We start from the raw sequence: 72089 nt of genomic DNA, 5'->3' as shown, positions 1-72089 counted from the left end.
ACAAGAATTGGCTTGAATCATCAAAAACCCCAATAATTTTGAAGATGCCGAAAATACCCATGAGAATGCATGAAAAATGCATGAAAACAAGAAATAAACTTGAAAAAGAAGGGCAAAAGGGTCTTACCGGCTTCTAAGGACAAAAACCTTGCAAAAATCTTGAAGGAAAACAACAAAAATTTGATGGTGGAGCCAAGAGCCAACGCGGAGAGAGAGAAAAGCAAGAAAAAGTTTGAATAGTGACTTTGAAAAAGTCCAATTCTGTTTTTTAAAAAACCTGATACACGAGTTTCGATCGGTCGAAAATCAGTCTCGACCGGTCGAAACAGACAGAGACTCCCTCTCTCAAAAATTTTAAAATTTTAAAAATTTCGATCGGTCGAAAAACAGAATGGACCGATCGAATCAGGCAGAGGCTCACCATATTTTTCAGGAAAAACACAATTTTTGAAAAACAAGTTGATTTAACTCAAAGCATTGAAATTTAAGAACAAAAATGCATGAGTATGAGATGATATGATTTTCCAAACAAGAATTTTAAGCCCAATATTCCCAAAAACAAAATTTTGCATTCTCCACAAATTTTCAAGTAACAAATTTAGTTTGCACATAATTCAAAGTGATTGCAAAAACTTGGTTGGTCAGACCATAAACACACACAATAACATGTACAATGTTTAGCAACGAGTAACTCGTGTAGTGTGTGCGACTAGCAAAGACTTGAGATACATGTGAGGTGATATGTGAATAGCAATCAATCACAAAGTCTACAAAATTCATCACAAAGAATTTAAAAGAGACTATCACCTAAAGAGTTACATCATATAACTCCCACATCTCCTAGATCATAAGCTTGCAATCATGTAAGTTTCTTGTATTTATGCCTCATAATATACATTCCAATTTTAAGTTTATGTGAGTTTGGCATCAAGCCTAATAGTACACACCAATTAGATTTTAAGAATTAAGCACTTTTACCGAGGCTTCACCTTATGTTCTTTTTGTGCATGTGCTACACTTTCTCGAGCACAAAATCTTATGATATGCACTAAGGTGTTCATGATTGGCTAGTGAACAGTGGTGAGATGGTTATTTATGCCTTTCTCTAAAAGTTCAAGTCCAACATTTAAAAACAAGTGACTTCAAGATTAAGACATAGTAATCAAAAACCATACACATCTTTCCCACACAACATGCACTACAAATCTTCAACTAGTAGAGTGCAATAAATAAGCTCATCAAAGCTAAACAAGGTACAAAAGACATGTTATGTGAAAATAAATTGACCAACCTTGTTCTTAAAAACCAAGAAGAATAGTGCAAAAACAAAATGTGCTTCCTTTTTCCCTTTTTTTTTATTTTTTTATTTTAATAAAAATAAAAACACCTAGAATGAAATGCATGAATGTTATGCTATGCAAATCCTAGAGACAAAAAAAACAAAACCAAAGAACAATGGTCACAAAGGGTAGAGCAATGAAGCACAAGGACCATGTCAGAAAGACTCAGTTAGGTCGAGTCTTTTGCATCCAAAACTTTTTAGATGCACCACGAGCATTGGAGTTCTTATTCACTTGAGAATGATTACCAACTCCAGGATTGGAATAAAGGTTTAAAGCCTTTACCAAATCACCAATAAGTACCATAGGATCAAGTGCTTGAGGCACAGGTACTTTTGGTTTGTTTGCTCTCTTTGCAGCTTGCAGCTTGTAGCAATTTGGACGTATGTGTCCAGTCTTTCCACAAAAGTGACAAACCCATGCAGGTTTATCATGTGTCTTGTCCTTAGATAGGGTAGGCTTCTTAGGCTTAGATTCTTTCAGATCAACCCTAATCTTCCTAGATGATGAACCTTCTAAGGGTTTAGCAACCTCACTCACAGGGGGTTTGACAGTTTCACTCACTATCTCACTCACAGAAGGTTCAGAAGAAGAAGATGAAGGAACAAACTTAGTGGAATGGGGAGCGGACACACAGATGCTATCAACATAACCTAAACCAGTTTTGTCAGAAGATGACTTTTGAACACTCAGCATTTGATCAAGTTTAGAACTAGCAGATCTAGCAACAGATAAATCAAGTTCCAAAGATTTAACTTTATCAAGCAAAAACATGTTTTCAGTTTTCACATTGTTCAAAAGGTCATTAGCATCAAACAATTTAACAAGCAAATTTTTCTTTTCAAGCTCAAGAGATTCAATTTTCTTTAGGCCAAGTTCAACATTCATAGCATCCTTTGCAGCAACTTTGCAAAGTTTGTTATAGGCCTCTTGAAGATCTGCATCTTCAGAGAGTTCCCCATCAGAAGGGTTCTCTTCAACAGATATGCTCTCATCAACTACAGCAGTAGCAGTGAAAGCAATGAAGTTTCCATCCTCATCACAATCAGACTCATGATCAGAAACTTCACCATCACTAAGGGTTACAGCCATAGCCTTACCCATAGACTTCAAATAGGTTGGACATTCAGATTTCATGTGTCCATACCCTTGACATCCAAAACATTGAGAGCCCAAAGAATTATTGGAAGATTGACCTACTCTTTCTCTAGGTTTATCATTGTTATTAACCTTAGTGGGATCATGCTTCCTAAAATTTCTAGGTTCAGCAGTGTTTGTGCCTCTTGCCTTTCTATTGTTATTCCTGAGAAAGTTTCTAAAGTTCTTGGCAAGATAGGCAATCTCTGTAGCAGAGAGCTCATCATCAAATCCACCACTATCAACATCATCAACTGACTTAAGAGCCATTGATTTGGATTTGGTAGTTTTGGGTAGATCCAACTCATAGGATTGAAGAGATCCTACAAGCTCATCAACAGGGATGGAGTCTACATCCTTACTTTCAGTAATGGCAGTCACCTTGGGTCTAAAGTCTTCAGTCAAAGATCTAAGAATCTTCCTAACAATTTTAGGTTGATCATAGATTTCACCCAAGTTAAAAGCAGAATTAACAATATCATTCAGTTTAGCATAGAATTCATCAAAAGATTCATCATCAGACATCCTAATGCTTTCAAATTTAGAAGTCAATTGCTGCAATTTATTTATTTTGACAGCCTTTGTGCCTTCATGCACAGTCTGGAGGATATTCCAAGCAGTATGAGCGATCTCAACATTCGAGATTCTCTTAAATTCCTCCATAGAAACAGCATTAAAAATCGCATTCATAGCCTTGCTATTAAACGAAGCTGCTTCTTTCTGAGAAGTTTGCCACTCACTAACAGGAGTAGTGGGCTTCTCCCATCCGTATTCAACGGAGTTCCACACCCTCTCATCAATGGATTTCAGGAAAGCTTTCATCCTTACTTTCCAGTAAGCATAATTATTCCCATCAAAGTGAGGAGGAATAACTAGAGAGTGTCCGTGTTCCATGACAACAGGGGTCAAGGATCAGCTCAGTGATCAAAGGATCAACAACAAAAGAGCTACCCGCTCTGATACCACTTGACAGTTTTTAGACCCCTTAAACAATTGATTAAACCTAGGTAATTAGCCAAGTTGTTACTTAGTCCAATTAAACAAGTCTAGGTTATCACAATAATAAAGATCAAATCATGCAAAGCAGCGGAAAATAAATAACACACGATATGATCACCCAGGAAACCAAACCGGTAAAAACCTGGGGAGGATTTGACCTAGCTATCCTCAAGGTAAACTTGAATCCACTATCTTGAAAAAATCGAAATTCATACAAAAGGACTTACAAGCATCCCCGCTTGACTTCCTAATGCTACCAACTAATAGAACTTACTGACACGACCACGTGCAAACTCCGAATCCACGGACTCTTTCTTTCTTGAATTCCCACCAGCTACAAGCACCCCCGCTTGTGTATTCTTTAAACTTTAATGGCAGCAACTGTTTTGATCATCAAGGTGTAGAAAATATCTCCTCCTTGAAAACCCTAAGTTTGTGTAAAGGAAAGCTCTTCTAGATCTCACAAAAGATTTACACAAACCGCAATATGAGCAACACTAAAACGTGGCTAGGATTTGCCTTTTGTACTTAGGACAAATAAGGAACCCTAAAAACGTTTTAAAACAATTAGGGTTGAGTTGGAAAATTCTACAGAAAAGCGATCTGCCTGAGCTTCGATCGGTCAAGCCTAAGCTTCGATCGATTGAGCCAGGCCGAAAGCAACAGTGCTTTTTGCTTTACGCTCGATTCCAACTTTACATTGACATACAACTTTGAGCTAGTTTTAAACACTTCTAAACACATTGTTTTGATCATGGTTTGCCAACAATACAAATTAGAGTTCTAAATACATAAAGTCCTACACTTTAGAACCTAACAAATACATATACAATCTTGTCAAATCACTGGCTTTCCTTCTTCTCTTTTCTTAATAATTCCACATTAGAGGGGACTGAAAGCACAGAAATTCGACCACAAACAGCTAGCATAGCAACGGGATGAAAAAGCAGAGACAGGTGTAGTCGAATTCAAGCTGGAGATGTTAACACTTCAGTTCGAGGTGAACCAAGATCTTAACTTTTATTGATAAGACGCCAATCTCATTATCTATGGGCCCTAAAACTTTTATTATTTATCTTCTTATTTGAAAAATGTGAACAATGTAAGTCTACATAAACAGAAAAAATATAGATCACACACTTTTTTGTGATCATAACTTCATCACAACAATTCCACATTAATTAAATGGAGGATCTTAGGTGCTCCTTTAAGGATCTATAATACTGTTTTATTATCCTATGAACTTTTTATGATGATTCCCTCCTCTGGACTTTCTAATTTGCAAAGCTTTGAGAGAATGATGCTTCTGATGTGCTCTCTTCTAGGCTTATGGCCTCTACTATAACATGCCTGCTTTGGCTAAATAGCCTCTTAATTAATGCATTAAACTTTAAAAAAAAAAAATTAAAAATTGATACTCTTTTATCCTCTTATCTTATATCGTTTATAAACTCTTTTAATCATTATTAAAAAGGGTTCTTATTAATTTGTTAATATGCACACCCCTCACATTGACGCCCTCTCTTTAAAAAAGCAAATGACAAGTGCAAAGTATATTTTATAATCTTTTTTTTTTTTTTTTTTATCTGAGTATATTGCATAATTTTTTTACAATATGGTTGGTGGCAATTGGCAAGTTGATTTGAAAGGAATATGAGTTCAATGAATCGTCGTCATCATATCACCATACAATTCACCTAATGACCTATTCAACAATTAAGGCCAAGAGCACAATTAATGCAAGATTAACAACAAATTGAATATTGAATCATTGATGCAGGATCTTCTGGCAATGACCAGCCATTACAGTGGTTGAAACTTGAAAAAGAAAAACTAGGGAGAATTATTGTGTACTCTCGAAGTACCAGAAATGCGTATTTTTTTCTCTCATATGAATGATGGGTCTCATTAATTAAATTCACGATAAAATCTACAATTCATGTGAGAGAAAAAAATGCACGTTTATGATACTTTGGAATTCCCTAATAATTTTCCGAAAAACTAGAACATCAAAATCAAAATCAAAGATGCCAACTTCGATTCGCACAAAAGGAAAACTAAAAGCGAGTCCGGTCTGGTCCCACTGATCCACAAACGTAATTGGAAATTTTGACTATTTCCTTACCGTATTAATTTCAAACTCGCTTTACATATGCTTTAAAGTCCCAAGTTTTCCCCAAGAGAAAAACGTCCCAAGTCACTAGCCACAAGCAGAGAAAAATGAATAGGCATTCACCAGAGCTTCTCAAGTTCTTGGTTCCACTACTGTTCTTCCATTTCCATACCTCATATGGTGATGTTGGCACTGCAGCCCTCAATTCTCCACCATATTTACCAACAACATGTTATGGTAATGGAAGCGATGAATCTCAATTCCCATCAAGCAACTTTTTCGCAGCGGCCAGTGATGCAATATGGGCCAATGGTACAGCACGTGGGAGGCTGTATTTGGTTAGGTGCATCACTAGTACTTCAACACCATATGCTTGTAATCAAAACCAGACAATTCAGATCAAGATTGTTGGTTATATTGGTCGAGCACCTTTTGCCCACTCAACTTATAACGCCACCATGATTTTGTCCAACACAGCTTTTGGGACTATTGCAAATTCATCAACTGGTTCTTCCTACATCAATATAGAGTTTGAACAGTAAGTCTTTCAATACGCTTTCCTATTTTCTTTTCCTATATCAAAGTATACGCTCTAACACAAATATTAGTGCAGTCCTTTGCTTTGTTACTAATCCTGTTTGGCTGTTTCCTCAAAATCTCTTTAAGGCAATATATGGTCGTAGCTTGTTTCCTAGAAATGTTTTCTTTTTTCTTCACTTTTTATGTTGTATAGCTTGTTGCAAACTCTGGATACTCTATTCCCTTAAAGAATATAGCAAACCAAATCAAAGTGAGTAGCATTTAAATGAATATTTCTAACAATACTTTTTTGGTTGCAGATATTTTTTTCCCTTACTTAATTTGTTTTCGAAAATGAAAATTGAAGTTTTTACAGTTTGTTAAAGTAGGTTCCCAAAAATTTTGACACTAGCATGACATGTGATCGAGTTTTTCTTTTTCAATACTTGGTTTCAATTTGATTGTTTCATTGGGTTTAATTGCGACTGATTTGTTGGGTTTCACTGGGTTTCTCTTATTTTTTTGGATAACTCTAGGAATCAAAATTTTGAGATTAAAAAATGGGGTAATCTTTGGATTTTGGGTACAATTCTGTTTATCCAAAGGATTCTGATAGCTCTTATTAGTTATGTGGTGATTGGAATACTGATGTTTTAGTTATAATTCATGGTGCAAAAACCAAAAAACCCTAAACTGAGGAAAGAAAAAAGATGTCTATCATTTTAGGTTCATCCTTTTCGCATAATACAATTTGGTGTCATCCAATTTTTATTTATAAATGATTCATTGGTAGCATTACATTGCAAGAAGGCATATATAGACAAAGAAAATGTCAAATCTGTGGGACCTAATGGGTGCTTAATCAAAGAGAAGATTTTAAGATAGAAGAATAAACTTGATGGTTGTTAAAGATTGTATGGCTGGGGTTGTATGCCTACAAGTATGTGTTCCTTTTCATATTTTGTACGTTCAAATGAAGATGTGCAGAGAAGAACCTGAACAGTTTTGCATATGCTTTATACTAATATTGATTTTGCTGATGATCGAAGGGTTCATGATGAAGATGTTGTTCGACTCGGTAGAGGTCCGGTCCCACCCTCAGCCCCTAACCCCCCCACCGGGGATGCCGGTGGCCACTACCCCAGTTGGTGTATAAAACTTCTTGTTTTAATGTTGTTTCTCTACGTACAATAGTTCTCCGCCAAGGCTTTTTGTTTAAAATAAAACTAAAAAAACTATAAACATATATTCTAGTCTTTGTTTGTGTGCTTAAGTGCTTAAGGTTGTGATAATATTGTAATATTTTATATAAAATGGTTTTTGAGAACGTTGTTTATACATTATAATATAATTATTATAGAACTTTGTTAATAATGAATTTATCGTAAGGAAAAAAAAAAATACCGTAAGATTTTCAGCATCTTGATGAGGGTGAGAGCTAGGCTAGCATAACGTCAGTAATGGCCTCTCAGATTCTTCTCTTTCTCTTTCTTACAAATGCTTTGTTAATCTTTGTCTTTTATTTGAGTAACAGTGAAACAGGTTGTTTCATTTAAAACAATTGCAAGCCTTATTGCTAGATTATGGCTATCTAACGCGGGAAGCAGGAAATAAATAAATTAACCATAAATCATGGCAACAAATTTTAGTGTATCCACTTTCAAACTATGTCCAAAATCATTTTTTAAAGCACACAAATAAAAGTAAATAAATAAATAAAAACTTTTTATCTCACAAATACCTATGACGTGCACCAAGCATCACAAATACCTATGCTATGGCTGTCTAATAGGAACGGAAGATCAACATATATATTGATACATCATCGCAAATACTAGGTGTGGGAACACACCAATCCGATGCAGCTCAAGAATCCTTCAAAAGATAATTAGGAGTTTAGGTTAGGACTATATCATGACTATCACTTACATGTGCCTATATATTAACATATATTCAACCTTACCAACCAAATTGTTATTCTTTTCTTGCTCACTCAACCTCGATTTCATGGAGCTTCCAATGCATGTCCTATTGGCCAACCATCAAACTCTCTATAGTTTATAATAATAATAATAATAATATACTTATTTACTTGTGGGCTTAATTATACATTGTATGCAAGTCTTGCTTGCTAACCCTAGAACAAGGAGATTTTCACAATAATTCATATGGTATGAGAGCCACTACTTTTTTTCCTACACCGTTTGTGCTTCAGAATTACGCCATCCAGCCAAAATTTTCAATTCGTTGAACAAGGACATCATCATCACGCCAAACAGACAAGCCTTCAGGTTCGACATTTCTGATAGAAGAAAAAATGGACCACTTTACTCCTTGTTAATTAGTAGAGAATAGGTTTCTAATTTTAATTTTCTTTTATTTTTAAAAAAAAAAAAGTTTCTTACGCAAGAGATGTTTTCTTTATTATATTGTTTGTTTACATGTTCTTGAACTAGTAAACATATTAAGGCATGTCACAAAGCTTAGAATTGCTATATGATTAATTAAGTTACCCACTATCGGTGCATTTGAGGCAAGATGACTAGGCCTCATTGTTCGTGCCAAGTTCAAGTATTCCAACCTCCCTCCCAAATCCATGGTAAAAGTTGATTGTTAATTATATATGTTTCACTTTTATTTATATTTTGGAAATTTGGATTTGATTCTCTCTTTTATTTATTTATTTATTTTTAGTGTTTAGTGCTAAATATGAAATAACCATTAAAATACATCACTCATATAACTCGAGTGTCACCAAAGTACTAATACAAATGGACATGACCAATATAAAAACAAAATCAAGCATAAATGACCAAAATGCAAATTTTAAAACTTAAATAGTCAAAATGAAACAATCCCAAACTTTAAGTCAAAAAAAATCTTGGTTTTTATATTAAGGTAAATTTAGATTAATTTTCTTATTTAGTTTTTAATTTAATTGTCAATGAGGTTTTTAAATCTCCCCTTTTATTAATATAAATATACTTTTGTCAATCTTAACAATTAATTAATTAACTTCTCACACATAAAATAAATAATAAGCCAATTGCTTTGATGAAATTTAGAAATAGGAAATTGGGTTAATAATAAGCATTTTATAGACATTTTGTAGAATAACATTTAAAGAATGATTACGATAATATAAAATAAAATGGGAAGAAATATTTAACGTCTATGCTTTTCTATGGTTTAGAAGTGCATGTTATCTAACATAGAACGTTATTAGGTTGCTAGGAGAGATTTTTATAAACTATTAATACTAGACATAGGTGCTTATGCTGTCAACAACTTACTGCAGATGCATAATTACCAAAACCTACAAAGTAATTAATTCACAATTTTTAAATTAACAAAGCAAAACTTCCAAAGTTATATATACACACACACTCTGAACTAATATCATCTGAACACATACATATTATACAATCAAGTCTTAATTTTTCCATCAATAGCCTTCAAAAATATAATATGCAAAGACATAAACAAAGACCATAACATGAGGAGGATACACCAAACTTATTGTGACAATTTATTGTGTAGGTATAACAACTCCTAAAACCAAAATAATCCTTTTTTTTTTTTTTTAGAGATAATTATAACATAAGGAAATGTCAATTTAGCTACAAGGCTTTTGGCAACCAAAATAATCTATCACCATGTATAAATATTTTTAAAAATAAAAATGGAAACAAGCTCAAAGCAAACTGGCTTGAAGGGTGATTATTAGACCCCAAAAAAAGGCCAAGTCACGTGAAATGGTGCGGTTTTGTTCAATAAATTTGGTCTCTCACTAAAACAAATTATTATTTTTTTTTTTTTAGTTAAAAGGAAAATAGCATTCAACTAAGCCAAAATGGCCAAACTGTTGGCAATAAGCCTACAAAGGTTTTCCCCCATGGCATCTGAATACACAAAATTAGCAACAACATCAGATGGGGAGCTATCCATAACAACAAAATATTCCTGCATACTACATCCTAACTTAGCCAGTGCGTCTGCAACTCTATTAACTTCACGGAACACGTGTTACACCTTGAAATGTTGAAACCTGCCCAACAGAGACCTGCAATCAGCCAGCAGAGAGGAGTAGAAAGCATTAGAGGTGGTATTGGACTGGACTAACTCCACCACTACCTTAGCATCAAGTTCAATCACCAGGTTCTGCACTCCAATCTAATCCGCCAACAACAACCCATCTCTTAAAGCCCAAAACTCAGCAATAATGCTAGTAGTGAACCCAATAGCTCTAGCAAACCCTTTCACCCATCTCCCCTCACTATCTCTAATAATTCCTCCTCCTCCTGCCCTGCCTTTTCACAAAAAAACCAAAAACCAAAAAAAGACAAGAATTGAATAAACCAAATCTCTGTACAAAAGCTATTGACACTTTTTACATAGTTACTAGGTTGGGTTGCACGTGCAAGGCACATGCTGCCCCTTAAGCAAGAAAATTAAGATAATTTTTTGTTTTGGAAGAAGAAGTATGAAATCATGTACTTAAATTTAGTATGGCTATTTAACACATGAATATCTATTTAACATGATAATTTCTTAGATCCTATTTTACTAAAGACAATATTTACTCACGAAAAAATTCTACTAAGAATAATAACGAATATTATCATCTTCCAATAATAAAAAATTAAGTTTTGATAAGACATCGTCACAATATTTAAAATTTCACAATAAATGATGATATATGCTACAATAATGAATATAAGTTTTGTTATTCATATTTCCTTCTTTGTCATCTTATTTGTGAGTGTAATTACAATTAAGCTTATTTAATTTTTAATGAACACCCTTTTAAATAGGAAAAAAATACATATGTCATTGAAGTTTTCATTAGATAAACTTATAAATCTAGAATATTTAAACCCCTAATAAATTAGTGTTCTCTAACTAACAAATAGAAACCATAGACATCATCATTCTTACTTTCTAAATATGACCACCACATAAAACTCAAAATAAACAAACAAAATTTTTGGGACATTAAAATTTAGTAGGGTATTTAAGAAATTGTACAATGGAATATTCTAGGAGTCATAAGAGTTCATTAAGGCTTAACTAAAATAGTAACAGTAGGGGTATATACTTGTAGGTGCCCGAGGACCGAGGATCAAGTTGAAGAGTTGCAGTATTGGTGTGGGGATGCCATGGGCCTAAGGAGGAAGGTTGCCCGAGGAGGGGAAGGGGTGAGTCAAAGGATTCTAAGGCGCTCCAATTGGGAAGAAGGATCTGAAGAAAGAGAATCAGTGATCATAGGGGAAGTTTCAAGTTTAGAGTAACCTCTTGCATGCCTCTACATTAAATGGTGGACAACAACTTTATCAGTTGCATTGATGAGGAAGTGACCTGAACAGTATAAGTTACAGTTAAGCTGACTCTTTCTACCACCTTCTTCAAATGTAAAAAGAGACAAGTGTCATGAGGGGGAGATTTGTTAGGTAAAGATGGAAGGTTGAGATGTGAGGGAGGGAGGAGTATATAAGAAAAAGAGGGTTTATAGAGAAAAGGATCAAGACACAAGTATCAAGATATAGAAAAGAAACAAGAAGAGCACTGAGAGAAGAGAGTGAACAGTAACATTTCTTGTAGAACAGTAGCTTCCTCGGGCCATCTTGTATTGAGAAATGAGCTCATCCATTTAATTACATCTTCTTTTTCTTCCTTATTTTCATCCTCGGGCAGAGCGTCCCTCTTGTTGTTTGTTTCCCTCTCTTGAAAATTCATTGTTTAGGGTCACGACTGAACTAATCTAGTCACTATTCTAAGTGGGTCTAGGCTGTCAGTTTTTCTAGTCCTTACAATACACATTTACAAAATATAAAGGATAAAATCATTCAACTTTAAAGCTTAGGGGGGGAATGAAACCACCCTAAACATAAAGGGTAAAAATGCTTTTTACACTTTTTTTATGTGTGTGTAAAACTCTGTGTGTGTGTGTGTGTGTGTGTGTGTGTGTTTTTTTTTTTTTTTTTTTTTTTTTTTAACTTTAAACAATGTGATTAAAAAAATATAAAAAATAAAATCGGCCCAAGAAAATTGTGCTTAAAAAGGTGAATTTTGGCTCAACAAATTGACTAAATTATGAAAGAAGTCTAGAAACACAACAAAATGTCATGATATTTTAATATTACATTTATTTTTAGTTATGGTGGGCCCTGGTCTAATATTTTATTATTTTATTTTTAAAGTAATGCTATATTTACAACATTTTCACAACAAATCTTAGGTGGCAAATTGTTATTGGTTTTAAACTAAGCCAACCACTTTAAACTATGCATTAAAAAAAAATTTAAAAGACAACTGAAGAAAATTGTGCTTGAAACAGTATATTTTGACTAAACCAAAAAAGAAGTCTAGGAATATAATAAAATGCCACAACATTTTCACAATACTTTTTATTTCTAGCTATGGTAGGTCCATCTGATATTTTATTATTTATGTCTATAACATTTCCACAACAAACTTTAGGTGGAAAATTGTTACTGGTTTTAAATTGTGACCACCTCTTAAAATTGTGTATTAAAAAAAAAAAAAAAAAAAAAAAAACAGCCCCAGAAGATTGAGTGGAACAATGAATTTTGGCTCATCCAATTTGACTAAACCAAAAAAAAGTTTGCGAACGCAATAAAATGTTACAAAATTTTCACAATATTTATTTTCAGTCGTGGTAGGTCCCATTATGATATTTTATTATTTATTTTAAAGAAATGCTACTTCTACAATATTTTCACAAAAAATTATAAATTACAAGTTATTACTAATTTAAATTGAGTCCACAATCGATATCACCTTTTTTATGCATCAATAGTAGCTTGGCACCTAGGATTTGTTGTGAAATTAATGTGAAAATGTTTGGATTTCACTTTTTTTTTTTTTTTTTTTTTTATCTATAAGGAACTAAGATCTCAGCAATGGTAAAAATATTGTGACAACAACATGATGTTACAACATTTTTACAATAAATTTATTTTCAATTAGTCCAATTTTTTTTTTTTTTTTTTTTTTGCCTTATAAAAAATTGACAACTCAATAATTGTGAAAATAAATATTGTGAAAATTTGTTGTTCCAGTATAATAATGTCGTGTAAACACATATAAATATTTGTAAAGTGCTATATCCACAATATTTTCACAACAAATCATAGGTAGTAAATTATTATTGGTTCTAATTTAAATCAATAAGTTAAATTACTTTTTTGCAAATCCATAATAGTAAATAACATCCTATTTATTTAAAATTTGTTGTAAAAATGTTGTGAATATATCATGTTTCTAAACTTAAAAATAAAAAAATAAAATAAAAAAAACAGCTCAAGTAACATTCAAAACTCACCAGATAGACTAAATTAAACTGGTACCGTAGAAGGAGCCATTCCCTCTTTTTATATAGTTAGTAGAATAGAAATTATGGTATTCAGCAAAATTAGTATGTAAAACCAGTTTCCCATGTCACAGAAGGTAGCTTAGGTAGAATGTATGAAAGAGGAGAGTGGCCGAAGAAGAAGAAGAAGAGTGTATGAAACAGTCTCATCGCTTCCTTCTCTGAAACTCAACCCGATTTGTTTGCTGGGTCTTCAGGAAAATGGGTACGCTGTTTCGTGCTTCTAAATTAACATACTCTCTTCTTTTCATATCCAACACCTCTTCTTCTTATTGTTATTTTTCTACTCTTACTATTGCTACTACTTCTATTACTAGAAGAAAAAACCCACATCAGAAACAGAATCAAAATCAATTCTTGCAATCTGTTAGAGATAAGTGCAAGTCTGGAAGCTTAAGGAATGTTGATCATGCCTTAGACCTGTTTGATACAATGCTTCACATGCACCCTTTGCCTTCCGTTGTCGATTTTAATCATTTGTTAGCTGCCATTCCAAGAATGAAGCATTACACTCTACCCATTTCTCTAATTAAACGAATGGAATTATTCGGAATCTCTCCCAATGTTTATACTCTCACTATTTTGATTAACTGCTTCTGCCATTTGAACCGGGTGGATTTTGGGTTCTCTGTCTTGGCAACGATTTTGAAACTTGGTTATAACCCAAACTCTGTTATTCTAACCACTCTTGTCAAGGGGCTGTGTCTTCAAGGTAACATTGCTGGAGCTGTGAGGTTGGTTGAAGATATGGAGAAGAGCGGGTATCAACCTGATGAAATTACTTGTGGGACGATACTAAATGGTCTGTGTAAGATTGGTGAGACTGATATGGCTATTAGGTTGCTCAGGAAGATAGAAAAAACGTATTTTGAACCCAATGTAGTGTTCTATAACACAATTATTGAGAGTTTATGCAAGGATAGATTGGTAACTGAGGCTTTGAACCTTTTGTCTGAAATGAGGAGCAAAGGTATTCAACCAAATGTTGTCACTTACACGTGCTTAATTCAAGCCTGTGCAATTTCGGCCGATGGAGGGAGGCTAATACTTTGTTGAATGAGAAGACACAAAGGAGGGTCATGCCAGATTTGCAAACCTTTAGCATATTGGTGGACACACTCTGCAAGGAAGGGATGTTGAATGAGGCAAACAAAGTTTTTACCGTGATGATTCAAAGAGGCATTGAGCCTAACACAATCACATATAGCTCTTTGATTGATGGTTATTGTTTACAAAACAAAATGGATGATGCTATCAAAACATTTAATATGATGGTTGAGAGAGGTTGTTCACCTAATGTGTTTAGCTATAACATATTAATCAATGGATATTGCAAAAATAAAAGAATTGATGAAGCAAGGAGTCTCTTTGATGAAATGTCCAACAAGGGAGTGGCTCCCAACGTTGTGACTTACAGCACTCTTATAGGTGGGTTTTGTCAAGTGGAGAGACCCCAAGCTGCACTAGACCTTTTTCAAAAGATGCAGGCATGTGGCCAACTTCCAAATCCCCAAGCCTATGCTATCTTGTTGGATGGCCTTTGTAAGAACAAAAAAATTGGGGAGGCGTTGGCATTGTTTCAAGAGATGGAAGACAAAGAGTTGGACCACAATATTGTGTTTTACAACATCTTGATTGACAGTATGTGCAATGCAAGGGAACTTACAACTGCAAGAGAAATCTTTAATTGTCTTCTTGCAAAAGGATTGCAACCTGATGTTAAGACTTACACTATAATGATCAAAGGGTTTTGCAAAGAGGGGTTAATTGATAAAGCGAGTGAGCTTCTAGAGAAAATGGCTGGGAACCATCTCTCTCCTGATGATCGCACATATAACACAATCATCCAAGGGTTGCTGCAACAAAATGAGACAGCAAAGGCTTTGGAACTTGTTAAGATAATGGTTGACAAAGGTTTTTCAGCAAATGCAACCACTGCATCCATGGTAGTTGACTTGCTATCTGCAAATCCAGGAGATAAAGCACTTCAAGAATTACTTCAATAACTTGTGTGAAGGCTTTTAATTTTACAACATCAAGAACAACTTTCATCATTTATTGCTTTGCTAGACAAGCCATAAAGAGTATGTATATTTGTTGGAAGCTGTGATTTACTTTTTATGAATTGGTGTTTCTTTTCATGTCATTGAAGTTTTTTTTTTTTTCTTCCTTGCCAATTACCTTGTACACTTCGTTTTTGTTTTTATCTTTTTATATCTTTTAATATCTTTTTAAAAACTTGACAGCTGAAAAGTTGTCACAAGGTATTGTTTTTGTAAATTATAGAGTTTGGGACTCTTGTATGCCTTTCGGCATTTCAAATTAAAATTTTCTTTTGGATGAAATAAAATTTATGAATTGTCTGTTTAATTTTTCTTGAAAGGGTATATTTAATGTTAATGGATCGTATTATAGATATAATGTTCAACACATTGTATCACTATCTATCAAATAGTGTAGCATATGCATGTTTGCAAACTAATCCCCCACCCCACTTTCTTAATAAGTAGACCAGGAAAGCAATTTTTATCAGTGTAGTTTGCTTGGTTATTCTGTTCTGAAAAATTGACAATATGAATAGGGAAAATTAGTTTGTTAGAAATTAGTTTGGTTCAGAAAGGAAATAAAGTTCAATAGTATATAAGCTACTCTAGTGATACCAATTTTCTTGAGTAAGTGAGTACCATGTCTGGCATTGCCACATGGATTGCAGCACACATAATCTACATACCAGGGTGATTGCCACAAATCAACCTGTCTGTCATCATTTCCTTAAGAAGTCCTTTTATTATTATTATTATTATTATTATTATTATTATTATGGAATTTCCTTAAGAAATCCTGAAAGCAAGAAAACGATGGAAGGAGGCTTAGTGACAGACATGAAAGGATCTAATGGATAAAATGTGGACTTGACCATAATAGGAACTCCTGTTTTCCCCAATTAATTGGTAAATTAATATTCAATGGTGGGGATATAAATAACTATGTGGTTTAAGTTTTTGGTAGTTTGCTGACATATAGTTAATCACATCCACAACACTCAATTTAATCATGATATTCTGAGTGCCACAAGGTGATACTGAAATGGTTGATGATCTAATTCAATTTGACAATTTATTGGGGTCTTTTGGGCTCTTAGTCATAAAGGAATATATTGCTTAGCCCGTCAAGAGTGAAAAGTCCCTATATTACCCGGTGACTAGTTATGGCGAGTGTGATTAGTTACTCATAAGAGTTTGATGATTAACAATGAAGATTGTTGTACAGTATGATCTGTGATGTACAACTAATCTAAATAAAGTTTTCCTATGTCATCAAAAAAAATAAAATAAAATTTAACAGAAAAAAAGGGATTAATACATAAATAATGAACACTTTACTGTCAAACTTCAAGAAAATGCAATGGAGCTGACAGATCAAGGCTCAAGAATATGGGTAAAGACATCAATCTCTACATTGTTAACCTGGGTCTTCTTTGAGAGGCCTTCGTGAGGGAGTAAAATTTAAAAAATCAGATAAAAGTTCGTCTCCTAAAAATCATAGTCTGGTAAACAACTAGTTAATGATTTGAGATCTTGAAGGCTAGAAGCTTGTGGACTTTTTAGCATCATGTTATTGTTCTTTGGTTAGTGACATCCTATGCCTGTCCATCTTGCATGAGGAATATAGCAGCGTAACAATTGATAGAAGTTTCTACTATCCTGGAAAGAATCACTTGCATAACATAAGTGATGAGGAAGTGAGATTCAAAAAATGATAGGATCCACTAAAAAGTACCCTTATTATTACTATTTTTCTTTGGCATTTTTGTGCAGTATATGCATCAGCAGAGACAGTGGCGTATTTTAACCTTGTTTCTGGTAATTTTTTCTCATGTAGCTTTTAAAGTCAATGGTAATTTGAGCTTATAGAGTTCAATAAAACAGATGTTTCATAACATGAAGCAGATCAATGCCAATTAGTGAGGATGTGCTGTATAAGCCTTTTTAAGAAATCACTGAATGAAATTTTTTCTTCACTGCAGGGAAATGGGCCCATCACAAGATCTTCAGCATATGCTGATGATGAAATTGGTGCAACTGGGAATGATAACATTATGATGAATGACTCCAAGTTTTTAACTTTCGGTTTTGGAATCATTCGTGTTACTAGGAAGCACTGGAATATATACTGAAAAACTTCAACATCAACATCTGTTCCTTTTTCTTTTTAACCTGACAAAATTGGCGGTAATCAACATCATATTTCTCAATGGGTTTACTTCAAGATACGTGCCTATAATCTTCATCATAATCAACACTTATAAATAATTATTAACTACGATTTTTTAATTTTATTTTTTTAACCAAAATATGATGTTTTTAGTCTTCTATAAAGTCATAAAATTGTCCAACCCATAAAAATCACCCATGACCCATGATTAATCAAACTTCAACACGGAGGGCACGGAATGGGTCTTAGTTACTGTCACAAAGCTATTTCTGCTCATTATATTTAGTAACTTCATCAAATACCGTATAATGTAATATTGTAGATTACTTTCATTGAACAGGCTTGGAATTTCTTCTTTAAAAGCAATTAAAATCAACTAACCTGAAATTCATTATTTTAAAAAAAAAAAAAAAAACCATTATACGGTACAGAGGGTGACATTTCACAATGAATACCCGATATTTTTTTTTTTTTTTTTTTTTTTAAAATCCTAATATCAACTTGATCTATAGGAAATTTTAAAATAACCCCCCCATGTCATCACTTCATCCCTGATTATAAAAAAAGAGGAAGGTATGGGGGTGATCCATGGATATGGGGTTGAAGTGAAGATATGGGGATCTTCCAAGAAAGAATTTTCCAGGCTTATTAGAAGTCAAACATAACTTCTTCTTTTTTCTTTTTTTCTTTTTAATTAAATGATTTTATTAACAGACAAACATTAAAAACTTCTTTTGGAGGGACCCATGAAAAACATCATTTTGCCAGGCCGATGGATACAACCACAAAAAATGGCGCACTTTATGAGAACAACATATAATATGAACTTCACATCAGCCAAATTTAGAAATAAAATATTATGAAATACAGCCACAAAGCAGCAATGTAAGTGCATGAAGAAAATGCAACTAAAGATCAAACAGCTAAAGGAATGAATATTTTTCAAAACAGTTAAAAGAACAAACAATCTTGCACGCATAAATGAAAAGAAATATCATTTTGTAAAAAGTATAAAATTTACTCAAAGAATATATACATCACTTACAGATAGACTTGTGATGGGTTACAATATGAAAATTGTTCTTGATGTTGAGAAAATTAAAAGCCCTCATCTAGACTTTTGAAGCAACTCTTGAATGTTTTTATCTGCCTGATTAGTTGACAACAATTCAATAAACACGGCTGCCGTGGTAGCATTTGCTGAGAAACCCTTCTCAACCATTATATGGAGATATTTCATTGCCCTTGACATCTCATTATGTCTTAGTAACCCTTGGATTATTGTGTTATATGTGCACTCATTAAGTGGACAAACATGCCCATCCATTTTCCTAAGCAGCTCACTCGCTTCATCTATCAGCCCCTCTTTGCAAAGCCCTTTGATCATTATATTATGAGTCCAAACATCGTGCTGCAACCCTTTGGTGGGAAGACAATAGAAGATTTTTCTTGCAATTGTAATTTCTTCGGCATTACACAAACCATCAATCAAGATGTTGAAAATCACAGTATTGTGGTAGAGCTTGTTGTCTTCCATCTCTTGAAACAATGCCATTGCCTCAACAAAATTTTTGTTCTTAAATAAACCATCTAACAAGACGGCGTAGGTTTGGACATCTGGATGTTGGCCACGAGCTCTCATCATATGGAATAGCTTCAGTGCACCCTGCGGTCTCTCCACTCGACAAAAACTACCTATAAAAGTGTTGTAAGTCACAATATCAGTGGTCACTCCCTTGTTGGACATTTTATGAAAGAGGTGCATTGCCTCATCAATTCTTTTATTTTTGCAATAACCATTCATCAATATGTTATAACTAAACACATCAGGTGAACAACCCCTCTCAACCATCATATTAAATGCTTTGACTGCACCATCCATTTTGCTTTGTAAACAATAACCATCGATTAAAGAATTATAAATGATTGTGTTAGGCTCAATGGCTCTTTGAATCATCACATCAAAAACTTCTTTTGCCTCTGTCAACATCCCCTCTTTGCAAAGAGTGTCCACCAATATGTTGAAGGTTTTCACATCTGGCACAATCTTCCTTTATGTCATCTCATTCAACAAAGCAGTAGCCTCCCTCCACCAGCCAAAATTACATAGGCCTTGAATTAACTAGGAATTGTAAGTTACAAGATCTGGCTGAATGCCTTTACCCTTCATTTCAGATAAAAAATTCAAAGATTCAGTTACCAACTTATACTTACATAAACTGTCAATAATTGTGCTCTAGACCACCACATCAAGTTCAAAATTCCCTTTTCCCATCTTCCTGAGCAACCTAATAGCCGCATCAATCTCACCAATCTTACACAAACCGTTTACTATGGTTCCACAAGTAACTGCATTAGGTTCATACCCTTTCTTCTCCATTTCATCTACCAACCTCACAGCCTCAACAACGTTAGCTTGAAGACACAGCCCCTTGACAAGAGTGTTTAGAGTTATACGGTCCGGCTGATAACCAAGTTTGAAAAGTCTGGCCAAGACAGAGAACCCGAAATCTACGCGGTTCAGATGGCAGAAGCAATTAATCAAAGTATTCAGAGTATAAAAATCAGGAGAGATTTTCAGTGACTCCATATCTCTAATTAGACTAATCACTAGTGAGTAATGCTTCATTCTTGCAATGGCACCCAACAATAGAGTAAAATCCACAAAGGAAGGCAGAGGGCTTAAGTGAAGCATTTTATCAAACAGGTCTAAGGCATCATCAACATTCCTAAAGCTTCCACCTTTACACTTATCTCTCATGGATTTCAACAACTGACTATGATTAGAATCATGGGTCTCCACATTTACACTAGCACTACTATTAGTTTGAGACTGAGTTAGACTAAGAGCATGAAATGGAACCCTGCTTATTCTAATACTGAAATGGTTGAATATAGAAACAAGAGAGCTTGATGATATAGTAGAAGCCATACCCATTTCAAGAAGAAGACCAAATCCGGTTTCAGCTAACCATTCGGGTCGGATTTTTTGGTTTCATTGGAGCTCCAAAGCTGTGAAACTCAGAGTCTGAGTCTGAGACTGAGACTGAGACTGAGAAAGTGGCAGTGGCAGTTGCAGATCGTTTCAACGGTTCCAACTTCCCTAGTCCTAATCCTACAAATATAACCTGCGTAAAAGCAGATCCGAACCCAAATATGGTTTGGTTGGTTCAGGCTCGACCAGACAAGCCCAAAAAGAGGGCATCATCATTCATCACGCAGTTGCAGATTGTGTGCAACATTCCAGTACTTTGTAATCACAACGCTGACACTATTTATCAAAACGTTTTATTTAATGACAAACGACAACTTAGACACGCATTTCACGAAATGCTTGGACGACTTTGTTTTGGGCCTTACTATAAGAACAATGTCTTCGTATACTTTCACACATGTACCATATAGACACAAAAAAAATTAATGCCCGGCTAATGCATTACCCTTAAAAATGACATGACAGATTGTGTGCAACATTCCAGTACTCAGTAATCCCAACACTGACACTGTTTATAAAAACAACATCGTTTTATTTAATGACAAACGACAACTTAGACACGCATTTCACGAAATGCTTGGACGACATCGTTTTGGGCCTTTTTATAAGAACAGTATTTTCGTATACTTTTCACACATGTATTATATAGACACAAAAAAATTAACGCTTGACTAATGCATTACCCTTAAAAATGACATGATGACATAGATTAGAGGCACTACCCTTTGAGATATTTGTTGTCGCGGAAAATGTGTGTTTAGAATTTTTTTTTTTTTTTAATTTTTTTGGTGACAGTTACAATATACTACTAATCATGTAATTTGAGTTTTTACTCCCCTAACCTCCAAGCATTTTGTGCATTACAAATGTTAATTTAACTACAAGACCCTAAAACTTAAGACTACTCACTACAATGATAATGTCTTCCAAACAAATATAAATAAAATAATAAAATAACTCGAACATTTCTCCTCTAAACCTCCAAGTACTTTGTGCATTAGAGATGTCAATTTAACTACAAGACCCTAAAAATTAAGACTACTCGCTACAATGATAATGTCTTCCAAACAAAAATAAATAAAATAATTTAGATAACAGTTATCTTATAAAATTTAGTTGATTATAGTAAACAAACACAAAGTTTTGCTCGACTTTAGAAATTACCAAGCCAATAAATATCATTCACCTCAATGACAAATTCAGTAAGATTGGTTTCTTGTTGAGCTATATGGCTTGTTCTTGTAATAAAACCGCAACAACAAGAAGCACTCCAACACAAGATTAAGATCAGAAGTAATTGTGACATTCTCAAACTTGTTTCCCACACCATGGCATAAAATGTGATGTGGCACTATAAAAGAAATTGACTAAAAAAAGTAACAAAAATTACAATCTCAATAATAGAGCAATAAAATATGTACTTCATTCCTAAAACTTCCCCATCAATATTTCTTAACCTGCCATCATTAGATTCACACAAGAGGTTACCAACATGACTTGTTCAGTCACCATTTGAACCAAAACTGTATTATGGCTAATCTTTTTCAGCCTCGTTTGTACAATCACTTTCCCATTTTTGTAGCCAAGTCAAAATCACCATCATGAAAATCTGAAGCTACAGAATGATCAATGGTCACTTTTGCTGCCAAACCAAGGGAAATCACACATCTGCCATCCATTCCCACAGCACTGAGCAATAGGCTATCTTGAGCTTTGTTTCATGCTTTTACTAACCAAGAATATCCACTTGAGCTATTGAGGCCTGCTGAAACTAACTTGCATTTCTACTGGCCATGGGGTTTGCAGCAGCTGCTTGTACATATTTCCCATTGTCCCAGTCCACTGGCTGAGCATACCATTTTAAAGGAGATGAAGTGTTGGAAAATACCACCAGCATTTGGTCCTCATCTTTGTAAATGGCAATAGTAGGCCATCTAGTCCAACATAGGAAGCCTGTGATAAATATGGAATTGTTGTGTCTATCATTAAAACCAAAAAAAAAAAAAAAAAAAAATGGAATTGTTGAAAGACCTAGAGACAATGTTGGTGCAAATTGACAAACACAAATAAAGCCAACAAAATCATTAAAGTACGATCCCATTTATTTACAAAAAAATATTGTTATGCATTGTAAATTCATATTTAGGAAGTTACAAGACTGTGGCTATCAAAAAAGCCTTCACATTTTCTTGATTTGTTTACAATCCTTGTAAGTTTAAAAGTTTTATGAAGTTGAAGGATTTCCAGTTTTTAAAAGAAATGGAAACTAAAGAGGGAAAATCTGCAAACTGAAATCAACAAAAACATCGAACTTAGCTTCAACGGCACCAAATGATAGTTAAGTTCCACTTAGAGATGAACTTAAAGCTCTACCAAAATTCATCACTGATGAATTTAGAGGAACTATCCTCTCTCAATTAACTAGGAGGATTCTTTTAAGGTTTCTTCCTCATAGTAGGATTGGGACTCAGGACCTTGTTCTAATAACTAATCAGGGATATGCATTTGACCATGTGATTTCTTATCATATATCATCCCATGTTTAGCACATAGCGTACAAAAAAATAATTGGTAAATATCATGTCATGCATATCTAGGTTCATATAAGATCCCAACACCCACACTTGACCATGATTTAGCATTACTAATTAAAGCACATTAATATGCTCTCATATACATTCAGGATCAAATTTGACAGAAAATAATGGACAAAAAAAAAGGAAAAAAACCAAAAAAAGATCCTTCATGTGATGGTCATGGAAATTGGAATGCACAATGTGGTTTTAGCATAATTCAGAGCTCGGTATTTGGACACTTCCTCTTGCCGGAGCAAAGAAATCACAGCCTCTCACTTTCCCCACTACGTGAGCGTTTGGATGAACTGACGTTTTGCGTTTCCTGCATTTTTTTTTTTTTAACCAACGCCTATTGCACTGTTCATGGGACATGAACAGTGCAAATAAGCAAATAAACAGTGTTTTTGGTGTGAACAGTATTCCGGAAATTTTTTGTTTATCGTTTTAAGTTTTCAGCAAAATAAGCGATATCCAAACGCACCCTATATCTAAATCACTAGAAGTTCTCTTTGGACTCATTGCCTCAGATATCACTTGAGAAAGCACTCTCTCATCTTTCCAAGCTCAAGTTTATGGATCAAATACTCTGTCACTGAAAGACCCTTATCCCTTATTTGCTTTCCTCTTCAGAAGCAACATGGGCAGAGTGTGTGTGGAACTGTTGTGGCTGAATAAGCTCGTGGAATTGTCTGGCCAGACAAGGTCTGTGGAGTTTCCTCACTTGAAAAGTTCCATGGAGCTGCTGATGCTGAAACAGTGAGGCATTGAATGTTTGAGGAAATAGCCTGGGTTGCATCCTATACTGCAGCAAAAACTGGTCCCAACATCCCAGTCACAATTTCAGTTATTATATTGTTTGGACTTGTAGGCCACTTATTTCCACCACAACTGACACTCTTTGCCAAAAAAAGGCATCCCATAAATCACAATTACTGCTCTTGGATGCTGCGTGGCAGTTTCCTTAGACCCCTCAGGAGCCAACTCCAATTCGTATGTTGACAGTGAAATGATAGTATAAAGGAGAATCCACCAGACAAGAAGAATTAGGTTGGTAAGGGCATTCAGAAATAGGAAAACACATTTCCAGTTCACTGATAAGTAAGAATTGGTGTTTGAAGTGTTAGCATTTTACCTCACAAAAAGCAATAAAAAACAAGGAAACAAAAAACATGGAACATATCTATTTAGCAAAATAAGGGTGTAATATTATTACTTGGGACTCTGAGGTATTCAACATCTTCTTTTCCATCTTCATCTTTATCCAAGCTGATATCCTTATGTCAACACATCCTCATTATACTTCTTCTCGCTGAATGTCTCAAATTCTTGGCCTTCTCCACTTTGGTGAGAACTGAATTCTTGCAACGGTAAACGTGATCTCTTCTAAATCATCAAAAGAATTGTTATGAAGTGAAAAATTGCTTTATGACATTCCTTAGCATCCAACTTTCTTTAACAAATAATTAATTGAAGTCATGTGGGATGAGAATTAGGAGAGAAACATATGAAAGATTTCAATTCCTTTGATTCAATTAGCTATTTGCTAAGCCTTTTCACTGTATGATTTTAATATATTTACCCGGTTAGGCAAATCTTTTGTGGCTCAGTTTAATCAATAAATACATAAAAAATATTCATCCAGATATTTTTTCCTTACTTCATAACAAAGCTTTATCCAGTCATTACTTCCATAGAATTCTCAACGATCAACCAATTTCATGATCAATAAAATACAATTAAAACCTAATCAAGAAACTCAACGCAAGTGAAATGCAAGAATCCAACAAAGGAGATGCAAATCTATAACAGGAACAGGAAAAAAAAATTTTGAATTACAATATTACATAACATGTCTAAAAGAAATGTTTATCAAACATATGACATGCAGGCATGCAGCATTAATAAATATTCATAATACATACAAAAAGGACAGTGCAAAAACATATCCAAATGTCTATTTTACTATGAACTGACTTTTTCAAAATTTTGAAATAAGTATTCATGAAACTGCCAAAGTTTATGAAAACAATATTTAACTTTAACTTTGCATATGCCAAACTTTGAAATAAATATTCTCGAAAATAGGTTCAAAGTAGCAACATTAACGCGTAGAAATGGCGAAGAAATATCAAATGGTTCAACTAACAATCTTGTGCATACAATTCAAAAGAAATATAATCTTTCAAAGAGTATAAATTTACTCAAAAGAAACATGTTGCTTACAGATTGACTTGTGATGAATTTAAAATATGTAGACTTCATCTAGGCTTCTTAAGCAATTCTTGAATGTTTTTATCTACTTGCTTAGTTGACAACAAGTCGATAAACATGGTTGCAGTGTTTGCATTTGCTGAGAAACCCTTCTCAACCATTATGTGGAGATATTTCATTGCCCTCAATGTCTCATTATGTTGCATTAACCCTTGGATGATTGTGTTATATGTTCGATCATTAGGCAAACAACCATTCCCATCCATTTTCTGAAGCAACTCAACCGCTTCATCTATTAGTCCATCTTTGAAAAACCCTTTGATTATTATAGTGTAAGTCCAAACATTAGGCCACAATGCTTTGGTAGGAAGACTATAAAATATTTCTCTTGCATTCTTAAGTTCCCAACATTAAACAAACCGTCAATTAAAATGTTATAAATCACAATATTATGGTCCATCCTTTTGGATTCCATCTCTTGAAACACTGCCATTGCCTCATCAATTTGTTTGTTCTTACAAAGGCCATTTAACAAGATGGCATAAGTTTGGGGATTTGGGTCTTGGCCACAAGCTTTCATCTTATGGAATAGCTCTAGTGCAGCTTGAGGTCTCTGCACTCGATAAAAGCCACCAATAAGAGTGCTATAAGTCACAACATTAGGAATCAAACCCTTGTTGGACATTTCATGGAAGAGATGCATTGCCTCATCAATCCTTTTATTTTTGCAATATCCATTGATCAATATGGTATAACTATACACATTAGGCGACCAACCTTTCTCAACCATCAAATTAAATGTTTTGATAGCATTATCCATTTTGTTTTGCAAACAATAACCATCAATCAAAGAGCTATAAGTGACTGTGTTAGGCTGAATGCCTCTTTGAATCATCACGTCAAAAACTTCTTTTGCCTTGGTCAGCTTCCCCTCTTTGCAAAGTGCGTCCACCAATATGTTGCAGGTTTGGACACCTGGCAAGATCATCTTTTGCGCTGTCTCATTCAACAAGGTAATAGCCTCCCTCCACCGGCCAAAATTACATAGGCCATGAATTAAGGAATTGTAAACGATAAGGTTTGGATGAATGCCTTTCCTCATCATCTCAAACAAAAAGTTCAATGCCTCAGATACCGATTTGTCCTTGCATAAACCATCAATTATTGTGCTATACGCAGTCAAATCAAGCTCAAAATTCCCTTCTTCCATCTTCCTAAGCAACCTAATAGCCTTATCAGTCTCACCAATCTTACATAGACCATTTAGTATCGTTCCACAGGTAAATGCATTAGGTTGATAACCATTCTTCTCCATATCTTCTACCAACCTGACAACTCCAGCAATGTTACCCTGAAGACAGAGCCCCTTGACAAGAGTGTTTAGAGTTATACGGTTTGGGTGATAACCAAGTTTCAAAATTGTTGCCAAGACAGAGAACCCAAAATCTACTCGGTTCAATTGGCAAAAGCAGTTAATCAAAACAGAGAGAGTATAATCATTGGGAGCAATTCCTAATGATCCCATTTGTCCAATCAGAGTAATGACTACCGAGTAATGCTTCATTCTTGCAATGGCACCAAAAAATTGAGTGAAATCCACAATGGAAGGCAAAGGGCTTAACTGAAGCATTTTATCAAAAAAGACTAAGGCATGATCAAGATTCCTAAAGGTTCGAGATTTGCAGTGATCTCTCACAGATTTCAACAACTGATTACGATTCTGATATGGGATTTCCAAGTACTCTCTAACATTACTACTACTTGTAGTAGAAGGAGGTAGAGTAGAATAAAGAGCGTGAAATGGTATAAACTGCCTTACTCTAACAGTAACAAAAACAAGTGGGTTTCTTGATTTATTAGCAACATACGTACCCATTTTCTCTGCAGAAAAAGAAGCAGCAGCAGATGGAGATGGGTTACGGTGTAGTGGGGATAAGAGATGAGAGATCGGATCGAAGAAGCGCTGAGTTTTAGAGAGAGACACGATAGAGTGAACAAGAGTATGCGGCCACTGTGTCTGCGCCTCACACTTCGAGTTTTGAGTCACACAAGTGGGGTGTCTTTTTTTTTTTCTTTTTCTTTTTTTGAGAAATGAAAGATAATTATTAACTATATATAAAATACAATATAATATAATATATAAACAACTTATTCTGAAAATCAGTGGCTTCTAAAATGGAGGCTTTTACCCTGGTTTCAAAATTTCAATTTTTACACTATTTTTAAGATTTATTGAAAGAATATAATGAAAATAATACAAAAATAAATGATTAAAATACAGTCAAATAGAAGTCAATTGATCAAGATTCAAGAGCTTTATAGTCTAGAGCAAGTTTAGTAAACTATAATGCTTATTAATTATATGGGAATAGAAATAATTAGAGCTTTTCATGATGTAGTTTTGGGCCATTTTTAGCATTGTACTTTTCAGTATAATTTGCTAAAACCATCATTACACCACACCTCAATTTTGCAGTCACATATGTAGTGCACTGTGATATACAAGGTGCAGTTTGGCCGGTTTTGGAATAGAATATTTTCAAAATATCATGGCCAATTTTACTATTAATAATCATGAAAATATGACAATAAGTTTCAAAAAAAAAAAAACATATGTAACAAAAAAAAAAAAGTAACACAAATACATACAAAACAAAACAAAAATATCACAAATAAACTTAATATCCTCCAGAATCCAAGCAAATTCTTTTGCACACCACATTGCATATTGACCTCCTAATTCTTTTTTGCAATACTTACAAGAGTTAGAGCAACACAATTGCATTGTAAATATATGTTATCAAAGGAAATCAAAACGATCATAAATAAACTGGACAAAATGGGTTTTTGCCCTTTTCGGGAAAATTAATTAGTTTTATACCCCTTTTCCCAAACTAAGTAGGGAAATGCCCCTTTTTTAAAACTTGATTTATGATAAATTGAGTTAGGAAAAAAAAAATTCTAAATCCCTATAGTGGCGTTTTAATGAGCCTATAGTGACGCTTTTAAGACCTATAGTGACGTTTTTTAACTCGACTTTAATGAAATCGAGTTTTAGGCAATTTTTTTTACCTATAACTCAATGAACCTATAACTCGATTTCATTGAGGTCGAGTTAAAAAACATCACTATAGGTCTTAAAAAACGTCACTATAGGCTTCTTAAAATGCCACTATAGGGCCTAACTCGATTTATCATAAATCGAGTTTTAAAAAAGAGACATTTCCATACTTAGCTTGAGAAAGAGGATATAAAGCTAATTAATTTGCCCAAAACCTCAAGAATCCAAGCTATTCTAAAGAAACTTAAAAGCCATTGTTGGTTAAAACAACATACACCCCCATAATTAAATGAAGTCTCAAATGATTTAAATTGGATGGTGTTAATTACACATTCCAACTTGCACACATGTCTGTACGTAGGTGAAAACAATTGGAAAAATCATGCCTCCAATTCATGATTTCAATTGTATATGGATGTGTGTGCAATAGGTTTTACCGATTTGAATTAAACAAGACTTTACGTGTTAGTCTCCTTATAAACATTCATTCCTTTATTCTGTGTGATTATCAATCAAATGAATGAAAAATGACACGTTTCGACTTTTTGTGGTGTGAATGTAAATTTTAGTGGCTGAATCACATTAATTTCTTTACGTCATTGATTCTTGTATTCTACATCCCTTTCCTCAGTCTTAATTATATATTCCTAAGTTCCCTTTAATCCCATGTTAATTAATGAACTTACTAAATTTCTTAATTGTGGCCCTCCAAGTTTAGTGGCTTCTCCATGAACATATATAGCAAATCCAAAAGGTCGCATCTTCCTTTCTGCCTTTTAACCTCAAAAAAAAAAAATTTTTTTAAAAAAAAAATTGCAAACAATACTATGTTTGTGAAATAATTTGTAAAATAACACTATCGACTAAAGAAAATTATTGCATGCATGAAAGTGCACCATATGATAATGTGATTACTTGTCACAACCATACACTAACATATACATTAAATTTTTTCTTTTTAAAAATGTCCCAAATCAATCCACATTTATTTTTTCAATAGCCTTTGCACTTTAGGAATTAATGTTGGGGTTGCCACCTTCAAAAACTTTGATGTTTGGCTTTGGCAACCCTACACTTATCATCCGATGAAATAAAAAAGTGTATATTATACATCCTCAAAACATACTTTATCGATTTTACCATCTTATTTTACAATTCACCCAAAATCCAAGTTTCTATTTTTACATACAACTCATTAAAATAATATAAACTATATCAAAAAACAATATAAACAAATCAATTCTCTCTCTTCTCTCCCTCTTTTCCTCTCTTCCTCTCTCACTCCATTAAAATATTAGTTTTTATTTTTACTACCCACGAACAATAGGATTGTATACTTGTATATATACAACTTTACTGATCCCAAATGCTAAAAAAATTTACATATACATTCCCGGGTAACACTCTATTTTAGTGTCTTGGTTAATAAAATAGCAACTAGGGGGTTTTTACACCCCCAATACTAATGCTCTATAGAAAAGGTTCTAAAACATAAACCCATTAATATTTTTTTCCAAAGTGCGCCTTTACCTCAAGATCATTGTGGCTGGTTCCGTAAGAGTCATTTTTCCAATACCTAGCAAAGAGATGACATAAGGGCTTCTTTCTTCTCCTGTGGGATGATTACTAAATCTTTCATTTATTAACTCTTTTGTACGAACAAATAGCAATACCACAATGCTGAAAATGATTAGGATTTGAGAAATTAAAGTTGGTGAGGGCCCATAGATTCCTCTTCTTTATCAGTTGCTAGCTAGTAGTACTCTTTGACTCATCCAACATGTCGTCAATCTCATAGGATACGTCTTTTGAAACAAACCTTCACAGCTTCCTTCCTCCTTCACAAACCTTTTCTCTTCATTGTTGAGCACTGTCTGAATACTATGGAATTTGCTTTCAAGCTTTTGGATTTCCTCCTCAACATCTGCAAACAACGTGAACTCTGTAGAAATTATTGAACCAAGCTGATCCATAATATAATAGAAAGAAACTAAAGCCCGAGCCATACTTGGAAATGAAAGTTTAATATGATTACACAGGAGACTGAGAGTTGACAAAGGTGCATGAAACCAAATATAAGGTACGACTTTTCTTCTTCTTCTTCTTTTTCGAATAGATTTTGGCAAGAAAACAGTCCTCTTAACTTCACTTCAGAGTCTAAATTTCTTCTCCGTTCTATTTGTGTGTATATGTTTTTTTTAATCTTTATCCACATTCAAACACATTTGTTTACATGGAAATTCTATCAAATCGTTGGTAAATATGACTTTAGTTAATGCATGGGACCAAGTTTGATGCTTAACGTTGCATTATTATAATGGCTTTTATCTCACTGTCAATGTCTAACTTTTCTCTTTTTTCTTTTTTTGAGAAAACAATGTCTAAACTTTTTAGTTGGCTAATTAAGAAACGTCCCCACTTAATTATTTGAGGCATTCTTGCTTATCAATGCTTTTGTTAAGAGAGAGCTTACTTTTGGTGATAAAGGATACTTTTAAAAAAGGAAATGAGATCAACCCCATAAAAAACCGAAAGAAAAAGCTTTGTTTGATATAGGAAGTGTGCTACTTGGTTTTTACGAGTAGTTCATGAAGTTATACGTTATTAAAAAAAAAAAAGAAAAAAGAAAAAAGAGAGAGAGTAGTTCATGAAGTCGTGCTTTTAGTGATGAGATAGCTTTACTTGTTCAATCTTCGGATTGGGCATCCATAAAGCTAGAAAAAACAAATTAATGTTTAGTCCGGTATAAAAATTGTAAGGTAATCCCAAAATGGAAAAAATATATTATTATAATTTGAGTATTAAAACTTTTTTTAAATGATCCCCTAATAAATGCTCTCGTTATAAACTCCTTGGCCGGACTCTTATAATTAATTTCATGTATAGATTCTTATATTTGTAAATCCCAATAGGGTTGTCTCGAGATATCCAGTGTCTCAAAAGCTTGAGGTCCAACTCTAGTCTATGATCCACCACGAGATACACATCAATTCACACTTACCCTTTCTCTTCAACCCACCAACAAGAATAATGACATTCCACCATTGTTTCAAAGTAATGAACTTTTTTATTTTGTACTGTAGTTTTCTTTTTGGGTCCTTCATGATAGGATCCTGAAAACAAGTTATACAAGATATTTGAAGTAAATTTAACCTTATTAGTTAAAGGGAAATGCTAACGGATGTCTTTAGGGAAATGATTAACAATACATTTAAAGAAAACTTTTATGAGAAAAGAAAAAAGAAAAAAAATAAGGTTATGTTTGGTAACAGTTTTTGTTTTCTATTTTCAAAAACTTGTTTTTCGGAATATAAAGAAAAAACAATTTTCTTGTATTTTAAAAATAAAAAACATGTTTGGTTAGTTGAAATTAAAAAGATAGTTTTTTTAAGAACAAAAATAGAAAATACTAAAATATGTTATTACTAGGATTTGAACTCTAATGCTAGCTAACTCATTAAATGAGACAAATTCATTAAATTAAATGCGTTTTTTCATTGACTTTTAAAAATTAGAAACTGAAAACAGTCTTTTGCATGTTTTTAGTTTCCTTCAAAAATTGAATTTTGAGAACAATTTTTGTTTTCTGTCTATTTTAGGTTGTCAAACAAGTTTTTTAGTTTTAAAAATAGAAAACTATTTTTGAAAACAGAAAATAAGGGGAAAAAGTACTTACCAAACATATCCTAATGTTTTGACAGCCTTTTCATTTTTCCATAAAAGTGGTGTCAAAACTTTCCTAAAATAGATTGTTAACCATTACCCTAAAAGCACCCATTAGCATGACCCATAGTTAAAAACCATTATGTTTTTTAAGTTTATAATTACAACAATCTCTACAATAAGCATGATTTACCTACTAGATTAAACTGTATATATATATATATATATATATATATGAGATAGGTTAAACCATTGGATTTAAGTAGATCCAACCGTTAAAAAAATACTATAATTATTACAAATATTCTGATTAGTATTGTTTAAAAAAAAAAAAGATTAGTATCTAATTAATTACTTTCATTTATTACTTTCTAAACCTATCTCAAAACTCAAAAAAAGTTTGACTTCTAACTTTCTCTCCCATTTACGTTTCTCTCTCTGCCTTTCTCTCGCTGTTTCTCCTCCACCTCCTCCACAGGAAAAAAAAACACCCAAGCTGAACACTAACTAGAGGTACGTAAGGTGCTCTGTTTCTAGTTTTCCTTTCTTTTCTGGTTTGTGTGATCTCTGTTTCTTTTCTGGTCTGACTCTCTGCATCTTTCCATCATAATTCACTAGAAACATTCACAAGAAGACATGGAGAGCCAGAAAAGATGATCCAGTTATCCAAAGCAATCGTGATGGTTCGTTCTGGCATTCATAGCCACATAGGTTCCTTTTACATTTGACTTCCACTGCAAACATGAATCACTCATCTAGTTGCGATTATAAAAACTGACCTCTCATTGATAGCAACACGCCAACACCAGCTTCCAAGGTTGCTTATCACACGTTATAAGATATGCAAATAGAGTAGCCAAATTGCATGAAGATAGCACCTTGGAGAGATTCCAATTGAAACCTTAATATGAAATATAAAAATATCATTTAACGCAAAAACATAAGTCTGGACCCAATTATGTTATATTAATTCCTTAACTTCTTTAGTATTTTCTATGTTGGACTTTTACTGACGTGTATTTGTAACAGGTACAGATGAGATATATAGATACTGAGAATTAAGTTGGCAGAATTAGGAAGAAGTATTAGATCATCTTTTCAGCATCATACCTCGAGTTTCCAAAGAAGTTGAGGATTGAGTTCTAAAAAGGGTGATGGCTGAATATGACTTGCAGTGGGCTGCAATTGAGAGATTGCCTACATTTGAGCGGCTGAGATCATCCTTATTTGACAATAATGGTGATGTTGGTGGTACTGATAATAAAGGAAAAAGGATGATAGATGTTACCAAGCTTGGAGCTCAAGAACGCCATCACTTCATAGAGAAGCTCATTAAGCACATTGAGCATGACAACCTTCACTTGTTGAGAAAAATAAAAAACAGGATAGACAAGTAATTCTTTTACTCACTTTTTTTTCTTGTAAAAATCATGCCTAAGTATATACAAGCAACATATGTATGTAGAATCAATTTGAATGGAATTGATGTCATAGCAACGAAGTCATACATAGAGAAGCAAAAGCTTGCATGCTAGAATTGAATTCACATACCATGTTGCTGGTCATTGCTCTTGCTATCTTTTTCATTGCTCAACGAGTTAGTGATTTTTTCCATGCATAATGAACAGTTCATTTGTCTGAATTTTTTTTTGAAGCTTACCAAAAAATGAATTGTTTTTACAGTGTTGGTGGAAAATTGCCCACTGTGGAGGTGAGATACAAAAATTTGCATGTGGAGGCTGAATGTGAGGTGGTTCACGGCAAGACCCTTCCAACGCTATGGAATTCTCTTAAAAGCGTACTCTCTGTAAGTATTCTCATTTTTGGAGAATAATTCAGAGTTGGATTTATCGATTTTTAGCCTTGACATAGAAGTTTTAAAAAACAAAAAATAAAAATAAAAGGCCTCATGGGGTATAAATATGCATATACACATGCATGTTTGTGTCTCAGTATGACCATCTTAGAGCAAAGAAAATGGGATTAATTTTTGTCATTTGTTATATTTTCATACTTTTATGTAATTTTCATAATTTTAGGATTCTATTTTCTTAATTTTAGGTGATTTTAGGGTTTTCCTTATCAAATTAGAGTCATGTCTATTTTGAAATATATTTTTTTTTAAATAAAGTTTTTAGGAGCCTTTATATAGGCTTACAATTTGTAAAACAAAAATAACAATTTGTTTTCAATAATTTAATATAAAAAATATGGCTCTTTATTTCTGATCTTTACTAGAGTTTTTTTCTTGAGACTACAAGAAGTTCCTTATAGATTTAATGGTTTACATCTAACTAGAACGATATCAAACACCTTTACACTTTTCATTCTGCATCAATAACCAAGAAGTAACCTGGGTTTTCTGAATCTTTCTGAATTGTATAACCTACAGTTTATGAATAGTTTATTTATTTTATCTAAAATAAAAATATGCTACAGTTATCAGCTTATTATATAATATGTATGAATATTGGAAAATCAAGGTTGTCTTCTTTCTTTCTTAATAGGTATTCACTAAGCTGCCAGGTTCAAAGTCAAGTCAAACCAAGATAAGCATCATCAATGATGTTAGTGGCATCATAAAGCCAGGAAGGTAAGCTATAGCCTATATACAGAAATAATTGAAATTGAGTTCCTCACTTTGTTGGTCTGTCTTTATATCTTCTTTAAATGGCATCTTTCTTGCAGGATACTTTTAAGTGGTATCATATACAGAAATTTTATTAAGAAAAAAAAAATACCTTTGTATGATTTAGATTGGTGTATTAAGGAAATTTTGAGGACTTGTAGTATATTTTTTAGATATGTGAGGGACATGTAATTGGGTAGTCATGCTTTATTCATTGGAGGTGCTTATTTAGCACAGACTTTTCAGTTGGAAAAGATATTATACTGTGATTTCTTATCACCTAGTGCTATCCCATTTTTATAAAATCTTCATTGATACAATACCTCTATACATAAATATATAATGCTTTGGAGTGGGGAACATTGTCCCTTCACATTGAAATACTTACTAGAATCTATAATACATTTTCATACTATACACTTGGACGTTTTTTTTTTAGTCTGTTTAAGGGCACATTAAAAATTCACTATAATTTTACAACATTCCCAAATTATACTAGAATTCTACAATTTCACTACAATTTTTGTTGTGTTCCTAGCTTCAATGATTTTTTTTTTTTTTTTTTTAAAACAATAGAGAGAACAGAAAAATGTGCTTTAATGAGGCTAGAAATGTGTTTACATGGCCTTACCTTTCTTGCAGGATAACTCTACTGCTTGGTCCCCCGGGTTGTGGGAAGACCACCCTTTTAAAGGCTTTATCAGGGAATCTAAACCAATCTCTCAAGGTTTCACACCCACAATAATTGCAATGAAAATTACAGAATGATCACTACAGAAAAGATCAAGAAAAGCTCAAAGCAATACCTATGTAGATCCTAACATTTTAAATTTATAATGTTAAAGTAGAAAGAATTAAATAAAACACATAAAAAGAGAAAGTAGAAATAAGAGAATCTATTAACATAGTTCGGCTTGATGGCCTATGTCTACGGCGGAAAGACAATGAGTCACATCTTTGCTATATTGAACTAATGCAGGGTATATATAAAAATGGATTAGACTTAGTATAGTAAGCCTAAACCACAATAATCCAATGCATTACAAAACCACAATAGCCTATGGTGTTATACATCATGGCTTATGTATTTATGGTAATTTATTCTAACATCCCCATCAAAATCAAGTGTAAAATTGAAGACAACTTGAATTTGGAATATACGCTCATGAAGGAAACCATGTCCATGAAGACCAGAGGACAACTATTATGTTCAGAGGATGGCTACACCAGTGGCTTGGAGTTGCCAACATGTTCAAGTGAGCGAAGGCATAGGCCATTGGCTTGGTTGGAAGAACTTTCTAGCAGAGTGTGAGAAGGGTTTTTGGCTAATTTTTGGTATGCTCTGGTCAAAAATACTTACTAGAAGGAATTCTAAAATATAGAGGAATTCTCAAAATTCTAGCTATTATACCATTTTAAAGTTGTTGGGATTGAGAGTGAGAGATAAAAAATATTATGGTAATTTCCTAATATATGCTAACATATAAAACTGAAATATCAGTCTATATGCTATACCGACTTATAGTGAACTGACCCCTTAGTTGCTTGTGAAAATATTGTAAGATTTTGTTGTGGCCATAGAAGAACTTTTAAATTATACCTATGTCCTTGTGTTAACAATTAAAATATGTGAGACAAATACTTCAGTGTGTAATGTAAGTGTTGCGGTCTCCTTTTCTCTAATAGATTACTGGGGAAATTTCTTACAATGGATACAAGCTAGAAGAGTTTGTTCCCCAAAAGACTTCATCCTATATTAGCCAAAATGACCTGCACATTCATGAGATGACTGTGAGGGAAATACTGGATTTTTCAGCACGTTGTCAAGGTGTTGGAAGCCAAGCAGGTAACTTTTCCTTAGAGATTCTCCTTAAAGATGATTCAGTTATAGATTCCCTATCAATTCATAACAATGACGATGATAATAATAATAATAATACTTTTTTTGGCCTAATGAAGAGGTAATGGTGGAGGTCAGTGAAAGGGAGAAGGAAGCTGGAGTTGTTCCAGATCCAGACATAGACACTTACATGAAGGTAACTATTGCATCTCTAGTCTTCTTTTCCTTCATGTCTGTGAACTTATCTGTACTGCTATAGCATCATTCAAATACTGTTCTTTATACGTATGAAGGGGACATGCCGAGTGCTTTGGCTATGTGAGAAATTAATAAGGTCAAAATACATCCCTTTGTTTTGATCAACAAACATGGTCACGGGCCTTGTAACTCAATTAGCACTTCCTGATGTCTCTAACAAAGACATCCAAGATTCAAATCCCCCCTCACCCAACTATAAAATTAGCGAAAGGGAAAAAAATGGAATCAAATCCCACCCAAATCCATTAGATAAATATTTTGTGAAATTGGGAAAAAAAAAAAAAAAAAAAAACTTCTGATAATGTCAAAAAGTATTGATGGAATCCTTGAGGCTGAATCCCCTTACTCTGAGGAAATTCTCTGCTGTACATGGAAACAATCATAGCCATAGCAAAAGACATAGTAATGTGTAAGAGTTTGATCATCCAATTCGCATCTTCAAACTAAAGACGGCTTCCTTCAAACCACCTCGAGTATGGGGCGAGATGTTAGTGTATAGACTCATTTATCATATTATTACATTTAGCACATGTTATTGGCGTATCTTATTTGGCACATGTTAGCCCTTGATTGTAACTAAAATTTAGGAACATTACTTGTCCTTAATTTTAGTCCAATCAAGAGATCCTCAAAGGTACTTTAGCATATTTATATATATGCTTCCTTGAACAGTACCAATATATACAGAAATACAGAGAATATGCAGATTCTTTCAGAATAGTTTTATTCTGTAATTTCTCTGTCTCTTTGTTTCAACATACTCCTTGTTTGCAAATTTGATAGTGCACACAATGTAATTGAACACGTTCCTTTATTAGAACATGTAACATTGCAATCCTAGGTTCTGCGTGTGCATTATCATGCAAGTCAAAGTAAAGCAATGTGGCATAGTAAAGTTAGTGCAGCTATTGATTGAAGTTACAAAACTCTAATATCTTTAGGTACAATAATTATTATGCGAGTTCATTTAAAGCATTGTGCACCACAGTCATGTCATTCTATGATATTCTTTTGTTCTTACCTCTTGATGGTATTCATAAGTTATATTTTGCTATATTAATCTTACCATTTTCTCTGACAGGCAATTTCTGTTAAAGGACTAAAAGGAACCCTTCAAACAGATTACATATTAAAGGTCACTCTCTTTTAACTAAGCTGAAAGAAAAGCTTTTATCTTGTAATTCCTATACGGATGAATGCCTTACCAGTTTGTCTATTGCTGCCTTGGCTTCTCAGATTCTTGCACTTGATATCTGTGCTGACACTCTAGTTGGAAATGCCATGAGGAGAGGTATCTCTGGTGGTCAGAAAAAAAGATTGACTACAGGTAGTTTGAATAATAGAATGATAGTTGTTCTGTTATTTACTAGTGTTACTGAGATAGCTAAATCCCAATTTCAGCATACAATTTTGACCACAAGGAATTAAATTAAAATTTGGCAGGGGAGATGATTGTAGGTCCTACAAAAGCCCTGTTTATGGATGAAATAACGAATGGTTTAGACAGTTCCACTGCATTTCAAATTGTTACTTGTCTTCAGCAGATGGCGCATATCACAGATGCTACTGTACTGGTTTCTCTTCTTCAGCCAGCACCAGAAACCTTTGATCTTTTTGATGACCTTATTTTAATGTCAGAAGGGAAGATTGTGTATCATGGTCCACGTGATCATGTTCTAGAATATTTTGAGGATTGGGGTTTTAGGTGTCCTGAGAGGAAAGGGATTGCTGATTTTGTCCAAGAGGTAAGTGCATAAAAGCCTTATATTTTTTTTTTTTTAAAGCTTTTGTTTCTTTAAAAGAACAACTTTGTCCTATCTTTATGCAGGTTATCTCTAGAAAAGATCAAGCACAGTACTGGTATCACATGGAAGTACCTTACAGTTATGTTTCAGCTGATATGTTCTCTAGGAAGTTCAAGGAATCTCCTTACGGAAAGAAGCTAGATGAGGAGCTCTCGGAGCCATATGATAAATCCCAAAGCCATAAGGACGCTCTTTCCTTTAGTGTGTATTCTCTTTCTAAATGGGAACTTTTTAGGGCATGTGCATCAAGGGAGCTTCTTCTCATGAAAAGGAATTCTTTCATATATATCTTCAAAACAACTCAGGTTAGGAAATGTACTTTTGTATTAAAACCGATTCTCATTCTTCCCATTGCAGTCATGTTCTTTATTTCCTTTGTCAAAGGCCCTGCAAATCTGAAACTCGCTTTGGTCTCTTCTATCTGCAGCTTTTTGTCATTGCATGTATCACAATGACTGTATTTTTACAGACTCAGATGGATATTGATGTTCTTCATGCAAATTACTATATGGGTGCCCTGTTTTATTCTCTTAACATACTTCTTGTTGACGGACTTCCAGAGTTGGCCATGACTCTTCAAAGGCTTGAAGTATTCTACAAACAGAAAGAATTCTGTTTTTACCCAGCTTGGGCATATGCAATCCCAGCAAGTGTTTTAAAGGTTCCACTTTCATTTGTGGAATCTCTAGTTTGGACATCTCTTACTTATTATGTAATTGGATATAGTCCGGACTCATACTTCTGCCATGACTGCTGGTAGTTTGGCAGTATTTTTACATTTTGTATTTGGTGGCTTCATTATCACTCAATGTAAGGTTATCATACGTCTTCTCCAATCTCATTCTAATATAACCAGTTGAGAGGATCAGCTGTGCTTTTTGTTTCAGCTTCTATGCCTGTTTGGTTGAAGTGGGGTTTCTGGGTTTCTCCCCTGACATATGGAGAAATAGGCCTTTCTTTGAATGAATTTCTTGCCCCACGATGGCAAAAGGTGAGCCTCTCATTGCATACCAAAAAATCCAGTCTATTTTATGCTGATACAACTTCTCAAGAGCAAGGGGCAGACCTAGTGATTTTATGGCTCTTCCAAAGAGATCAACAATGAAATCCAATCAGATAAATTCTCAAATGTCCTCACTAATTATTAGTGTCTTTATTTACGTATGTTATTTTAATTTGAATCTCAAACTTTTGTCCCAACTATATAAATCTTATTTCCTGTTACAACATATAAAGTTGATGGGCCAGACCTTTCTTGGAGTGTGGAAGTTCAAATCCTTCTTCACTATCTCCATCCACCCACTTCTGCCTTTTCTAATCTTAGCCAATTTTTTGTTAGCTTATGCAAATTCAAAATACTTCTTCACTAATTACTTCCACCCACTTTTGCCTTCTTTTAGAATATTAGCCAGTAAGTCATAATGTTGTATTGGGGCTTCATTACTTCTAAAGCACTGAAAGTTCAATAGATTTTCTTGTAATATCACTTATTTATTGTAACAAATCTTAGCTGGCCTTATACACTAGCAACTAAAGTAGTGAATACTTCAATTACAACCAAACCTTGTAGACTACAGATTATGTGCTTATACTAGCCACTATGCCAATAATTTCAGATGTGAGGCATGTGCACCAATAATCCTGCTATAAACCTTCTAATTGTCTTCCATTTCCATAATTAACTTTGACATTAACATCCTGAGTAAATAGATGGTCTTACCTATTAAGTTTAATTTCCTTTCTTGCCTGTAGATGCTTTCCACAAACACTACGATAGGGCAAGAAATACTTAAAAGCCGAGGGTTAAACTTTGACGGATATCTTTATTGGATATCACTGGGTGCCCTGTTTGGATTCACAATCGTATTCAACATTGGATACATCTTGGCCTTAAGCTTCTTGAAGTGTAAGTTTGTCTTAATTTTTATTATATTTTAACTTAAACAGCAGTGAAACAATAGCTAGATGTTAATTCATCCTCATTTAATAAACATTCAGCTCCAGGATCATCTCGTGCTATTATCTCACATGAAAAGCTTTCCGAAATATGAGGAAGTGAAGATTCACATGATGGTACCCATCAGGACAAAAAGTCTAGAAATTCTCCTCCACTGACTAGAATTGAACCAAAGAAAGGTTTTATCAATTTTATTGTTCTTCTGCTTATTCTTCAGATCATACATCTCCACAGACTAGTATTGAACCAAATTAAGGTTTGGCAATATTTCTCCAGTGTTTTAATGAGTTTCTTGTCTTAATTAACAGGTAGGATGGTCTTACCTTTTACACCCTTAACAGTAGCGTTTCAAGATGTGCAGTACTATGTTGACACCCCCTTGGTATCACAATTAACTTCATATAAGTTTCTGGTGGTTGCTATAATGATAGCTGTGCACTATTATGTTAATTCCTGTCTTTATCTTTTATTTTTGGCTCCCAGGAAATGAGAGAAAATGGATTCACCAACAAAAAACTCCAAATTCTTTCTGATATTATGGGTGCATTGAGGCCTGGCGTTCTTACAGCATTGATGGGTGTCAGTGGAGCTGGGAAAACAACTCTTCTGGATGTCCTAGCAGGAAGAAAGACCAGTGGCTATATTGAAGGGCAAATAAAGATTGGAGGGTATCCCAAGGTCCAAGAAACATTTGCTAGGGTGTCAGGTTATTGTGAACAAACAGATATACATTCTCCTCAAATCACAGTTGAAGAATCAGTGATATTTTCTGCTTGGCTACAACTGTCTCCTCAGATAGACGCAAAAACTAAAGCTGTAAGTTCTCCAGGCACTGACATCAATCAAAGATTTTGTTTTATATTCATCATTGAGATAATAATTTGTCAGATCTGCTGTGGCATGTCATGCAGGAATTTGTAAATGAAGTCCTGGAGACCATTGAGCTTGATGGAATAAAGGATGCTTTAGTAGGCATACCTGGCGTTACTGGTCTATCAAATGAGCAGCGCAAGCGGCTTACAATAGCTGTGGAGCTTGTTGCAAACCCCTCTATTATCTTCATGGATGAACCAACAACTGGATTGGATGCAAGAGCAGCTGCAATTGTCATGCGAGCTGTGAAGAATGCAGCTGATACAGGAAGAACAATTGTTTGTACCATCCACCAACCAAGTATTGACATATTTGAAGCATTTGATGAGGTAAAAAAAATACTATTCTTTGAACATTTTAAAATTAAAATTGTAAATAGAATTTACTTTTGAAATCAAGAAGCGGTGCTCCATAGCTTCTAGGAGTGCTATTAATCTTAGGAATAAATGCATAAGTACTGGAGAGCTAAATAAAGGCCTAAGAGGTTTTACTTTTGGCTACAATGGAGAAAATAATGCACTCCATTGTGGAGCAACCAGATTATAATTATATAAGCTCCATTCCAACCTGCTACCCAAAAAGAGAATATGAGACCTAGTGTCGGATAGTATTGTATCTTGAAGAGTTACTTATCTGATGCTTCTCTTGCTTTTGCAGTTAATTCTTCTAAAAACTGGTGGACACTTGATTTACTCTGGACAACTTGGAGAGCATTCAAGTAGCGTTATAGAATATTTTGAGGTCTGTTTCCTGTAACAGTATATTTATCCTCTGCATTTTCCTCTTTCATCTTCTTTTAGTAATACTATTTTCTTCAACTAGTTAAGTGGATAAATCTTCTTGTTACTCAACTTATATTCTGACAGAGTATTCCTCGAGTTCCAAAGATTAGAAATAATTACAATCCGGCAGCATGGATGTTAGATGTCACTTCTACATCTGCAGAAGCAAAACTTGGCATAGATTTTGCTCTGAAGTACAGAGAATCTGCTTTATACGAGTGAGTTGCTGAGTTCAATTACGAATGTCATTGGTTTTGATGTCACATAATGTCAAATAATGTGTTTCTATTTCAAAAGTAACTTTGATGATGCTGAATTCTATCATACTTATTCCTAATGTTGGACAATAAGATCAAAAGAAGCAAACAATTTGCTTGGCATCTGTTCTGAAAAGCATTGGGTGGCCCAGTATTATATTTTTCCTTCCTTATGCGACCTCAATGGGAACAAATTCAATTATTGGGATCTAAAAGTATATGGCATAAAATAGAAAATATAACAATCTGTTGTGAGACAGATCAGGGTTTAGAACAGACATGTTGTATTTGTATTACACGGATCTCTCTCTTTCCAAAATCTCGAGTTATTAGAATATGCAACCTGTTATGGTGGTTTTTCTATGTCAGAGTTGTAGCCATATGATGACTAGATTTCAGGTGAATTTAGTGTAAACTATTCCTAACAAGCTTTTTGCTGAATTCCAAGTAGAAACTTTGCCTTAGTTTGATTATTTTGAGCCAAATCAATGTGTGTGAGATATCAGTAAAAAATCTTTATTTGATTTACAACCTTCTACTCTGGCCATGCAGAGCATTTCAAACTCAACTTATTCATTCACTTAATTAGCGTTCAAATGTAACGGAGCTTAGAAAGCTCTCTCTCTCTCTCTCTCTCTCTCTCTCTCTGTTTATGTGTATGTGTCTGGATGTAGGTTAGAAGGTATCAAGATTGTGCTAATCTCTCTTAAAGCCATCTATTGTGTCGCTGTGAAGTAAAATAGTGTCCTTAAGATGAATGATCTACATTTGACATGTATTGGCATTTTTTAAACTTGAATGTGACTCCTACTATTATCCCATTTGCAGAAAAAACAAGGAGCTTGTAAGGCAGTTGAGTAGTCCACCTCCTGGTTCAAGAGATCTGTATTTTCCTACCCTCTTTTCACAAAATGGTTGGGGACAATTCAAATCTTGCCTATGGAAACAGCATTTGGCTTATTGGAGGAGTCCTGCATACAACTTGATGCGTATCTTATTTGCACTTATATCAGCTTTAATTTTTGGGGTACTATATTGGAACCAAGGAAAAAAAATGTAAGTTTTAATATGTTTAAGTTTTCCACTCTCTTTAGAAAAATGTTTACAGCATGAGATAACTACTAGTAATAGTGACTTTGGACAAATCGAATTTGTAGTGAGACTACAATGAGAGTGCCACTTATGAAGTTTGTTAAACGTGATTCTTACAATCGTATATCTTCACTTTACTTAAGATAGATTACATCTGTAAGATATATAAATTTCTCTACATGATAAAAGAATTGACTATTATTTTACTTACAGAAATAACCAGCAGAATGTATTCAATATATTTGGGGCAATGTACTCAGCTGTGATCTTCTTGGGCATAAGTAACTGCACAAAAGTCCTACCATATGTTGCTACAGAGCGAACTGTTATGTATCGGGAAAAATTTGCAGGGATGTACTCTTCATGGGCTTATTCACTTGCACAGGTATAATTTTTTTGAAACTGATTGAATTTAGTGTAGATTTGATTTCAAGATATTATTTGTAAACTAAAATGAAGTCAATTTTATGTGTGATGAATCTTGCTAGATCTTTGACAGTGACAACATGAATACCCAGTGGAATATGGGGCTGTTTAACAAACATGTTCATGAGAAATTTATGACCTCTTTGCTGTATATGTTCTACTGGTTAATGCCACTTGTGTAGGATACTATCACCATTGATCCAAAAAAGGAAGGAGAGAGAGAGAGAGAGAGAGAGTTAAGATACTGATAGGGCCACTTGTTTTTCCTTTTTTTCAGCTTATAAAGTGATGGATAATAATTTTGTAGGTGATAGTGGAAGTTCCCTATCTCTTCATTGAAACTGTCATATTCGTGATGATCATATATCCAATGATTGGATATTATGGGTCAGCTTATAAGGTTTCCTGGTACTTCTATGTCGCATTTTGTTCCTTGCTGTACTACAATTATCTTGGAATGCTACTTGTTTCATTCACACCAAACTACATGGTAGCTACAATTTTGTCTTCGGGATTCTACACAACATTCAACCTTTTTGCTGGTTTTTTTATTCCTGAACCGGTAAGGTTGCCAAACTCTGTCTCCATTTAGGCCATAGTGTCTGTGTGATTGTGAAAACTTATGAATATATAGTTGAACCAATTATGTTGTACTACCCTTGCAGCAAATTCCAAAATGGTGGATCTGGTTGTATTATCTGACTCCTACATCTTGGTCGCTAAATGGATTGCTTACTTCACAGTATGGAGATATAAATAAAGACATCATGGTATTTGGAGAAACCAAAACTGTTGTGGCCTTCTTAAGAGATTACTTTGGGTTTCACCATGATCGATTACCTCTTGTGGCGATTGTTCTCATTGCCTTCCCCCTTGTTTTTGCTTCCTTGTTTGCATATTTTATAGCACGGTTAAACTTTCAGCGTAGGTAAATTTTTTATTGTTCCTGTGGAGGATGGAGACGTTGTACACAGTCAACAATCCTTCTTGTAACTAATGTGCCGATCATTTAAGTAATCAATGATGCTATGTAAATTTGTTGTGTTTTTTTAAGATCTATTGTAATTGAACAAGTTAAACTTATGTTTGTATGAGATTTATACATTAGAAGCTATCAAGCTTTGTTAAATCAAGAATTTACAACTTGCACCGTGAATGAATTGCCTTGCCAAGATGTTGCACCTATACAAACTGTGTTTCAGTGGAATTGGAACTTGTTTATAAGATTTTAAACTCAGATAACCACAGTAAAATGATGTTGAGCAATTTTTGTGGTAGTAATATACAAATTCGTAATGATAATTACAGAATTATAGCGTTCCACACTTCCACTTCTTAAATAATATGAAAAACTAACAGAAAAGCACCTAATAAAAATAAAATAAAAAATAATAAAAATAATAAATAAATAAAAAAAGGAGAACAATAAATAGTTACCTATGGAGGTCATATGTAGTACCAAAACCCAACATCCGGCACAGATTATGCCTGGCCCCAACCATTGTCATGGTCATTGCTATCAACCATGAAAGGCGTGTTTTGGTAGTAATTTCTCCACCTTGAGTAAAATGTCTCCACAAAGGTTGACTATAAATTAGTCAGGAAATTAATCTAACTACCAAATGTAGTTTTTTGTTTTTCCCCCCTTTTCCAATTGCCTTCTACAGCCTCACAGTGTGATATTTTGATGCAGCAGTCACAGACTCACAGTAACACTTTAGCACCTTACCTCTACATATAGAACAACATAAAAATTTATAGCACAAGGAAGTGACCACTGAAACATTGACCACTGGAAAAAAGCATCAACCAACAAAGAAATAGTGCATGCCACCTCAGACACCAAGTAGGATGAAAAAAGAAGAGTATAATGTTATTACTACATCACTTCAGGTACTAGAATTTTATAGAAAAACTGAGGCCAGAGAGGTTCGACTTGGTACAACATTTAATATAGGAGTTTCTGGTAAGAAAGAATCATTTGAAGAGATGATCAATCCCTATATATTATTCCTTTTTATTTGATGACACCAACAGAAGCAACTCCATCACAATATCCTTCCAATACATGTACACACTCCAGCAGCTTTACATACTCTTAAAAAAGATTTTTTTTTAACCAAAAAATAGTTTTGCACATTTGAACTGCCTTAATGGGTAAACTAATCAAGTTTTAAAAGTAACAAAGCTCCATATAAATAAGATTTAACCATAAGAAAAAAAATACCATTGATTCTTTCATTTTAATTCTGCTTGAAGCATTCACTTTTCTTTCATACTGTGATTTTTTCTTTTTTCTTTTTTCTTTTTTATAAGTAGTGAAAGAGGTTTACTTGCTATGGACTGGGATTCGAAGGAATTTTCATGAAATTCAATTGAGCTGGAGCCCAAAAGCAAAGAGGGTAGCAGCTGGTTGGTTTCAATACCTTGGTAAGGCAGAAGAAAAAAGGACTTATGGGGGACTTCAAGCTTGGCAGAAAATCTGATCTGGAAGAGATATCTTCAGGTGGGTTGAGGGATCACAGGTCCTCAACGATGCTTCTTTTTCCCCTTTTTTTGGAAAATAAAAATAAAAATTCTTTGAACAAATAATTGCCAAAGGACATTGAAATAGGTTCCTCTAAAATTACTAGGCATTAAAACTACAAAAATGTGACTTAGATGATTGGTAATCTGACATTGCCTTCAATCATGAATCAAACAAAAAATCAGAACAATTTTCTATATCTTAATTAAGATACCCTTATAAACTTCAAAAAAACCAAAACCCTTAAATCTATACCACCAATTCTACATAACCCAGAAACCAAAAAGAAAAAATCACAAGCAAATTAAGCACCAATCAAATCGTCTACATAAGAAAAATTATTTTCTTTTATAAGTACCAGTGTTTTAAAAACCAGACCGGACTGGTCGGTCCAGCCGGTTCAACCGGGAACCGGAGCCAAACCGGTCCGGTTAAAAGCCCCAAAACTGGTCAATAACCGGTCAACAACCAGGGTTGAACCGGAAATTAAAAAAAAAGGGCTTTATGCCCGGTTCGGTTTTTAAAACCATGGTAAGTACATAAAAAAACACATTTATGAGAAATTCCTCTAGCTTCCTAAAGAACTTCACAATGTACAAACCCCAAGTCTGGAACAAAATACCCAAATGCACAAATGGATTGCACAAATAACTAAGCAACAAGTAATCCTTAAATAATTACAAATGTCTCATTCGTTCCACAAAATAACAAACTAAAATTAGTAAATATGATCTACCACTAGTCAACTCCCGAGTCTAGTGTCAATACAATCCAGGAAAGCATGTGAAACTAAGACAAATAGAAGTAAGGTATTCACTACACCTTAAATTTAAGCATAATATATATTTTTATGGTAACATTCAACACGCAACTCCAGCACTTAATTTTACTGGAGGGAACATTTATTAAAGTTAATTCCACTAGCAAATGGATGTATGACCACAAAGAAGGCCAAACTTTATAACAACTATTTTTCGCATTAACTTTACATTAGACAATTTGAAATAACTATCCATGAAAATAGGTCAAAAGAAACAACATTAGTGCACAATGAAATCTCAACAACAGATAGATCAATTAAAGGAACAATCAATCTTGCGCATACAAATGATGAGAAATATCAATCCTGGGCATATAAATGATGGGAAATATCATCTTATAAAAAATATAAAATTTACTCAAAACAAATACATGTCACTTACAGATTGACATGTGACGGGTAAAAATATGAAACTTGTCCTCGATCTTGAGAAACTAAAACCCCTTCACACAAACTTGTGAAGCAATTCTTGAATATTCTTATCTACTTGATTAGATGACAGCAAGTCAACCAACATGGTTGCAACCGTTGCATTTGCCGAAAAACCCTTGTCAACCATTATTTTGAGATATTTCATTGCCTTTGATGTCTCATTGTGTTGCAATAACCCTTGTATGATTGTGTTATATGTATGATCGTTAGGTGAACAACTGTTCCCATCCATTTTTTCAAGCAGCTCACTCGCTTCATCTAGTAGTCCCTCTTTGCAAAGCCCTTTGAGCATTATGGTGTAAGTTCGAACATTGGGTTGCAATCCTTTTGCAGGTAGACTATAAAAGAGTTCTCTTGCGGTTGAAAGTTTCCCGGCATTACACAAACCGTCAATCAATATGCTGTAAATCACAACATCGTTGCCCAACATTTTGCCTTCCATCCCTTGAAACAATTTTATTGCCTCAACAATTTGTTTATTCTTACAAAGGCCATCCATCAATATAGCATAGGTTTGGGGATCTGGAGGTTGGCCATAAGCCTGCATCTTATGGAATAGATCTAGTGCAGCCTTGGGTCTCCCTACTCGGAAAAAACCACTTATAAGAGTGTTGTAAGTCACAATATTAGGAGTCACTCCTTTGTTGGACATTTCATGAAACAGACTCCTTGCTTCATCAATTCTTTTATTCTTGCAATATCCATTGATCAATATGCTATAGCTATACACATTAGGTGAACAACCCCTCTCAACCATCACATTAAATGCTTTGACTGCATCATCCATTTTGTTTTGCAAACAATATCCATCAATCAAAGAACTGTAAGTGATAGTGTTAGGCTCAATGCCTCTTTGAATCATCACATCAAAAACTTCTTTTGCCTCTGTCAACTTCCCCTCTTTGCAAAGTGTGTCCACCAATATGTTGAAGGTATGTGCATTTGGCATGATCTTCCTTTGCACCATCTCATTCAATAAAGTAGTAGCCTCCTTCCACCGGCCAAAATTGCATAGGCCTTGAAATAAGCACGTGTAAGTGATAATGTTTGGTTGAATGCCTTTACTCCTCATTTCAGATAAAAGATTCAAAGCTTCAGTTACCAATTTGTCCTTACATAAATTGTCAATAATTGTGCTATAGAGCACCACATTAGCTTTAAACTTCCCCTCTTCCATCTTCCTAAGCAATCTAATAGCCATATCAGTCTTACCAATCTTACACAGAGCATTTAGTATCGTTCCACAAGTAACTGCATCCGGTTCATGCCCATTCTTCTCCATTTCTTCTACCAACCTCACAGCTCCAGCAATTTTACCTTGAAGACAGAGCCCTTTGACAAGAGTGTTTAGAGTTATATGGTTTGGCTGATAACCAAGTTTGAAAAGCGTTGCTAAGACAGAGAACCCAAAATCTAGACGGTTTAAATGGCAGAAGCAGTTAATCAAAATAGTAAGAGAATAAAGATCAGGAGAGATACCATATGATTCGATTTGTTTAATTAGAGTAATGACTTGAGAGTAATGCTTCATTCTCGCAATGGCACCCAACAACTGAGTGAAATCCACAATGGAAGGCAAAGGGCTTAAGTGAAGCATTTTATCAAACAGGTCTAAGGCATGATCAAGATTCCTAAAGCTTCCAGATTTGCACTCATTTCTCACATATTCCAACAACCTATTTGGGCTTTCCGCATTTTTACTACTGGTAAGAGTAGAATAATTATAATAAGAATGAAATGGAAGGCTTACTCTAATTCTCAAACGATTGCATATAAAAAGAAGAGAGCTTGTTGATTTAGCAGAAAAATCACACTTACCCATTTCCCTGAAGAAGAAGAAGAAGAAGATGATGAAGAAGAAGAAGCAGTTCTGACAGCTCTTCCGATTCGGGTCGGATTTCAGTGGAGCTCCGGAGCTTCAATGGAGAAAGCCGTGGCAGATAGAAGCAGTAGTGACTAGTGAGAGAAAATGATATAGGGTGGCAAACCGCATACTAACATAAGGTGGGTTTTTTTTTTTTTTTTTTTTTAAACGCTTCGAACTTTTATTTAAAAAAGTCAGTTATAAAGTAAATATAATCGATGATAAGTACATTATGAAAGTGTGAAAAAAAATCCTTGTTAGGCAAAATTATGTTTGCAAAAATTAATGTAATAAGTAGAGAGAATTTTTTTTTTTTTACTTTTCTTTTTGGGGATTATATAAGTAGACCAAAAAGTGAATCATCCAATTAACTGGCCATAGAACAAAGTTTTCTTCCAAGACTCCAAACTGATGACTAATTATTTACTAAATGAAAAAGAATATTCATTCCTCATACCAGGTAATAGTGAATTAAATCCTTTGTCAGTGGTAACCTTAGAGATGCTGGCTGCGAGGCATGCCCCAAGAGGTAGGCTTACTGCAATCCCATTTTGAAGACGATTCCGAGATTGGAATAAAGGCGCTGCAGAAAGGAAACATGTTGTTCTCCTCCTTTGGTCATTTAGTTAGGGATACTATATCCTTTGTTAGTCTCTTATGTGGCTTTTCTTTCTCTCATAATGTAAGGTAAGGAAATGCAGTCGCACATGTCTTAGTTCAGAGAGTAAGACTATCTTTTCCTTTACTTGTCTGGATGAAATCTGTTCTACCAGATTTATATTATGTGGTTTTTGCTGATTTTTCAGTACACTAATATTTATGTAAACATTTTAGTTTTCTAAAAAAAAAAAAAAAAAAGTAATAGTGAATTATACTAATATTGATATGAAAAGAAGTCAGCATTATTCTCAAAGTATTGATAATATTTTCTCAAACATAAATTTTATCGAAATCACGATATTTATATGAAAGTTCATTAGATTATTCACATGTAATTATATGATTTATAAAATCATTTTTTAAAAAAATTATACAACTATTAAATAGAGAAAATGACTAAAGGTATATATGTTTGCTATTTGAGTTATCGCATAATATTCTCCAACTCATTTTGGAGAAAAATTCTCTCCATTGTACATTGTAGATTGGATTTTTTTTTTTTTTGAATAAATTTTATCTACTTAGACAAAAGGAGAATTTGAGCTTCATGGCCCTAAAATCATTAAACTAATTTGACAAAGTTGTATCTTTAAGTCATGCATGTATTGTGTGCCTTTATTTTTTTTTTTTAATTTAAATTTTTTTAATAATGTAATTAAGTTATTTACTTATGTACAATTTTTTTTTTAAAATGGTTAGAAATTTATGCTACCCCTTGGACCTCATGCACAAAGACACTTTATACATGGGGAGTTACTTGTACTAACAAGTCCAATAAATTTGTATAACCTCACTTTAAGTACGACAGTGCTTTTATCTATTTTAAACAAATTGGTAAAATCCAATCTGAACACACAGAATCGCTTGTTGAGCTTTTAGAGTTTTTATTGTGTAAAGCCTTTGTAATTGAGTTGGTATGATAATATTTCATTAATCATATCTAGTTTTTGGGTTATGGATTAGGTTTAAATTGGTTTTATAAATGATTTGTTTACTTTATTACATAACTTGAATAATTGGAACATACCTTTAATGGAAAGTAATATTTGCTTGATAGGCACTTCCCATTTTATTATGTTTGCCTTTGAGAAAATGAAGGTTGCAAACTCGAGACAATTCGGAATTAATTTTTGGAACACAAATGGATTACTATAATTCAGGAAAACCAAGTTTATAATATATTGATATCGTTTAGATTTATATAGTTATATGGATTTTCTCAAGTATATTACTGTTATTATTGAGTGAAATTGTTAAAAAAGCAGATATGTTAGGTGTCATTTAGTTGAAATGACTTGAATTTATAAATTAGGAAACTCAAAATGGTGAATAAATTGCATTTTCTTGTTACCTTAGAAAACACTGAACAAGGGTTTCCAAAAAAAGAAAAAACACAAAAAAATAACTAAGACAAAAGTTGAAGAAATAGATGTGTTTTAACCCATTTTCCACAATGTGAATCATCAATACTAAACTTAAATATTGGTCAAAGTCATCTACTAACCATGAGCTACAATAAAGAGGAAAGAAATTATTTCAATACCATGGTAATAGAATTATGTGAGCTCTAAATGGGTGATCACCCTTCTTTAGGATTTCACAACGGCATAATGATTCACCTATTCAACAAAACCTTTGCTCAACAATGAATCACATAGGAAATGGACCAACCTACAGCTAATGTATCTGTTGCAATGCATCTAGATATGACGGATGAAAATGCGCCTACGCTCAAGTATTAAAAGCAAGTGCAATGTATTTTGTTGTGGGTGCCATATAACACATGCTCTTCTTACATATGGGATATAGTTCTTTTTAGTTTTTATATGAAACTAGCCGCAAACCCGTGCGTTGCGCGTGATAATTATTTTTATAGTGGTTTTATTAATTTTTTTTTACAATTTAAACTAATCTAATAATGAGTAATGTATTTCGTAATTTTATTTTTATTTATTATAGGAACAATCATAAATGTAATATAGGAACAATTTAAAACACCAAAAAAACGTAAACAAAAAAAAAATAATAATCTATTAAGGTTGTTTTCTTTGTAGAAATTATAATTTCGGCCGTCCAAAACATATTATTAAATAAACAATTATTAGCAAAATTTAAGAATTAAATTTCTATACATGGATTGTTATAAAATAATAATAAAAATAAAATTGCAAAAGTTAAAATTTGTCACCTATCTGATTATTTTCGTTTGGCTAACTTTTGTTTTTCTTTAAATAAATGGCATTATAGGGTACTTCTAATACAACTATTAAGAGTACTTTGTCCACCACAAAGGATTAGAAAATAAACAAAAATTAGTAAAGTCTCATAATTCAACATCTAAATTGAGAACTATAAAAAATCATGTTATGTAATAGAATAAATACCAATTTATCCAAATCATGCTATGTAATAGAATAATATTATATTTTTATATGCTATATTTAATTCTTTAGAACGCAATAGGATAACATTTAACAATCAAAGAGAATAAAAAAAAAATTAAAAAACAAAACTAAATCACAATTTAAAAAACAAAACTAAATCACATTAACCCAAAATAGAGTTTTAAAGAATAAAAAAATTATCAACCTAAAGTAGAGATGCAAGAAAAATAAAAAAAATCCACCAAAAAATTTAGAGAGAGAGAGAGAGAGAGAGAGGGAGAGAGAGAGAGGGAACATTTTTTTGTGAGGAAAAACTATGCATAGAATAGAAGAGATAGTGACAAATTTATAGTAAGAGGATGTGAATAAGAAGAGACAAAAATAAATGAAGATGAAGGGAAACATGAAGAATGATATTAATGTAGAGAGTAGTGGGAAGATGAAAAGGTAAGGGAGGGAGAAAAATTGAAGAATTAGTGGGGAGATGAAATGGTAAGGGAGAGAGAAATGTTGGAGAAGTGTAAATATTAAAAAAAAAATGTTAAAAATAATTATAAGAAAATTGGAAAAAAAAAAAATCCTAAAGCTTGAAAGGCTTCAACGTTTTGTTTTTTTGTTTTCGTTTTCTTCCTTTAAGCTGAAAAGGCTCACACAAAACCCTAAAACTGAATTGAAAAGGTTTTGGGTTGAGCTTGATAGTGGAACTAAATAAATAAGAGGTGGACTGGATTAATTATACAGATTTATTATAGGGTGATAGTGGAAGTAAATAAATAAGTAGTGGATTGCATTTATAGGGCTGAAAATTATAAAAACCATTTTAAAATTGTAGGACAAATTATATTTAAAAAGAAAAAAGAAAAAAAAAAGAATGACGTGGCAGCTGATGTGGCGCAACGTGAGAGCAACAGCATTAAACGCTACGTTTCAGCTTTTAGTAATATATAGATTTTATTTTTAAAAAAACCCCATACCATTGAGATGTACCCAACCACTTGTTAATCCATTAAGGCCGGCAATCAAACACCTACGGCGTTTTAACCAAAATCCTGATGGTTATGCATTGAAGAGGATCCATATGGAAAAGAAGATCAGATCAATTACACCATAATCAAGACCCTAGAAACTAAGGTACCACTACTCCCATTTTAGCTAAAGAGATTGGTGACTCACAAAAGATAAACATAAATGGATCTTCCAGTACCCATAGCATTCACCATATAGGAATACGAGAATTAACCTTTTAATCATGAATGGAAATTAGGGGAGCAGACAAGATATTTCAACCATGTCCATTAAAGGGGAGCCAAAAACAAGGGTATCCCAAAATAAAAAGGTTTATTTCTATGAAATATGAATCATTAATTTTTTTAGAATCTACAAGGCAAGCGTCAATTTCTTTCATATGGTAACAATGATCTAAACAAACAGATACATTCTTAAGACAATATCAAATGTAAAATGCATGAACACCACACAACAACACTAACATCCCATTTGACAGAGACTGTAGCCCAAAAATGTTACTGAATATTTACTGATCTCCTAAGCCTGCAAGAACCAAAAAGATAGAGACAAATTCAAATAATAAGTCCATAATTATACATAAGGTTATCAGGAATGAATTTGAATACAACACTAGAGCCTACCCTTAATAGAAATATTGTGGGAAAGCAAGTCTAGGCCCTCGTACAGCCATTCCCTAGAAGTGGCACATGTTCTCTGGATATACCTATAATAGAACCCACAGAAATGGCCCCAATCGGTGGATATTATTCAATTTCCCATGCATAGGATAAAATATGAGAGAGAGAGAGAGAGAGAGAGAGAGAGAGAGAATGTCAATCAATATACCAGTGGTGGTATTGTCCGGGATTGAAGAACAAGTTTATCGGTGGCATCCACGGCATTTGGAAGATCCTTCTTGTTTGGAAATACGAGCAGCAATGCATCCCTCAAAACAGCCTAGGCATTCAACAAGAATTATATTATGCACAAGAAAATTTTCAACAAAATTTTCAACAAAATTTGGACATAGTGGGTAACTAAATTTGCTACTTGCTTACAGTAAGGAATGCAAATGGACAATTTTGGGTCCTTTTTACTCTATAAGATAAAGGGGTATACATGTCATTAATTCCAACAAAACACTTAAATCGGAATAATGCATAAAGTAACAGTATTACAATAGCAATGTTTACAACAACAAAAAATGATCCAACTTCATTCAATATGAGAATTGTTGATTATATTTATATAGTATTAGTTTTTATGATGCACAGATACTTCATTTGGAGTCCCGTACCAATGTCGTATCCGTGTTGTACCTGTCTCATAATAGTGTCCTATCTACCGTATCATGTTATAATTTTTAAAAAATTGCTCATGTCACCATATAATACCCATACCCATGTCCGTACACCCTAGGTTTCTAGAAGAAGAGTAATGTAAGAACACAATCAATTTTTCAAAGATTAAAATTTTCTTTTCTTTTAAGGCTGCATAACTAAATTAACATATTATACGTTCATTGAGCTCCTATCAGGATGGAACCTTTAATTACCTCATTCAACATCCGGTGCAGATTATGCCTGGCCTCAACCATTGTCATGGTCATTGCTCCACCTTGAGTAAAAGGTCTCCACAAAAGTTGACTATTATTTAGTCAGGAAATTAATCTAACTACCAACTGTAGCTTTTTCTTTTTCCACCTTTTCCAATTGCCTTCCATAGCCTCACCATGTGATATTTTGAAGCAGTAGTCACATTAAACTTTAGCACCTGTACATATAGAACAACAAAAAAATTGATAGCACAAAGAAGTGACTTCTGAAACATTGACCATTGGAAAGAAGCATCAACTAACAATCAAATAGTGCATGCCACCTCAGAGACCAAGTAGGATAGAAAAAGAAGAGAGTATAATGTTATTACTACACCACTTCAGACAATAGAATTTTATATATAGAACAATTGAGGCCAGAGAGGTTCGACTTGATACAACATTTAATATGGGAGTTTCTAGTAAGCAATAAGAATCATTTTAAGAGATGATTAAACCCAATATATTATAACTTTTTTCATTTGATGACACCAACAGAAGCAACTCCATCACTATGTCCTTCCAATACAAGTGTACAGACTCCAGCAGCTTTACATGCTCTTGAAGAAGACTTTTTTTAACAAAAAAAGGTTTTGCACATTTGAACTGCCGTCCTGGAGAAACTAATCAAGTTTTAAAAGTAACAAAGCTCCATATATATAAGATTTAACCAAAAGAAGAAAAAAAATACCATTGATTCTTTCATTTTAATCCTGCTTGAAGCATTTGCTTTAGTTTCATACTGTGTTTGTTTTTTTTTGGATTAGTGAAAGAGATTTACTTGCTATGGACTGGGATTCGAAGGAATTTTCATGAAATTCAATTGAGCTGGAGCCCAAAGGCAAAGAGGGTAGCAGATGGTTGGTTCCAATACCTTAGTAAAGCAGAAGAAAAAAGGACTTATGGAGGACTTGAAGCTTGGCAGAAAATCAGATCTCGAAGAGAGATCTTCAGATGGGTTGAGGGATCACAGGTCCTCAATGATGCTTCTTTTTCCCCTTTTTTTGGAAAATAAAATTAAAAATTCTTTGAACACATAATTGCAAAAGGACAAAGAAATAGGTTCCTATATAATCACGGAGGCATTAAAACTACAAAAATGTGACTTAGATGATGGGTAATTTGACATTGCCTTCAATCATGAATCAAACAAAAAATCATAATTATTTTCTATATCCTAATTAAGATACCCTTACAAACTTCAAAACCCCAAAACCCTTAAATCTGTACCACCAATTCTACCTAACCCAAAAACCAAAAAGAAAGGATCACAAGCAAATTAATCACCAAACAAATCATCTACATAAGAAGACACTATTTTCTTTTATAAGTACATAAGAAAACACATTCATAATAAATTCCTCTAGCTTCCTAAAGAACTTCACAATGTACAAACCCCAAGTCTGGGACAAAGTACCCAAATGCACAAATAGAATTCATTAATGAAGAATTTTCGGGAAAAAAAGTCATGAACAAATGGATTGCACAAATAACTAAGCAACAAGTATTCCTTAAATAATTACAAATGTCTCATTAGTTCCACAAAATAACAAACTAAAATTAGTAAATATGATCTACCACTAGTCAAGCTCATATGTCAGCCCATTTTATGCCAAAAATAATATTGAATTTCTTCTTTCATACACTTGTTTAAGCATCCACAACATCAAACATTGGATTTTATGATCACCAAATCATCAAGTTATTTTTGCACCATAATGCAACCAAAGTTGCAAATCTTCTTCATTAAGTTCAAAAGCGTTTCGAACTACACAAATATAAATTGGTTCCAACTCCCGAGTCTAGTGTCAATAAATTTCAAGAAAGCATGTGAAACTAAGACAAATTCAGCCTAGAAATAGAAGTCAAGTATTCGCTACACCTTGCATTTAAGTGTAATATATATTTTTATTGAATAACATTTAACATGCAACTCCAACACTTAATTTTATTCGAGGAAACATTTATTAATGATAATTTCACTTGCTAATGGATGTATGACCACAAACAAGGCCAAACTTTAAAACAAATATATTTAGCATCAACTTTACATTTGACAAAATTGAAATAAATATCTATGAAAATACGTTGAAAGCAGCAACATAAGTGCACAATTAAATCTCATCAAAAGATAGAACAAACAATCTTGCGCATATAAATGAAGAAAAAGTTCATCTTGTAAAAAATATAAAGTTTACTAAAAGAAAAAACATGTCACTTATAGATTGACAAGTGATGGGTAAAAATATGAAGCTTGCCCTTGATTTGGAGAAGCTAAAAAACCTTCACACAAACTTATGAAGCAATTCTTGAATGTTCTTATTCACTTGATTAGATGACAACAAGTCAACCAACATGGTTGCAACGGTCGCATTTGCTGAGAAACCCTTGTCAGCCATTATTTTGAGATATTTCATTCCTTTGATGTCTCATTGTGTTGCAATAACCCTTGGATGATTGTGTTATATGTGCGATCATTAGGTGTATAACCGTTCCCATCCATTTTCTCAAGCAGCTCACTCGCTTCATCTATTAGTCCCTCTTTGCAAAGCCCATTGAGCATTATGGTGTAAGTTCGAACATTGGGTTGCAATCCTTTCGCAGGTAGACTATAAAAGAGTTCTCTTGCAGCTGTAAGTTTCCCAGCATTACACAAACCGTCAATCAATATGTTGTAAATCACAATATCGTTGCCCAACGTTTTGCCTTCCATCCCCTGAAACAATTTTATTGCCTCAACAATTTGTTTATTCTTACAAAGGCCATCCATCAATATAGCATAGGTTTGGGGATTTGGAGGTTGGCCACAAGCCTGCATCTTATGGAATAAATCTAGTGCAACCTGTAGTCTCCCCACTCGACAAAAACCACTTATAAGAGTGTTGTAAGTCACAACATTGGGAGTCACTCCTTTGTTGGACATTTCATGAAACAGACTCCTTGCTTCATCAATTCTTTTATTCTTGCAATATCCATTGATCAATATGCTATAACTATACACATTAGGTGAACAACCCCACTCAACCATCACATTAAATGCTTTGACTGCATCATCCATTTTGTTTTGCAAACAGTATCCATCAATCAAAGAATTGTAAGTGACAGTGTCAGGCTCAATGCCTCTTTGAATCATCACATCAAAAACTTCTTTCGCCTCTGTCAACTTCCCCTTTTTGCAAAATGTGTCCACCAATATGCTGAAGGTATGTGCATTTGGCATGATCTTCCTTTGCACCATCTCATTCAATAAAGTAGTAGCCTCCTTCCACCGGCCAAAATTGCATAGGCCTTGAAATAAGCACGTGTAAGTGATAATGTTTGGTTGAATGCCTTTATTCTTCATTTCAAATAGAAGATTCAAAGCTTCAGTTACCAATTTTTCTTTACATAAATTGTCAATGATTGTGCTATAGAGCACCACATTAGGTTTAAACTTCCCTTCCTCCATCTTCCTAAGCAATCTAATAGCCATATCAGTCTCACCAATCTTACACAAACTATGTACTATTGTTCCACAAGTAATTTCATTAGGTTCATAGCCTTTCTTCTCCATTTCATCTACCAACCTCACAGCTCCAGCAATGTTACCTTGGAGACAGAGGCCCTTGACAAGAGTGCTTAGAGTTATATGGTTTGGTTGATAACCAAGTTTCAAAAGTCTTGCCAAGATCGAGAACCCAAAATCTACTCCGTTCAAGTGGCAAAAGCAGTTAATCAAAACAGTGAGAGTATAAACATTGGGAGCAATTCCTAACGATTCCATTTGTCCAATTAGATTAATGACTACTGAGTAATGCTTCATTCTTGCAATGGCAGCCAAAAACTGAGTGAAATCCACAATGGAAGGCAAAGGGCTTAAGTGAAGCATTTTATCAAACAGGTCTAAGGCATGATCAAGATTCCTAAAGCTTCCAGATTTGCACACAACTCTCACATATTCCAACAACCCATTTGGGCTTTCCACATTTTCTCTACTAGTAAGAGTAGAATTATAATAATAAGAATGAAATGGAAGGCGTACCGTAATTTTCAAGCGATTGCATATAAAAAGAAGAGAGCTAGTTGATTTAGCAGAAAAACCCATTTCCTGAAGATGAAGAAAAAGAAGAAGCAAATTTGACAGATATTACGTTTTGTGGTGGTAGATCCAGCTAAAAATTCGGGTCCGGTTTCGGTGGAGCTTATGAGCTTCAATGGAGAAGCAGTGGTAGATCGTAGAGGTGAGAGAGAGAGAGGGATGCAGTGGCAGATTACACTGTCCATAAACGGTGGGTTTTCTTTTCCTTTTTTTCTTACTTTATACTAATTTTTAAGGTTTTTTCTTCTGATAAATGAAACATAGTTATATACTTATATGAAATTCTTGACATAATTATATAAAATGCAGCAAATTAATTATACATATATGTGTATATGATTTTTGATTATTATGATAATCTCTTTTAAGGAATGAGGGGCCGTTTGGTACGTGATTTTGAGCAACAATTTCCAATTTTTAAACAACATTACACGTATCTTCACACACTTTTTCATTTATATGTATTTTCAAAAAATACAAACAACATTACTAGAACAATATTACCAAACACTCCCTGAATCATTTGAATAATTTATGTGTGCATTTATGTATAATTTTTATTTAAATAAATTGTTCAAATAGTTCATTCTCTTAGTATATATCAGCCTCCCTGTGGGACTTTTTTTTTTGTAGGATTTTATTTTTTTATTTTTAGGAACTTATGGTAGTTTTATTTAGAATATAGGGGTAGGTTTTTTTTTTTTTTTTTAATGGAAATACTATTTTCTTCCCTACATTTTTACCTCATTTATACTTTGGTCCCTACCATCATCTCACTAACAAAAATTGTCTACGTGGTAGATGAAGTGTACTGTTAACATACCAAATGCTGACGTGACCATTAAAATAATAATAAAATTTTTTATTTGGCATTAAAAAATGCCACGTAAGTATCTAAATTTAAAAAATTAATTTATCAATTTTAACTAAATAAAAAAATTAAAAACAAAAAACTACATGAATTAAGATCTAAGTACATCTTAAACAAGAACAACAAGAACACCAACCCAGATTTAAGAACACAAAATTAAAAATCAAAAATCACAAACCCAGAAAATAAGAACACAAAATTAAACTTCAAATCCACATCAGATTAAACATGAACACAAAATTTAAAACCCAGAAAATTTGAACAAGAAATTGAACCCAGCCATCAAGAAGATGAAATCATGGAAGGTTTAATTCCATTTCTTCTCCAAGCCATCAAGAAGTTGAAGCCTCACAACAAATATAATAGAAGCCACTCAGAAAACTCAAACCGTAGCTACCATTTGTTAAATGTAGCAGAATCATTCAATGGTTCATCTCATAGGCGAACCCAAGTTGAATTTCAACCACCAACCATAGAGTTCATACAACAAAGACCTAGTTATGAATACAATTGCTTATCTAGTGTTCACAAAAGGTCTACATCATCTTCTTGTTAAAATAGAGAAAATTTAAAACCCAAAAAATTAACATCAGATCCAAATCAACACGAAATTAAACATGAAAAAATCCAAAAAATCATACCCCCACACCACCAAAGCATCAAACACAAAAATCAAACCCAGATTTTTAGCCCCCCAAACACTAAATTCAAACCCAAATTTTCGGCCCCCAAACACAAAACTCAAAACCTAAATTTTCTTATACTTTTTAAGAAAATAAACAAAAACCTCAGATCCAAAACCAAACCACCTCCTCGAAACTATCAAACCCAAACGAAATCAACCTTAGACCTGACAACAAAACCACCTCCTCTCTTAGCCGACGAGGTAGAGAAGGTGAATGACTTTCGGCCATGGCTAGGATTGACTCAACGAGAGTGAGAGAGGAAAAGAGGATGGTTGGGATTGGGCTATGTGAGAGAGGATGGGATTGTGTGGGTTTAATTTTAATTTTATTTTTTGGATTTGTGTGTGCCTAATTTTGTGTTTGTTTTCTAAGCAAAAAGAAAAAGAAAATAAAGGAAAATGTTTTTCTTGTACTTAAATCTAGGTTGGTGTTCTTGTTATTTTTGTTCAAGATATATTTATATCTTAATTTAGGTAATTTTTTGTTTTTAATATTTTTATTTAGTTAAAATTGATAAATTAATTTTTTTAAATTTAGATGCTAACATGGTATTTTTTTAATACCAAATAAAAATTTTATTATTATTTTAATGGCCATGTCTGTATTTAGTGTGCTAACAGTACACTCTGTCTGCCACGTAGACAATTTCCGTTAGTGAGATGACGTTAGAGACTAAAATAAAACGTGTTCTTCATTTTAGGAATTAAAAGTGGTAAAATAAAAAATGAGGGACAAAAGTGGGAATTTGGTGAAAATATAGGGACGAAAATAGTATTTTCGCCTTTTTTATTTTAAAAAAAAAAAAAAAAAACATGGGGTTAGTTTTGATTGTGTACACAGGGTAGTGGGAAGTTTTATAGAACATGAGGTAGTTGTATAAACATGGGTAGGTTTTTAAATTTTTTTTTTTATCAATTTACGATTTTAACCTCATTTTAATGTTTTAGGAATAAGGATAAGTTAATTAAATTTTTTTTTAATAATGATTCATTCTCTTAATATATATCAGCCTCATCCCATGCACTTTGCGCCTGCAATGAGACTTTTTTTTTTTTGTAGTTTTTATTTTTTTTTAGGAACTTAGGGTAGTTTTTTTAGAACATGGGTTTTTTTTTTTTAATTTTTTTATAGGAAGGTAGTTTTTTTTATCCAAAAAAAAAAAACATGGGGGTAGTTTTGGTTGTGTACATAGGGTAGTGGGAAGTTTTATAGAACATAGGGTAGTTTTATAAACATGGGTAGGTTTTTTTTAAAATTTTTTTTTAATCAATTTACGATTTTAACCTCATTTTTATGTTTTAGGAAAAAGAATAAGTTAATTAAATGAGGGGTATTTTTGGAAAAAAAAAAAGACAATAACTAACTTTTTGAATCCTCTCAATATATATATATATATATATATATATTGCTTAAATGTATAATCAACTTTATCAAATTCATTTATCAAAAAAAAAAAAAACTTTATGCAATTCATTTAAAAGTAACGATATTAAAACAAATGAATAACTGCTATAAAAATTACATTTGTATAGTCATAATTTTTATATTTAGAAAGACTTTAAATTAAATTTAACAGTACCAAAGTGGACTAAAATGCTATGTTAATGTGGATCAATAAAAGTGTAGCAATAATAAATGTTATGCTTAAACTTTTAGATATTACGAGTTTGAGATTTATATATTTTTCTTAATAAATTTGGATTAGAATAGGTGTTTTTCAACCTAAACATATCTTCTCCAACTATGTAAATGCACAAAAAATGGATCAAAATGGACCAAAATGGTCTAAATAGACCGAATTGGACTAAATGGAACAAAATGGACCGAAAGAACAGAATAAGACCGAATGAACCGAATATGAACATTATAGACAGAATAGGACTGTAGGGGATGCAATTGGACCAAAGTGGACATAAAAGGACCAATATGGAACATGACTGAAGTGGACAAAATGGACCAAATAGAACCAAAGTGCACAAAATAGACCAAATGGCCCAAATGGGACTAAAGTAGACTGAAGTGGACAGAATGGACCGAATAGGACTAAATTGAACCAAAGTGAACAGAATGGACTGAATAGGATCAAAGTGAACAGAATGGATCAAATAAAACCAATATGGACTGAATAGGACCAAAGTGGACAAAAAGGTCTGAAGTCGACAGAATATGACCAATAAAGACTAAATAGGATTAAAGTGGAATGAATAAGACCGAATGGACCGAAAAGGATCGTATGGACCAAATTGAACCAAAGAGGATAGAATGGACCGAATAAGACTTTTGAATATTTATCATTTTTAGGGCTCATATTTCTAATTTCTAACGCATATATTCTTTGTATTTTTTAACTCAAAATTAAATATTTTAGCTCAAATATAATAATCTTTGCACTTGGGGCAATAACGCAGTCCGTGAGGTTCTAACCGAGACACGTCTATTGCTGGTTGAAAACTATTTCCAGCTCAAATATAATAAAATTTATACTTTCAACCCAAAAATTAAGGAAAAAGAAGAATTTTTGAGCTTTACTTGAAAATGCAACCGACAAAAAAAAGAAAAAGAAAAAAAAAGAAGAATCAATTTAAGGCCCAATTAGTATAAAATAGACTGAAGGGGACTGAAATTGACCGAACTGGACCGAGTGGACCAAATAGGACCAAAATAGACCAAATGGGACTGAAGTAGACCTAACTAGAATGATTAAAAATTGTTTAATTTTTAGGGAGAACAAATTATTTTCAAAAAATTTTGGAGAAAAAAATTATACATTATAATACTAAACAAAATAATTATTTATTTTTATGCATTGCGTGAGTCTGCAACTAGTTAAAACTAAAAATTAAGGAAGGAAATTGTAATTGTTAAATTAATAACGGCATTCACAAACAATACCCTCTAGAACCTTTCAAAAATGCAAAAAGTCAAGTCATTTCTAGATAGAGGAACCAATTAACCTGTCCAACAAAGAGAGGCATCCACCAAAAACACACTTCAGTAAATTTTAAGCCGAGTACATGAATTCAAAGAGAATGTGGAGTTTAGTTACCAAAAGAATTTGAATGAGTAAGGAGTTTAACCGTATATAAAAAAAATTATTAAATAAATAAGAAACAGATAGAAAATTCAAGTCATTTCTAATAAGAAGAAATGACTTGAGAAAGGCATCCAATGAAGAGACGCATCCACTAAAATTGAGTACATGGGTTCAAAGAAGGAGTTGAATCGTATATAAACAAAATTTACTAAATAAATAGGGAATATAAAAAATGTATTAACATAATTTAGCCAAACAAGCTATATATAGCATTATATTAGCCTATTATAACTCCCATAAAGGTACATATCCAGTAGTTATTTACTTGGATAGAAACTTTTCCTCAACATTGATTAGTCAAAAGATTAGTCAAAAGAAGACCATAAAAATATTAAGGAAAAAATAATAAATCTATAAACAAAATTTAGCCGAACGAACCATAATAGGATTTTATTAACTTATTATAAGCTCACAAAGATACACATAACTGTGATTTATTTAAGCAGACACTCTCCTTAGCATTGATTATTTATGAGAGGAGTCTTGCAACCTTACAAAAAGCAAGAACTAAGTGTCGCATGATACAGTTTCGACACAGTTACATTAGATTTTTCATCTAAGCTATAGCCCTCCTCTGAGAAGAAGATCTAGAGGGTCTTAGTAGAGTGTTCCCTTGTCGCTCCATATTAACTTTCAGTTCTGAAACATCTTCTTGGCGAAGTTGGAAAGCGTTGGCTAGTACGTCTGCTGGAATGGCCCTGAGGACAGAGGTTCGTCCTGCAAGAGGAGAAATTTGGGCCCTGTCGTTTGTCTTGAAGGCCACCCACTCGAAGCCCTCACTACTAGCTCGTTTCACCACAGCAAAGTTTTGTGGCACGGTTAAGATCTGTTCTTGTTGAAGCTCATCATCAAACACAGTCTGACCAAAGTCATCAACCACTTGAACCTGGGCACGACCCCTTAATACATAGATCACGCTATGTGCATTCCGGTTCCAATGGGGAGCATAAATAGCATCCTGCATATATATGTTAATTTCTAATTTCAATTTCATTTTGTTTGTAATGGAGTAGTACTCATATTGCTCTAAATTAATTAAATCTTAATATCAAAAAAGGAAAATATATTTGTTAAGTTAATCATAGCATTGGTAAGCATTAAAGCACTAGCATTAGGTGTGTTAAATACTAAATATTTAACATTTAATACAACAAACATGAAAAAATCATGGTGTGTCAAATGCCTAAAGTGACGTTCTAAATATAAAAAATGTTCTAAATATAGAAGTGCACTATGAGATATGTTATAAATATTTGTGCATTTTTTATTCAAAATTTCTCTCTTCTATGAAAATTGGAGACTATACAAACTTTCTCTCTTCTTTTACCCTTGGGAACAAAAAATAAATAAATAAATAAAATAAAAATTAAAATGAATAATAAAATAATATTTAAATAAAATGATAAAAGAAAAGTAAATGTGACGTAGGATATTTTGTAAAGTAATATGTTTAATGATGTATTAAAATAATTTTTTTTTTCCTTTTTTTTTTTTTTTTCTTTTAAGAACAATCGATGCTAATGCTCTTACCTTCTTAAGCATTCCAAACTCAGCACTGAGTTGGAGCCAACGGAGGACCGGGAGATTGTGGCTGTTAAGGGTACTGATTCGACCGGCTTGGGGGTTGTAAATATCGGCCCGTGAAGGGTCATGGATGTTCTCCCTGAGCCTCAAGGTGCATAGGGTCTCCTCAATGCCATTGTAACCTCCACATCCACGTCCAACTCGTAGGCTTTCACGTCGTTCCCTCTCTTGCTCTCGCTCTCCTTCTTCTCTCTCTTGCTCACTCTCCTCGCGTCCACGTCCATGTCCACCTCGGCGGCTCTCACGTTGTTCCCTCTCATCTTCTCTCTCCTGCTCTCTCTCTTGTCTTTCCAATCGCTCGCGCTCCTCACGTGACCTTGGTGGCCTGGCCACTTGAAGCCTACCCTTCACTCTCACTATGTTGCTCCTGTGCTCTTGTAAGCCTTGAAGGTTTCTAATGGTGTCCTCATTCACGTTGAAAACTTCAGCCAAATCCTTAGCACGGAAGCCACTGAAGAGATTGTTGCCCTGTCCCTGTTGCTGACCATGCCTGCCACCCTCGCGACGGCCTTGGCCTTGTTCTTGCTGGTGGCGTCGCGATCCTCGCGGGCTTCGACCTTGTTGCTGAAATTCATCTTCTGGGTTTCCGGCAAGGTAGAAGTGCTACATATATATATATACACAAAGCCAACCATGATATGCATAGTCAGTTTTATACAGTTGGATTGTTATTATTAATTGGAATTAATATTTGGATTTCTAATTAGTTCTTACTCTAGGATTCTGATCAAGCTGGTTGGCTTGGTTGTTAATGTCAAGGAGAGAAAGTGCGACAACCTCGGACTCGCCATCATTGTACAGCCAATGGGTTACTCCGGCTGGGAATGCTATGATGTCACCCTGTCGGAAGTTTCGGATCTTCTGGTGCTGGTCTCGATCCTGGGACCTACGATCCTGTCCTTGCTGCTGTTCTTGAGATTCTTGGTATGTGTTGGGGCAGCCAGGAAATACAGCACCAAAGATACCATAACCTGTTTTACATTACACAAATTAATTTATAGTTTGCACATGCACATGCATGTGCACAGAACCATTTTTAATTTAAATTCAGTGTTGCTTAGACTTTTTTTCTTTTCTTTCTTTCTTTTTGAATATAACTATTTAGAGCACTCAGTGTTTGTATTAATAGAAAAAAGTAATATATTTTAGCCACAAAACCTAAAATTTACACACACCAATTCATGCAAAGTTATATAAAAATACATGGTTTTTAGTGTAATTTAGACTTACAATAATGTTTTGCAGCTACTTTTTTAATCTTTCTAATCCTTTGTACTAATGAGATAAAGTAGGATGATTATTGTGTATAAAAAAAAAAAAGATAAATAAGTAAATAAAAAAATAAAAAAAATTAATATTTTAATTAAATATAGTATAAAATAGGTAATTCATAGAAGAATGTTTTGAAATATGTATATAAAAGAAATTAAAAAAAAAAAAAGGTTATTACGTCAGAAATTGCATGAGCTCTCTTATGTATGTATATATACCTCTCTGAATGTACATGAGTTGAGGAGCATTGGTATACTGAGGCAAGAGAAGGCCATTAGGCTCAATGGTACGGCGAACGACGGCCACTCCGACGCACCGGAACTGCTCGTCGTTGGGGTCCCAAGACTCGATCACACCGGCTTCCGCCTCGATGCGGTTGTTGGGTTCAAGGGCATCCAGACTGTCCAGTTGGCACTGGTTGAACTCTTGTTGTTGCTGCCACTGTCTATGAGCTAGGCATCCGTTGATGAAGAGAACAAGAAAGCACAGAGAAGTATAGAGCAAGATAGGCTTAGCCATGGTTGGTTTTTTTGTGAGGTGGTAGTTTAGTAGTGAAGCGGCAACTCGGAGATGCTGGTATTTATAGGAGAGAAATGTTGGTAAGGGACAGACACGTATGTATGACATGCAAATATGCAATGCCATTCTTCACTTTGCATGGCTTATCAACCCCTGCTGTTTTACACCTCAATATGCTTGTTAAGGCAGGTGTCTCTGGCTGACTCCGCGAAAGAGACAAACACTTGTTCTCTCTCTGCGACTGTGCAGTGAGTGCTGGAAACAAGATTAATATTCAGTGACATTAGTGAGAATATGAGTATTTTTATAATCACAAATTATTTCACAATCTTTTGGTTAAAAAAATTTTAACGTAATATATTATGAATGGTTAACTATCAATTAAATATAGTTTTTCACTATTTTTTCATCACCACTCTGTTATATCATAGTTGTGGCAAGAAATTATGAAAAAATTTGTGATTTTAGATTTTTTCGTTACAATAGTAATTATTAGCTTCTACTATTTTATTTTAGGTAAAAATGCAAAACTGACCCTCTAAGTTTCATCTTTTTTCATTTCAATCCTTTAACTTTCAGTTTTGTCAATTCAGTCTTCTAACTTTCAATTTTTGTCAATTCAAGGCTCCATTACTGCTTCTGTTACTGTTGCTGTTAAACCCACTAAACAACACCGTTTTGCATGTGTTTTTTTTTTTTTTTTTTTTAAATTCGGAATTAAAAGAAAAATCTGGAAAAAAAGAAAAAAAGAAAGAAGAAAACATTAAGGGGAACAACCCCCTTCCCCTGAATCAAAACAAAACAAAGTGGGTTTAATTCAAATCCCTAACTTTGAGAGAGAGAGTGAGCCGATTTGAGAGAGAGAGAGAGACTGAGTTCGCCCCTGCTCGCTGTGTGAACCTCACCGCCCCTGCTCGCCGTGTGAACAAACCACCACCACCCTCGCTGCTCTACCTTGACTGAATCGGTGATGGGTGTGCTCTGCCTTGCCTTACCGTAGCTCCTCCTTGTCTATCCTCCGCTTCTTTCCCAGCCACTTTGCAGGTATATTTTTGCAGCTTAATGACTATATTTTTGGTGGTGGCAGGTTGGGTCGTGGGTTTGTTTGATTAATGGGTTGTAGGAGGTGGCTATGGCTTGGCTTTGTTGGGTTGATTTTCTATTGATTTGTGTTTGATATGTTTGGTAACTTGGTTTGATACTAGATTTGGTTTGGCTAATTTGGGTTTGATGTTTAGTTTGTGTTTGATATTTGATTTATGCTTGAACAATTGGGTTTTGATAAGAAAAAATGTTGAACTAGGGAGGAGGAGAGAGCTTCAAAGAGACTGTGAATTGAATTTCCCTTAATGTTTTCTTTTTTCTTTTTTCTTTTTTTTTTCTAGATTTTTCTTTTAATTCCAAATTAACAAAAAAAAAAAAAAAAAAAAAAAAAAAAAACGGTGTCGTCTAGTGGATTTAACGGCAACAGTAATAGAAGCAATAACAAAACCTTAAATTGACAAAAATTGAAAGTTAAAGGACTGAATTGACAAAATGTGAAAATTAAAGGGTCAGTTTTGCATTTGTGCCTTTATTTTATATTAAGTTTTTCTTTTTTTCTTTTTTCTATATATTCAATTTTGACATTAGTGATTGGCTTGTATACTTATTACATGGAGGTATTTTTATAAATTGCTTGGGGTTTTTTTTTTTTTTTTTACGGTATACATTATACAGTTTATTGTTTACATTTTCTTCAAAGAATATATATAACTAAATTATAAAATTTAAATTTAGATTCTTAAGGTGTGACTAATTCGTGAGGAAACTATTCACAATTGTTGTATATTTTAAGAGAAAATTTGTTTAAGATTTAGATGTTACTACTCAATATAGAAGTTGACTATAAACAATGAATTTTTGAGTGATGGTTTAACTGTGTAAACAAAAAAAAAGGCTAGAGTTCAAAATCCTTTTAGTATCAAGAAAGAATGTAGAGCACAATTTTGTGGAGTTATAGCTTCTTCTTTTTTTAAAAGAACTTCACTATATTTAGTTTGGCCCCGAAAAACATTCTTCACTCAGCCACTAAATGCATGTAGGTAGCACACATTTACACTTTTTTTTTACTGAGTGTACATGCACACACGGTAACTAAATCCTTTAACTATTATGGAAGTTAGTCAAGTAGTAATCTATAAATGGAGGCCTCTTTATTCATGGTTTCCCTAAATACTACCGTGGCAAATAAACAGTCCAAAAACATTCCAAAACTAAGTGGTGCATGAGTGCTTCATGGTTTTAGTTTTTATAGTTATATAATTACATGGAGGATTAACACTTGGCTGTAAGTGATGCCCATATATGTTATATTAAAGTCTCAATTGGAGTTTTCCCAAGATAGTTTAATCCAAAGATAAAAAGCCCTTGCCATAACAGGCTTTACCTTTTGAATTATCTCAAGTATGTGCCTATTCCAAATTGTAGTACTTCAATGGCCAAAGAGTTGCTAATCTATAGTTTATGGGAAGAGCTTAAATAGGATGTGCGGCTAAGTGAAGAAGTTGCATGCATTTAGCCAGCACCAACCAGCCCAATGTCTTGCACAGCATATCATCATCATCAACAGCCCAGCACTGCCTTACACTCAAGCCACCAAGCCCACATACAAAGTAATCACTAACCAAGCCATCACGCTATGCACTAACACGTAGGGTCAGCACCACCTACTGTTGCCCATCATTAGCAAACCGTCTCTGCCCACCATGGCCCTCCTCTGCCATGGCCTTGGGGCATCATGTGGAGCAAGGTGCCTCCACATGCTGCCCCTCATCACGCTCATCAATCCGCATCCAGCAAGGAGACCGGGCTTGTCTCCCTCAAAGAGCACTTAGGAGCTTCACTAGATAGGCATGAGGAGCCATTGGTGTCTTGAGAAAACATTGAGCCATGTGACTGGCCTGATGTTGTCCAAGCACTCCAATTCCTCATGCCATCATCGGCAACTTGTAAAGCTCCTAACACCGTGGTTGGTTCAGTTCGTTCTCTGATGCCGTTTCGGTATTCATTCAAAACGAAACCAATCTAGCCCAAACGAAAACGAAAGCCCTTCCGGACTCTTCTCTGTATGGTCCTTATCAAGCTCTTTCCTCTTCTAATCCTTTGCTCCAAGCCTCATTCACAGGTATAGCCATCCGTAAAGGCATAAACGGTGAGTGCAATTTTTTTTTTTAAATCATCTTTTGTGGAAATTTCTTATACTGTAATTATTGATGATTTGAATCTCATATTTTGGGATAAATCTACTGTTTGGGGTTTTGATTGTAATGTGATTTGGATTTGCAATTGTTACCCAATTGGGTGTTGGATTTGTAATTTTGTGAAGTAACTTGTGGCTGGTGAGTCATTATATAAAGCATGGCTCATGGTATGTTTTTTATTGCATATGAAGTGTTTGTTTAAATGCTTCTTAGGCCACAACTTACCAAATCCTTGTCCAACTTTTTGAGACAGCCAAATCCTTATTTTGCAGTGCTATAAGATTTTTTTTTTTTTTTTTTTTTGAGTGAAGTATTTACTGTTTTGCAGTGAATCTATTATTGATTTAGTAGTTTCCATTTATTTAAAGCCTTAGTACTTGTGAGAGTATTACTGGAATTCGCAAGTAAATTTACGTAGCTTATCAGCACTTTCAAGGATGTATTGTCTTATGGAAATGCATCTGTTGTACTGAAATTGCACCTCCTCCCTTTGGAAAGGAGGCAATGCTTAGCTTTTGTTTCTTTATTGATTTTTTTTATAAATTTGTTATGAAGTTCTTTTATTATTTTTCTTTGGAGCTATATTTCAGGTAAATGTCTGTTTCTTTTCTTTTGTTTATCAACCACTTGGTCTTTTTTACTACGTATATGCAAGTATGTTCTACAATCAAATGTCAAATTGATGGTTCCTTGGTGAAATTATACTTTTCAGAGAGTGTTGGTTCCAAGCGTTGGATGCTTACTTTTACTCTTATTATTTTTGGTTTATTACCAGAGAGGCCTTGTTGAGGCCCATGGGCGGAGCCATGTTGAAGGGTGGGGGGGCCATGGCCCCCCCAAAAGTTTGAAATTTTTTTAAATATATATCTAATTATTTTAATGTTTTAAAAATTTAATCTACAAAAATAAGAGTTGGCCCCCCCTAAGTATTTGAATTAGTCCAATGATGCTTTAAAAAAAATAATTTGTCTAATAGTTATAGAGACAACTTTATTTTTCGCAATTCTATTTTTTATTATAAACACATGAAATGTCTCTTTAGTTGCCACATAATGGGTCAAAGCAAAATAGCTTCAAATATGTTTAGAGCCTAATTTGTTCCTCCAAGTTTTGGATCATTCTTGTTTTTGAAAATTACATTAGTTCAATTGAATAATTTTACTTACATTAGTATAAAATTTGATAATTTTTATAGAAAATGAAACTTTTTAAGAATTTCAATATGAAAATTGTGAAAATGTACTTTATTAATTTTATGAAAGATAGCCATCAAACATAATTTTGATTGAAAATATTAAGCTCTTTTTCTGTTA

The 72089-nt window shown here is 33.7% G+C and overlaps 5 protein-coding genes, 1 non-coding gene and 3 pseudogenes across 7 annotated transcripts; 4 read left to right on the top strand and 5 right to left on the bottom strand.

Moving 5' to 3' along the window:
* The first annotated feature begins 13556 nt into the window (after nt 1-13556).
* On the top strand, nt 13557-14576 carry LOC115982601 (putative pentatricopeptide repeat-containing protein At1g12700, mitochondrial). Its single transcript, XM_031105242.1, has one exon. It carries the CDS (start codon nt 13703-13705, stop codon nt 14555-14557), a length of 855 nt encoding a protein of 284 aa, XP_030961102.1. The 5' UTR covers nt 13557-13702; the 3' UTR covers nt 14558-14576.
* On the top strand, nt 14481-15609 carry LOC115982600 (pentatricopeptide repeat-containing protein At3g22470, mitochondrial-like). The gene has a single exon (XM_031105241.1). The coding sequence runs from the start codon at nt 14581-14583 to the stop codon at nt 15505-15507; it is 927 nt and encodes a 308-aa protein (XP_030961101.1). The 5' UTR covers nt 14481-14580; the 3' UTR covers nt 15508-15609.
* Nucleotides 15610-17631: 2022 nt separating this feature from the next.
* On the bottom strand, nt 17632-21089 carry LOC115982005 (annotated as a pseudogene).
* A 1184-nt stretch (nt 21090-22273) lies between these two features.
* On the bottom strand, nt 22274-30565 carry LOC115980356 (putative pentatricopeptide repeat-containing protein At1g12700, mitochondrial). Its single transcript, XM_031102619.1, has 6 exons — nt 30379-30565; nt 25919-27379; nt 25588-25814; nt 24588-24670; nt 22488-22645; nt 22274-22353 (listed from the first exon to the last, which is right to left on the bottom strand). The coding sequence occupies exons 1-6, from the start codon at nt 30563-30565 to the stop codon at nt 22274-22276; spliced, it is 2196 nt and encodes a 731-aa protein (XP_030958479.1).
* Nucleotides 30566-32701: 2136 nt separating this feature from the next.
* LOC115982993 lies at nt 32702-45220 on the top strand (annotated as a pseudogene). The gene is made up of 24 exons (XR_004089812.1): nt 32702-32735; nt 32841-32905; nt 33258-33615; nt 33906-34029; nt 34730-34815; nt 35494-35578; nt 36538-36697; nt 36811-36887; nt 38031-38084; nt 38186-38276; nt 38393-38694; nt 38778-39059; nt 39182-39745; nt 40507-40660; nt 40753-40890; nt 41020-41093; nt 41195-41527; nt 41623-41913; nt 42242-42325; nt 42451-42584; nt 43452-43679; nt 43929-44100; nt 44449-44703; nt 44807-45220. The product of XR_004089812.1 is annotated as a pleiotropic drug resistance protein 3-like (transcript).
* A 562-nt stretch (nt 45221-45782) lies between these two features.
* Nucleotides 45783-59521, bottom strand: LOC115980355. Its single transcript, XM_031102618.1, has 8 exons — nt 57847-59521; nt 55540-55609; nt 55392-55453; nt 54683-54793; nt 54478-54550; nt 54367-54379; nt 47871-49836; nt 45783-45870 (listed from the first exon to the last, which is right to left on the bottom strand). Exons 1-7 carry the CDS (start codon nt 59512-59514, stop codon nt 47934-47936), a joined length of 3900 nt encoding a protein of 1299 aa, XP_030958478.1. The 5' UTR covers nt 59515-59521; the 3' UTR covers nt 45783-45870; nt 47871-47933.
* LOC115978925 lies at nt 53791-59538 on the bottom strand (annotated as a pseudogene).
* Nucleotides 59539-63446: 3908 nt separating this feature from the next.
* LOC115983080 lies at nt 63447-63600 on the top strand. The gene has a single exon (XR_004089881.1). It is a non-coding gene; the product is annotated as a U4 spliceosomal RNA (small nuclear RNA).
* A 932-nt stretch (nt 63601-64532) lies between these two features.
* On the bottom strand, nt 64533-67538 carry LOC115978919 (11S globulin seed storage protein Jug r 4-like). The gene is made up of 4 exons (XM_031100833.1): nt 67234-67538; nt 66458-66714; nt 65690-66346; nt 64533-65117 (listed from the first exon to the last, which is right to left on the bottom strand). The coding sequence occupies exons 1-4, from the start codon at nt 67532-67534 to the stop codon at nt 64716-64718; spliced, it is 1617 nt and encodes a 538-aa protein (XP_030956693.1). The 5' UTR covers nt 67535-67538; the 3' UTR covers nt 64533-64715.
* Nucleotides 67539-72089: the final 4551 nt, after the last annotated feature.

This window comes from Quercus lobata, chromosome 3, assembly GCF_001633185.2.
Source record: "Quercus lobata isolate SW786 chromosome 3, ValleyOak3.0 Primary Assembly, whole genome shotgun sequence".
Lineage (NCBI taxonomy): Eukaryota > Viridiplantae > Streptophyta > Magnoliopsida > Fagales > Fagaceae > Quercus > Quercus lobata.
The sequence above is the reverse complement of the archived record's forward strand: the minus strand, read 5'-3'. Positions and strand labels throughout refer to the sequence as shown.

Excerpts from the sequence above, each read along its gene's own strand:
- LOC115982601 (XM_031105242.1), top strand. The coding sequence starts at position 13,703 with ATGGGTACGCTGTTTCGTGCTTCTAAATTAACATACTCTCTTCTTTTC.
- LOC115982600 (XM_031105241.1), top strand. The coding sequence starts at position 14,581 with ATGCCAGATTTGCAAACCTTTAGCATATTGGTGGACACACTCTGCAAG.
- LOC115980356 (XM_031102619.1), bottom strand. The coding sequence starts at position 30,565 with ATGGCTCGGGCTTTAGTTTCTTTCTATTATATTATGGATCAGCTTGGT. Across the intron at positions 22,646-24,587 it reads GAGACATTCAGCGAGAAGAA|ATGGCCTACTATTGCCATTT; the intron begins GTATAATGAGGA and ends ATGTTGGACTAG. Across the intron at positions 22,354-22,487 it reads CATGGCCAGTAGAAATGCAA|CAAAAGTGACCATTGATCAT; the intron begins GTTAGTTTCAGC and ends TTGGTTTGGCAG.
- LOC115980355 (XM_031102618.1), bottom strand. The coding sequence starts at position 59,514 with ATGGGTTTTTCTGCTAAATCAACTAGCTCTCTTCTTTTTATATGCAAT. Across the intron at positions 55,610-57,846 it reads ACAATGAGACATCAAAGGAA|GTGCTAAAGTTTAATGTGAC; the intron begins TGAAATATCTCA and ends CTATATGTACAG. Across the intron at positions 55,454-55,539 it reads ATGGAAGGCAATTGGAAAAG|GTGGAGCAATGACCATGACA; the intron begins GTGGAAAAAGAA and ends CTTTTACTCAAG.
- LOC115978919 (XM_031100833.1), bottom strand. The coding sequence starts at position 67,534 with ATGGCTAAGCCTATCTTGCTCTATACTTCTCTGTGCTTTCTTGTTCTC. Across the intron at positions 66,715-67,233 it reads ACTCATGTACATTCAGAGAG|GTTATGGTATCTTTGGTGCT; the intron begins GTATATATACAT and ends AATGTAAAACAG. Across the intron at positions 65,118-65,689 it reads AGTTTGGAATGCTTAAGAAG|GATGCTATTTATGCTCCCCA; the intron begins GTAAGAGCATTA and ends ATATATATGCAG.